The following is a 68,974-nucleotide window of genomic DNA, read 5'->3' as shown; positions in this document are numbered from 1 at the left end:
TATCAAGTGTGAGATACACACTGACTAAAATTAATTAATTAAAATTTAATCACTGATTAAAACATCCAAAAAGTGTGTTCTTTTTTTTGCGACAAGTTTCTTTTACAAATCATGTACTTTGTGACTGACTTAGAGGACAGAATTCATTTGCAGCACAATAAAGGTGGGAGTGTTTACCCTGTTTGCAAGTTGTAGAGTGATCATAGGAGAGATTCATATTGCAGATTAATTTAGTGTGGTAACATGGAAACAAAGTCCTGAAACTGTATTATATTGAATTGATTTAGGTTACATTAAACATACAGTGAATAAAAAGTAAATAATAGTAACACTAAGTTTGGTTTCATGCTGGTTATCAAGCTGCATCTTGATCTGGAGCTGAGCTAAAACAAAAGACAGAAAGATAAACAGAAACCTGGCTCATAAATCTTCTTGTGTTTTTTATTTACTTGAAAAGTTTCGAAAAGTGACAGTTTGCCATGTTTTTAGGAGGGAAATACAGAGTGTCGTTTGCATATGGGAAATAGGTGATTTGATTGGATGTGAATCGGTACGTTGGGTGTGTCCACGTCTGGGAATCAAGGGGGTGAGGTGTTCTCACAGTGGCGTTGAGGTGAGGGGTGGAGGTTGGGGGTGTTGTGACATCCACACAACACACATGGTGGCATGTGAAGCGAGTGAGTGCGTGATGCAAGTCAACACAACCCTCATTGTCCCACTTCTACACGTGTGTAGGCGCACGCATGCACACCTACACACATACAGGTACCAATATGTGTACAGTTAGGTTACATTTAAGGATATGATATAAATACAGGATGAACATGCATATAGGTGAGTGCACATGTACACTCATTGTCCCAAATAGTTAGTAAGACAGACATGGATTTGCCCGAACATAATGCGGTCTGGTGGCTCGATGACAATAGATATTGTATGTTTCAGTCTAAGTTTCTGGGAGAGCAGTTAACCATGTCTGGACTTGTTCAACAGAGAGTGACTGGCTGCCGTCCGATTACTCACAGCAAAGTAAATCGGCTTACTCAGCCTGTTTGTGTCACCGCCACCATCAGTGGAGTGTGTCTATGTGGTTGGGGCACCTTAATCTGTGAGAATAAAAGGGGACTATGTTTATGTTGATATGGATCAGGATTTCTGAACATCACAATGTTAGGAAAACAGAGTGTCAATGCAATGCTGTTTCCCTCAGTCTTTATGCTAAGATAAGCTAACTGGCTGCTGCCCGTCGCTTTATATTTACTGTGCAGGGACGAGAGTGGTACCAGTCTCATCTGCACAAAAGTAAATATTTCCTGAAATACTGTGAAAAATGCAAGTGATTCATGGAGTAAAAGTAGTAATTACATTGGTCGATCTTTTACTTTTTAATGCACAAAGCTGATTATGATTTTATTTTTTTTAACTGCTAAAATGCACAACATTGTTCTTTGAAATTTAGGAGAGTAGTTGCGAAAATTAAAATACACAACATAAAAAGTGTACTGTTAAAATGAGTGACATATTTATGTATTTTTGCCGTGTTTTTTTCTGACCTAAAAACATTGAAAGAGTAGCAACTCAAATTAAAACTGCAAGTAGTGATGTACGGGCCCGAGCACTCCCACACGCCGCCTCCCTGAAGCCGTCTCCCCGACGTGCAGCGTGTGAGGGACCGCGTATCCCCGCTTAAAGTTGCTATTTTTGTCTCGTTTCCTGTCTCCAGCAGGGGACGCTGGCGAGCCGTTTGGCCACGCCCACTCGCAAAACACATCAGATGTATCGTCTCACCATGCCGGTTGTATGTGACACGTTTCGTGAGGTTTCAAGCATCCTTTGACCTTAAACATCAACTTCCTGTGTCACGACAAGACATCCAACTTTGCCGCATCGTCACGGCGACGCCCATTGACAAAGTCGAACGAATGTCTCAATATATCATCAACTACATGTTCAGGTTATTGTGACCCGACTTTACGTTCATGTGATCAACCAGCTCGACGTAGAATGTGAAAGTATGAAAAGTGTCATTTCCAGTGGCCAACAGGGGGCGCTATGACTATGAGCGAATATTACCCTACAGGGGTCTTCAGGGCGGGGCTGTTATCATACCTGTGATGTTTGGAGAAGGTCGGTCCATGCACATCAGATTTAAAGCAACTCGTAGTTTCATGTCGAGACGCTCAAAATGGCCGCCTCTCACGGGCACACGCATCAACGAAAACGAATTATTTTGATAACTTTTAATCCCAAACATGTTATCTATCCACAGAACCTAAATTCAAGTCGGTGGGACCAAATCCCTAGGACAAGTTCGACAAAGTACAACGTGTCAGAATCGCCCAAAATGGTGACTAAATTCAAAATGGTGGACTTCCTGTCGAGTTGACGTAACGGTGCAATGTAACTTTTTTTGTGCGTCCAGGTGTGATAGACGTGTCCACCGGATTTCGTGAATTTAGGTAAATGTGTCTCTTTAGGGGGCGCTCTCGAGCCATTTGGCCGCGCCCACTCGCGACTCCACTAGAATACAACATTTTTCGCCGGGAGATGTGTGTCTCCACTTTCACGAGTTTTTGAATATGACAAATCCAAAAAGGCAAATCACTTTACGAAAGAACGACTAAGAATAAGAACATTTTTACGAAAAACAATAGGGCTTTCGCACCGATGCTCGGTGCTCGGGCCCTAATAAAGAAGAGTCAGAGCTCTACAGAAAATAATGTGGGGACATTATTTGGCAATCAGAGCTCATTTATTCGATGCCCATACTAGAGAAGTGACGTCAAGTGAGCTTGTTGACAACAAACCAGCAAGAGGAAGTTTAAGCTGTGGATTAACATTCACACAAATGCAGCAGACTGAAGCACAACAAGTGTAATCTTAGTTATTTTACTGAATTAGTGTGTTTCATCATTAATGCTCTAGTAACTGGTGAGAAGTCCTGGATGTCCTGAAAGAAAAGCCGTTTAGATGCAGGCTTCCGGTCTTAGGTACATGATTATTTTGGGACGGTACGGATGTGTCATGTGTTCATGACACAACAGAAACTTGCTGCGGGGCTTCCAAAGAAGACGATAATGAGACAGCCAGCAGGATGTGCATCGATAGTTGTTTTCCAAAAAATGTGGCCTTCCCCGCTCACTCAAATAAATCGTTTTAAAACATTTTGATCAAGATAGAAGGTCATTTTCATGCTTAACTTTGTATTTCTGAAAATGTGTTGTTTTTAATGAGGCTTACTAAAAATATGTTTAGTATCACCTCAGGCCACATGTATAAATTTACTGTATTTGTTCCTAATAAAAGAGGACACATTTTCTCTACAACTGATGGGTCGTGCTCATACTGAGTTTACCATCGAAGGAGCTCATGTGCTTTGTAACCTTAATACTGTAGAAATAAATAAGAAATTCAGATTTATTTTAAAAGTATGCCGGTTGTAGCTCAGTAATCTCATCTGTCATCTTCTCAGTGGTTCCATTCTAGTCCTCCCTGCCGCATCCTCTCTATTGTCTCTCACATGTGATGTCATTTTGCATGTGGTCACCATGGGAATATTTCTGAACGAGTGGCATAGCATCGTCATAATTCTCATCTCTGCAGCAACTGATTACAGAGCAGGCGTACTTGTCCCGGACACACATATCTGCGCATGCCAATCTATTATCAGACGTGAGAGGAGGAGGCCTGTCATTACAGCGGCCGAGTTGTTTTCGGTGTCGGGATGATTAACAATTAGGAAACACATTAAAGTTAAAGATGAGAATCACCACAAAAAAAAAAAAAAACACATTAAACGGCATCATCAACATCGTACAACTTGGTAGTTGTTTGTAGTCAGCTTTTCCTGCAAGCTCTATTATGAGGAAAACAATAAAACTAATCACTTTATGAAGGAGAAGACCCTTTCTAAAGTCACATTTGTTAATTAATGGCTACTTTATTTTGATTTATTGCCTTTGAAGTTTGATGTAAACCACAGTGATTCTGAGTGAATCATGAGTCATGGACAGCGACTCACCACTGAAAATGAAGAAACTGATGCTGTCATCATACAGCAACATGACTGATATGAGTCAATTAATGATGAGGCATACTGTACACTATATGCAAAAGAGTCAATCAAATCACTTATTTCAAGCCCAATAAAAGCACAAAAGTGCTCAGAGGATTTGAATGTGGCCGTTTATAAGCCTTTCCTTCACACTTGCACACGCACACGCACACACGCATGCTCATACACACTCCCGACAATGGCTTGGCTCTTTTCTATAGAAACAAAAAAACGGATGCATGTTTGCATGTAGCTCTCCGCTGTCAGCTCCCCTGACAGACCTGTCGAGCAGGCTTCACGCTCTCTTATCTACTGCCAGCTGGTTTGACGAGAAGTTCGTCTCACTTTTCTCTCATCTACCAGGTGACGCTGCGAGGGCGTGGCCTGAGAAGACTTTGTTTCAATGTATTTTTATTTATTTTTTTATTTTTTTTAAGAAATTTGCATTTAAACTGACAGGCAGATTTGAAAACTAAGAAGGAGTGAGATTTACTGTAACAACACCAAGAGATTAAACAGGATCATCGACTCATGTACACAGTATTATAAAGGTTTCACTGAGCAGCAGCAGCTGCAGATGCAGGCTGAGGTGATAAAAGCTTGGGTAAATACATTTTGACAGTCTAAATACTGGTTGAATGCTGGAGCACGTCAGAGGTTAGAAAGAGGGCAGTCCTGGACTTTCCTGTTCAAGGAGGAAACTGCTCTTCAGAGCAGTTAATCACACTGATGGCAGATGTCAAGAGATCGGCCATTATTTGGGTTGATGGATGTCCACGTCTTTGAACATATATCACTGCCCAACAATGTTTTTTTGCTGAACGTCCTTGTCAAACAAACAATTAAATTTGTTTATCAAGGATCCATAATCGCCTAAAAACAATAGAGTGAGCAGCTTATTTAGTGTAAAAAAAAACAACATTGGTGGGAACACACACCGCTTTAATTCAAGGACACTGGGCAGAAGTTGCATCATACAAACAGGAGATGAGTTTAGAGTTTGTTTTTAATGTGTGACATCCCGCAGCTCAGAGAGAGTTTAGAAAAGGATTTGATATTTTTCATATCTTGGACTTTTTCAACAGTAAGCTCGAGCAGCAAAGGTGCTTTTAATCAGTGGATCGAGATCACCAAAAAGGTTCCAAAGAGTTTGACAAGTGGTCCTGTGTAAATGAGCCTGTGGTATCACTGTTATGTGACGTAAGAACAAGTCCATCGACACTGTTTTTTACTATGTTGTCTATGGCAAAATCTTCTCTTGTTTGAGTATATTGTTTTACAAGTCCATATTTTAGACATTTTGTCTGTAGTTTGCTTTCTTTTGTAATGATTAGCACTCTCTTGTTTCATTACAAAATTACAAAAAGAGAGATTTCTTTGGACAGAGAGGTGATCAGGTACACTTTGAACGTTAGGGGGGAAGGACAATGGAGCTCCACAGTTGGAGTCCCCAGTGTCAGCTCAAGTGACCAAAAAAAAATAAAAAAAATCAATGGATTAGACGAAACTGATTTCGCAACTCCGCCCCAAAACGCAAATGTTTCTCCATTAACTTTAGTTGCAAAAACCTTTTTAACCCTCTGTGACAGACAGAATGAAATCCTCCATGAAGAAAACTGCTGTAAAGATGCACATCCCACAGGAAAATACACTTCCACACAATATCACAACTCTGCATATGCAGTGTTCAACAGAGGGAGAATAAAGTGACCAGTAAAACTCACTGACGTTATCAAAGGGAGGTTTTTTTTTTTTTTTTTTTTTTTTGTGATTCAAATCCAAACTGAAATCATGTTACTCCTGCCTGTTTGAGCCGGTAGTAAACTGACACATTTCAAACAATAAGCTAACGGTTTCTTCCTTCAGCACCTGCCCGCCAGCAAGTCAACACACAATAATAATAATACAAAGACCAGGCTTTACTCTGAACAGAGCCATTACATGCACCAGATGGCAAACCTTTGCACTTGATCCATTTCTGTAAACTGAATGCACATATGTATATACTCTTCTACAACAACAAGTGATGTAGCTCCAGTAAGTAAGTGACTTGGTTTGACGTTTTGGGAAATACACTCATGTGCTCAGATCAGATGCCACTGGCATGTCGGTAGCTGGAGCAAGCAGTTGGTTAGCTTAGCTTAGCATAAGGGCTAGCTTGCTCTGTGGGAAAGTAACAAAATCTGCCAGCATATTGAAAGTTATTTTAATTTCAGCATCAAATCATCTACTACCATCGTGTACTGTTGTGCTCAAAAGTTAACTGAAGCTAATTAACATTATTACTAACTGACCAATTATACCTTCTTTGCCTAATATGGAAATATAAAAGTCCCAATTTGCTGTTTTACTTTTTATTTCTTGGCTGGGAGAAGTTACCAAGAAAGTTTCTATCCCTGCCAAGAAATAGTCCAGCACATAACTTCCTTTAAAAAAACAAACAAACAAACAAAAAGTTAGATTCTGTGTGGAATAAAGAAAATACATATGTTAAAGCTGGGGCAGACAATTCTGTAAAAATCAGATAAAGACCCACAAAACAAAACAAGAAAGAAAACACAAATAAAAATAAAAAGAAAATGCAGTCCTCTTCCTGCAGCTCCGCCCCTTTCTCCTTTCTGGCCTAAGCCCCTCCCACCAGATGAGTTACAAGCATACAAGCGCACTTTCATCGCAAAATTCTCACATCTCTAAAATATGCCACCATTATTGACACCTATCGCATTTATTGTCACACTTTGTTTGTGTTGATTTGCGTCACAGGCAGCTGTTGCTAGAGTTGGTATGGCAACTGTTTCTCAGTGATTTTCCACCAATGAACCAGATTTCGTATCTGGAGGGACATACGCATGCATTTCTGCATGTGTACGCTTTGTAGAACAGCCAGTAGGAACGCCCTTCTCTCTGAAATGATTGGCCTAAAATCTCTTTTATTTGCAAATTGTCTTCAGCCTAAATCCAGACGTAAAAGGAGGTCCACAAGTCAAATATTCTCTCGGACCTCTTGTAATACAATGAGCTGAAACGTCACTTTGGCGTTTTCGCCCAATGGTGCAACAAGAAAAAAAAAAAACTGCCAATCTCAGCTTTAAATAGTGGATTTTAGAGGTGCTGATAGTTGGACTTTGTTACCTTTACACAACCAGGCTAGTTGGTTCCTGTCTTTATGCTAAACTAAGCTAAACTACGCATAATCGCTGTTGACTGCTCCTGGCAAGAACGTCACTATTTACCAAAAATGTTCAACTAGCTATAAATTGATTATGTGCTGGTTTGTGTGTGTGTGCACTGCAGGTGGTAACGGGGTAACGCCACCTCTCAGTGGGTCTCCAGTCCCTCCTCTCCCACCAAAGCATGAGGTTCTCACACCAATAACTCTGTACGCTGACTTTACATGTTGTTGATAACACAGAACTACAAATCTGACGTAAATCCCACATTTGAATAGAGCCAGCAGGAACAGATAGGGTCACCTAGTTCAGTAGCTTCTTCCAAGTATGTTAAAGAACATAACATCCACAGATAGATTAAAGTCGAGGTGAAGCACAAAAGTTACTGTCCTACTATAAAGAGGGGAAATTAACGGTCCACACCTCTGGCAGAAGAAAGCCTCACTATGTTTTTGCCCAGCCAAACCTTTGACCTTTCCAATGAGGGGGGGGGGGGGGGGGGGGGGGAACGACACTGCTGCTTTGCTTTATGAGCCCTATTCAGAAGCCCTGAGGTGTGACTCCCCAGTTTTCTCCCCTGCCTGGTCCCTGACTGTTTCACACCTCCGGGAGGTACTATTATCCTGTCGAGGGCTACTCTTCACAGCAGCGTAACGCTTTGCCCCGTGAAAGTCACACCCGTCTGCTTGTTTTGTTGGCCTGCAGAGCATCGAGTTCACACACGGGTCTGAGGGGATGCTGCAGATGGTCATTGAGAATGAGAATGGATGGAAAACACAAGGCCCTGAGGGGAAACATAGGAAGAGTGGCAGTGAAAACATAGGCTCTGAACTCAACCTGAGCACTAATCTGATGTGGATCTTTTTATGCAGGTCTAATTATTTTCAAGCCATCACTTGTATCCCATAACATTAAATCTTAAAGAGTGAGGATCAACACTCCTGAACAAACTGTTAACAATACCATTCCTGTGCAGCCAAGATCTTTCTGAAAATCTTCCTACAGTCATTATTGCCATTTGAAATAAGCGAGGAACATTTCTGAGAACAGGTCTTGTCTATAAACAGGAACACAACAGACACCTGATGAACGTGACCAACTGCCTCTACTAAATGAAGGTCTAGTTCGGAGGAAGTGAAAATGTGTTTGAGAAGAAGGCGTGGAGGACTAATTATAAAAAACAAACAATGCTTCAACACTATATATTCACTCACACAACTCCTTTAATAACTCTTGTTTGGCTTTATGCATTGTCACACAGAGCACATTCAAAACCAGTTTGTTTATGTGGACAAACAAAGAACAGGACAGTGTCTTAACCTCTGAAGAGCAAGAGCTGATTCATCAAGCCTGCTTCCAAAAGTTGTAAGTGTGGTGCTGCCCCCTACTGGAGAAAGTAAGTACAACTCCTCAAAGAAAAACACAACCATCTCAAATAATTGAAAAGCAGCACAGACTTTATGTTTTATCAAATAATTTTAAAAAAGGGAATCAAAATAGTGTTATGCTTGTTATAAAACACAGAAATTGTCATTATAAGTCCATTCAATTCTAAATAAATAAGTCAAATCAATAAAGCTAAATTGCTAGATTGTATTTCTATGCTTTCTTACAGTGATTCTCAACTGGTGGCTCGCGGCCCGGAGGTGGGTTGTGGATGCCTGAATGAAAAAACATTCAGACATCCAATGGTATAGTTAATGGGACAAATGTTTCCCATGAAGCAGTGGGCGTGTGGCAGCAGTTTGCTGCCATTGTTGTCGAGACAGTAATGACTGAAACTCATTGTTTATGTCATCATTATTTAGTTCAAGAAAAGCCTGCATTTTTATTTCACGCAGTTGAATTAGGATTATTGAAAGTGGATGAGCACCCGTTTAAAATGGTTTGAAAAGTTTATATGCTTGTAATGGAATCCAGCTGCACATTTGTTTCACCTTCTTTGTTTATTTCACGTTTTTAACAGTGCAAGAAATCATTGTGTAAAACTGCTCTCGTCTACTTTTTAACTCGTAAATTCCAAACATTTGGATCACAACTGAATGACCACGTAAAAAGGTGGTTCTTAAAAGCCAGACCAGTTGCGAATCAGTGCTTCACTACAATACAAGTTAAAAGGTTTGGATGTTTAGGATTAAACAAATAGTCTAGGACCAGTGCTATTTTTCACAAGTTATTCAAAAAAATCTACATAACAAAGTACCACAGTAAGACAAATATTGGTCTTTAAAATGTGGCAGCATTTTCTTTTGTAACAAACAGATTGCACCAACATCATGTGGGCTATCATTAAGGTGTGAAAACGAGGAACAATTCATAACAAAATACTCTGTACATCAACTACCTGCTTTGTACTTTTTCACCCATTGAAAAGAAAAGTACTTAAAAGTCGGAAACATGTTGCAGGACAAGAAATATTGCATATGGTGCGCGTCATTGGCACTTTGAGAGAATCTCCTGACAGCTTTTGTAAACTTTCACTAAGCAGTTCAGCCTTGGCTTTGAACTCTGAAAGACAAAGGACGGATGCGAATTAGAAACAGGCTCTTGCGAATAACAGTGCACGTATGAACAGCCCCTTTAAAGAGGTAAACGGGTAACGAAACACAGAAAATAACTTGTCTAGCGTACTCTCTGAGGCACGGGTACAGTTTACATTCATCCTCACCTGAAACAGTGGCACAACACATGACACCGCATTGGGTTCTGAAGGGTCCTTCAGCAGCACACAAAGGTAGTAGATGATTTGATGCTGAAATTAAGAACATCACACGTCAGTCCAGTTTTCCCACAAATGTACGAACTGGAATAACAACAGAAGAATAGCGCGAGGAGTCATTTGTATTTTCCATTAGTTTGCCTCTGTACCATGTAAATAGCTTCATTGATGACTATATCCTTGATCTGGCTCATCTCAATGAACGAGGTGATCTCGCGGCCCGAGGCGTAGCTGGAGGACACCTGGATGCCCAAGGAGCCAATGATGAGAAGGGACTCGTGGTCGACCTTCACGAAGTGGATGTGAAGCATCATGCCGACGAGGGTGACGATTATCGCGCTGGACAGGACAGCCGTGTTCTGAGAAAGAGGGAAAACGTTCACATCCACTCTTTGTTGGGTGTTTTCTGTGATTCATTAAAGACAGTTTAGTACAGTTAATCTGAAACTTGCAGATCACAAAGAGCATGACCTGTAGTACGGGCTCTTACATCTGCCAGGGGGGGAAAAAAAAATTACTGGCTGTACAAATAAACATTACGTTCTTACTTGTATATTATGTCTACCAGTGATATCTTAGTATGATTTAACACAATCATCTGACGACTATAAAAGGCCATTATAGCTCCAAAATATCGACAATAAACAAACGAGACGTATTTGTCTGAACGTCTTAATATCAGCATCGTGACTTTGGTGTATAACATGGTCCATTGAAGAGGTTATAGAAATAATAATAATAATAATAATAATGAAAAGAGCAAGCAGTAATCGTCTAGAAATGTGTATTCAAATGAATGCTTCCTTCAGAGTAACTATCCAAGAAACAGCACACGTAGGAAAAGGATTTCAAAGTGCAGTCGCGTGATGTTTTTCCTCGCGGTTACGGAGAGCCGTCCCGGGACACGTAGGTCTTACCTCCGTGAAGAAGAACACGGTGTACGCCACGAGCCACACGGCGCAGGTGTACACCATCACCTTGCCGATGGACACCTTGGGGGAGCTGACCGTGAACTCCCTGCAAAAGCTGGAGTGGTTTTGACATTCCAGAGAAATGTTCTTCCCGCTAATGTCGGAGAAGGTTTCGTCCTCCATCGTAAAATGAACCCAAACAACAACAACAACAACAACAACAACACGGGAGTGAATTACGAGTGGAGCTTCGAAGACTTAAGTCAGCGCAGCCACGCGTGCTAAGTTAGCACCGAGCTAACATTAGCCATCTGCAAGGTCAGCAGCAATAAACAAGAGATGACTTCTTAACGACGAGGGAGAGAAAACTCTGAATGCATACTTAAGCCGCTACCTTGCTCCCAATTGAATATTAAATAAATACCAAAAATAAAAGACGAAGTTGAATACTTCCAAGATGAGCGTATCGGCTTGCCTGCGTTAATCTTTGTTTTGGTTGCACTGTTTTAACCACCGGGGTGTGCCGGCGTTGCGCGGGTTCGGTAAGAGTGGCTCAAAGCAGCGAAGCAGGTTCATCGCGACAATTAGGGGGCATCTGAATATGAAACACACGTTTCACGGTAACGTACGTGACGTGTTAGTCGGTAGTACCGCCGCAGGGCGTTGTCGTGAGTTTGCAGTCTCCGGGCGACCGGGTAACGGCGGCGTACGCCGGTGTGCCAATACGAGCGCACCCTGCAGCAGCGGGAGGGAGCGAGGCATTATGGGCAACGGTTTATATCGCGTCGATATCTCCGCTTTATTTGTTTGAGTTGACGCGTTGCTTTTGTCAAAACTACCTTTAGAAATCACGCGAGGAGCACAAGTAAGTATTTGAACTATATACGGAATAAAAAAAAAAAAAGATCTCGTTTTTAGCTGCAAATTTCAAATACCTCATTTCCCACAATGCATTGTGTGTGTGTGGTTTTTTTTTTGTGTGACTTTTGACCTCTGGATAAAAAAAAAAAAAAACAAGCCGATCAGCTGATGTAAAAGCAACAACATCGACAAAAGGGTCTGACGAGATTATAGCGAACTTTTGCTGTACGCGGCGGTGTTGGACAAGAGTACGTGTCCAGGTTTTTTTTAGGCCGTGTCGTCGTCCGGCCGGGACCGGCAGCAACCGCTCGGTTCAAGTCGGACTGAAACGAAGCTCGGAAGTGTGTCTCTCTTTCGGTACGAGCAGCTAATGTCTTGTTTATTATTTGGAGTTTCACGGCGTGTTTCTTTTTTGGGGGGGGCCGTTATGACGATTTCATTTTTTGCGACACCAGTGACTTCGCATTACTACTTGTAAAAGTCCCGCTTGTTATCAACAACACCCGGGGAGGGGGGGGGGCACACGTCGTACCGGCGGTCCGTCAGGTTCGTTTGACATGAGCGGTCGAGGTCCGGCGGTAGATGGAGGAATGAGCAGCGCGGTGCCGGTGTGTCAGGAGAGCTACGCCTGCGGAGGCGCGGAGGAGGCTGCGTTTGAATGCGACGAGTGCGGTAGCTTGCAGTGCGCCCGCTGCGAACAGGAGCTCCATCGCCAGGAGCGGATGAGGAATCACGACCGGGTCCGGATCGTGCCGGGTCACGTCCCTTTCTGCGACTCCTGTAAGGGTGACAGCAGCTGCTCCGTCCGACTCCGAGCGGTGGTGCGCTGCCAGGGTTGTAAGATAAACCTGTGTTTGGATTGCCAGAAACGTACCCACGGCGGAGTCAACAAGAGGAAGCACCCTCTGACACCTTACCCCCCTCCCGCCAAAGCGTCTCAGGACGACGACAACAACAGCGCGACTGCTGGGCAAACGGACATGGAGATCCTCAAATCCAAGCTGGAGAAGGTGTGCAGCTTCCTGTTGGTGGACGAGAAAGAAGAAATGCAGGTAGGTGCCTGAAAACAAAACAAAAACTCGATTTCGACTTTTGACCGCTCCTCATTACTGAGGTGCCAGGACGACTGGACTGACCTTGTGCGGATCCTCAGGTGAAGGACGAGGAGGACTTCGTCAGCAGACTGGGCTGCAGACCGGATGAGCTCCTCAAGGTGGTGTCCATCTTTGGAAACACTGGCGAGGGCAAATCCCATACCCTCAACCATACTTTCTTTCTTGGGAGGGAAGTCTTCAAGACCTCCCCCACCCAGGAGTCCTGCACCATGGGTGTTTGGGCAGCCATGGACCCTCTGCACTGGGTTGTAGTCATCGACACAGAGGGACTGCTTGGGGCTGGTACGGGACAAACAACGTATTTCCTTTTAATATCGTGAAATAAACAGGGATATCAGGATGCTATTAAGATACAACTGCCCTCTTTTCACCCACCAGGTGCTAATCAGGGGAAGCGAACCCGGCTGCTCCTCAAGGTCCTGGCGATCTCTGACGTGGTAATCTACCGAACGCACGCTGACCGTCTCCACGACGACCTCTTCAAGTTCCTCGGGGACGCGTCGGACGCCTACTTGAAACATTTCACCAGGGAGTTGAAGGCGACGACCACCCGCTGTGGTCTGGACGTCCCGTTGTCCACGCTGGGCCCCGCGGTGATCATCTTCCACGAGACCGTCCACACCAAGCTACTAGGATCAGGTACACCGAATGACTCCACTGTGTTGATGCTTTGAGCTTTTTAGCAAGTCGGTGAGCCAGAGTGGCGCTCTGTTCAAAGACGTTCACGGTCCCCCCCCCCCCTTTCCCTCGTTTTCTGTCTCGGCCTGGGTACGTTCTCCAAAATGAAGACAAGCCATCTGAATCGGCCGAGCGTCTGCTCCAGGAGCGTTTCAGGAAGCTGGGCCTGTTTCCGGAAGCGTTCAGCTCCGTCCAGTACCGCGGGACTCGGACCTACAACCCTCCCACAGACTTCAGCGGTTTGCTGCGCAGTCTGGAGCAACAGCTGGACAACAACAACACCCGCTCACCGCGCTCGGCCAGCGTCATCTACAAGGCTCTGCAGGTAGTGACGCTTGTTGGTAACCGTGTGTGGTCGTGTGGTCGGGGAACTGAACATCACGCGAGTGAATGCAGGGAAAAAAAACGACGTGCGCATTCGTGCCGACGTTGTAGCCGAGGCCGCCGAGCCAGACAGTGTCAGTGAGAGCTACTGACTCGTTCTGCCCCACCCTCTCCTCCTACCTCCTTCTTTCAGGCCCTGAGCGAGTGCTTCAGTGGGGAGATTCCAGACGAGCACATGACCAGCAACTCCTTCTTTCCAGACGAGTACTTTACCTGCTCCAGCATCTGCCTCAGCTGTGGGTACGTGTCTCCACCGGCTGCAGCACAAATTAGAAATCATTCACGGCACTAAAAAAAAAAAAAAAAAAAAAAAAAAAAAAATTCCATAACATTCTCGGATGCTACAGCAGCCCTCTTACTGTAGCTTCAATAAAGGACTGCACAGTGCGCGTTGATTTCTCTACGGCCTTCTTCATTTAACTGGGTTCCTTTGATGATAAAAGAGTCGGGCTTTTGTCTCCGACTTGCTGTGCTTCTACTCTCAGGTCAGACTGTAAGAGAAGCATGAACCACCTCAAGGAAGGACTTGACCACGAAGCCAAACATCGCTGCCGCTACTCTGCCCAGTACGACAACCGTATCTATACGTGCAAGGCAAGTACACACGCACACACACACACACACACACACACACACACACACACACACAGCCTGCTTGGCCAGACTCTGAGTGTCTGTGCTGAACTTCTCAGGCCTGCTATGAGGGGGGAAAGGAGGTAATAGTGGTTCCCAAAACGACGGCCTCGTCTGACTCACCGTGGTTTGGTTTGGCCATCTACGCTTGGTCCGGGTGAGTCGAGCTCCGACACAACCACTTGGAAGATGATTGGAAATGGCTTCCTTCCTAGCACAAATAATTGAATACATCCCCATTCGATAAGATGAAACGTTGAGCAGCTTTGCCATGTATGATCCACTCGCCTCAATCCGTGTTCAGAAATCATTGTGCTGCCCCGTCTGCAATCCGTGTCCTGGATACTGAGTTTGTTTCTGTCTTTTGTCCAGATATGTAATCGAGTGTCCCAACTGTGCAGTGATCTACAGAAGCAGGCAGTACTGGTATGGAAACCAGGACCCGGTGGAAACGGTGGTCAGAACAGAGATCCAGCACATCTGGCCAGGGGTGAGACCACAGTGGAACAGCCCAAGTGATATTCGGCTTAAACCAACTAAACGGAGCCGAAAGCCATTTTCACCGATTCTCAGTCACACCAATGCATTTGTACTACGTTCTCGTCAGCTAGTTATATTTTGTTGTCCAGGGAAGTACTGCAGCATTATTTCATCTTGATCTAAGCATACCTAACAGTAAAGCCTATTAGTGACAAATGATTGTCTCGCTGTCAGCCTGGTGGTCCGTATTCAGTGATAAGAGTGAGTCACACTTGGTAAACCATGACCCCTCCTCTTTTCAGTCGGAGGGGTTCCTGAAAGACAACAACAACGCTGCTCAGAGGTTGTTGGACGGAGTCAAATACATTTCTCAGTCCGTGTCTGAACTCAGCGTCAAGCCTGCCAAAGCGGTCACCTCCTGGCTCACCGACCAGATCGCTCCCACTTACTGGAAACCCAACTCCTTTGTCCTGGTAAATACACCAAGTAACTTATAAGCAGGTTATCTGCAGTGTGACGGCTGGGAGCAAACTCGGGTGTTTTGCTTCTTCTTTGTGTTGTAGAAATGCCATAAATGTGGGGAGGAGTTCCAGCCCAACGACACCAAGCACCACTGCCGAGCCTGCGGGGAGGGCTTCTGTGACGCCTGCTCCTCCAAAGCCCGGCCGGTCCCCGAGAGGGGCTGGGGTCTCGCGCCTGTGCGGGTCTGCGATGCGTGTTTCCACAACAGGGGAATCTCAACTGGTATGCGAAGGAGTCCCTCCATTCCAATCGAACCCAATTCAGCCCTTAAAACACCTCCAACAGAATATCCGTTTTTCGTGGTTTCCCAGATGTGACACTTGATTTCTAAGTGACTGACTTGGTGTGTGCTTGTTTCCGTGTTGCAGAGTTGCTGGATGCTGCCTTGGAAGAGGAGGGAAGCACCCTGATAGCGAGGAAGGTCGGGGAGGCTGTTCAGAACACGTTAGGAGCTGTAGTTGGAGCCATCGACATACCTCTCGGTGAGCATCGGATCCGTCTCCCTTATCGGTGCAATAAAGACGACAAACTGAAATAACCCCACCGGCCGAGCGTTTTTCAGCGGGGAAAGCAGCCTGTTAACTCATCAAAAACTGGGTGAAATGATATGAGGGGAAAATGCGATTACTATTTAAAAGTTACCAAAAAGAAGCAACTCGCTTTTCTTAAAATCAGAAGACGCCCAGCTGCGCCGTCCACATTAACAACTCGCACTTTATTTCCGGTGTGTGCAGGTCTAGTGAAGGACGCAGCTCGCCCGGCCTACTGGGTCCCAGATCAGGACATCCACTCCTGCTGCGAGTGCCAACGGGAGTTCACCCCGCGTCTCTCCATCCACCACTGTCGCGCCTGCGGCCAGGGCGTGTGCGACGACTGCTCCCAGGAGCGGCGCACCGTGCCGTCCCGCGGCTGGGACCACCCGGTGAGGGTCTGCAACGGCTGCAACCAGAAACCTGGAGAACTCTAGCAGGACGAGGAGACGGGGTCAGGAGCGGGAACGGTTCAGGACGCCAGCCTCTGTGAAAACTGGAACTGACGGCATTTGGAGTCTCGCTAAAAGGCTCGGTCACTTTTGGGCGTTTTCTGTTTGCTTCTAGACTGCGGCAGGTTGGACTCGTGTTCATTGTACTTTTAATGCTGGCTTCACGTCACGTCAGTCCCTTGATCCTATTTCACTTTTAATATGCCTTTTGTTTTCCACTGAAGAATATCAGTTAGAGTGATACTTGAACATCAAGAGCACAGGAGAGACAAAACAAGTCAAAGTAGAACTGAATTGAGGAGAATTTCCATATGCCCCTTTAGATCCTGTTCAATTTGTATTGATGCACATGGATCCCTCTCATATTAGCACTATTAGCAACTTCTGTCTTATTTGGCGCTACGTGTGTAAACCAGTTAAAAGACATGCTGACTGATTTTATACTGATTCCAGATAAGCACTTGTAACTACTTGTTGGAGGATGGTTTGTGCAGGAGCCCCGCATGTAACATTTACCACTCGCTTTAGAGGTAAAGATGGGAACCCCCTCCTCCCCCAAAAGTTATCCACCAGTTAATCGTGATCCACCTTTTGAACAACCCTGCGTTAGTTGTCCTCTGATTCAGCCCTGCTCGTTTTAGCTTTCCTGCCACGCTTTGGCTTCGACAGGATTTTATTACTACAATCATGAGCCATTGATGTCATGTAGCATCAAGATGCATTCCAACTTATATACTTACTTACTAATTACTACTTAGATAATCCCTGAAATCCTTTGTGACTGTTTGTGCTCTTGAATGAGCCGATAACAAAAGAACAGCCTTATTAATGCTGTCCACGTAAGCTCTTTTAAGTATGGCAGAGAATATACAGTACATATATGGGGAAAAAGTTTACTTTTTAAAAGAGAAAATTGGAAATTGCCTCATTTTGTTTTTAATGTTAAAACTACTATCTGTCAATGAGGCAAATCTGACTGCAGTGGGATTACATGCAACAGAAACTGCTTTTATATAGTGGCTGGCTCACAGTAGAAATGTGGTGCAGTAAGGACTTGCGACCATCTTTGAGGCTGGACCCTTAAAACAGGAGAATCACCAGAAGAGTAATGCAGTTTTACTCTGTCAAATCAGGCTGTCGCTAGTGAGCTTTGAGCTTTTAATGAGCTGCAGCACCGAGTCAGCAATGTTTGAGGTAGCTTGTATTGCAACAGGACTGTACAGATCATCTGAGCTGATAATTATCAAATCAATATATGACAAGTCGCAGTCAGGCTTTCTACTGAAAACCGAGGCATTGGGAGATTTGACTGCATGGGATTTTTTTTTTTTCACTTAGTGGCTGGGAGAGTTCGTTTGGTGACGATGTCGACAAACCGGCTGAAATAACAGACTTGAACCTCCATTCAGAAAATGACCTCATCGCTGTTCCTGACTGAGAGAGAGATGATCAATGAATATAGATATCATATGGAGCCAATCAATACCCTGTCTTCATGTATGCTCATACAGTACGTATTAAACTGCAGAAACTCGACATCTGAGCGTGTGTCATTATGGAGCAAATACGATACATGATGTCACCATGTTTAATAAATCTTAAGAATAGTATTGGGACTCGACAACAAGTTAGAAAATGTGTTGATTTGCAATATGAACACCGTATAATCGTTTTCTAATTTAGATCACCAACATCCTAAAGTCCATTTAAAAATCAAGGTTAATCATGTCTTCAAGTAATAATTCTAAAGATTTTCAATTAAATAACGTCTGTGAAGTCTCTTTGAGGCCTTGCATTTGCAGTGGTTTGCACCGAATGGTCTCGGCATCAGTGGGGGGGGAAGAAAAATGGAAAGTGGCGCGCAGTTCGAGATGTGTTTTTAATCCTCCAGCAGCGGTTGTTGCACCAGAGAGTAGACGGAGATAACGCAACGGGCTCACTCTTCAACAGCCGACGATGTCTAGATCTCTGCGAAATAAAAGTCCCAACTCACGGCTTCAATTACCAGTTAACACCATAGGTGCTGCCAAACTGAACGAAACGGAGATCTTCGAGACTAACTTTAAAGGTCCCATATTTGACACTTTTCCCAATGTTTAACTTGCAGCGTTGGTATTTTCCTGAGGAAAATTTAAACTTTTTGTTTTCTGAGTAACACACATCCAGGCCCAACCGCAAGTTTTCTTCAGTCTTGTACGTTGCTCGCTTTGTGGCAGAACGACTCCTTTATGTTTTCTTGCAAATGAAAGGTTGGACAGGGTGCCGTGCTGAGAGCAGACATATGACATAAGCGTATACAGGTTGTGTATATTTCTCCGTCTACTGAGCATTTTGACGCTTTAACAGTATTTATGTCGCATCCCAGAGCTGCTTTGTAATCAAAAAAAAGAAAAATCTAAATTTAAACAATATGGGACCTTTTAAGTAAGTGCACTTCTTCTGAAAAGGGTACGGTAAGCAATGTCTACCTGTAACTGTGTGCACTTATGAATGTCGCACCTCCATTTCCTCTTGGCACAAACAAATCTGCCAAAAATAACATTCCCCTGAGATTTAAATGTAACTTTCGGAGGTCCACTTCCAAGTCCAAACTTTACTGCAACTTCTTGCATACGGACTGCGTGGACTTCATCCAGCCAATTTAAACAGCACCGCTGGTAGATCCAGCAAAAAAAAAAAAAAAAAAAAAAAGGTGTCACTTTTCATTGTAATCCGACAGGCCAGCCTCCAGCTCTCCTCCGTCCTGGTAGTCGGTGTTGTATGGGAAGTAGTAGAGGTCGTGTTTGACTGCCATGAGCAGGCCGGGAAGCCCCCTGCAGCCGCCCAAATTAGAGGAGAAGACCACGCTCGGGATCAAGTCGTTTGCAGCCGGGTGGGGTGATGGGATGGTCCTCAGCAGATGGCCGTCTTTTAGGCTCCATAACCTCGTGTAGCAATCTTGACCCACTGTGGAAAGGACCCGAATCAAGTCAGTTAAGCAGTGAAAGCTTTGGGTAACCGAATTGTTTCATGGCAGCAACTATACCGATACAGCTTTTCATCCTTCCCTCCTACCTGCCAATAAAAGCCCTTCCCTCTCATTGACGTGGATGGGAAGATAGGCGTGCTCATTGTAATGCCCTTTATACTCCTGCACTGGCTTCGTCCCCCGCACATCCCACAGCTTGATCTGCACAGAAATGAAAAAAATAGTAGTGGGGAAAAAAATGAAGAAATTTAGAGCACAAATAACATTAAAATCTAAACATTGTGTTCTGACGGGGTCCCATAATTTGATCCAGTACAGAGGTTTGAATTTAAAGCTAAAGGTTCATGTCGGGGTGTGGTGGGTTAAGAGCTCTGGCTCACATACAACCGCTAAAGAGAAATATCGACAATCGTTACCTCATTTTTCCTCCCTGTCATTCTTTTAACATGTTGTTGGTCACCACTGTTAACACCTCGATTATAGTTTTAAAGAACAATAAACAGAACTATGTGCTGTCAAGTCTTCCTGCTGGGGACATCGGCCTCATGTCAGGAGACAAAAGTAACATACTAGTAATTCAGAACCCGCGGACTTTGTTTGCAAGTCAAAGAGCCTGACCTGGCCCAGCATGTCAGCAGCGAGCAGGTAGTTCTCGTCCTGGAGGACGCGAACGGAGGTGATGGCCGATTCTTGATGAAAGCGAGTGGCCTTCCAGCTCTGATCCCTGCGGCCCCGCTGCCGGAGGTCGATGCTGAAGATCTCCCCCGATCTGCAACCGTTATACAGGACAGGAACCTGGGGGGAGGGAGGGGAGGGGGATCGAGGCGTTTTATGCAAGTCACACAATGCAGGATGAATCTGTACAAAAACCATCATTCCGGTGGCATCAAACGCGCTTTGAAACGACAAAGTGACTCACCCTGTGGGCAAACTGCTGAGCCAAGACGTCACTGCCAACGCTGTACGTCTGTGTTCGGCCCGTCTCTGCGTCCTTCACAATCACCCTACGAGACAGACCTGCCGACACGTACATTAAAACACTTATTTACTTGAATTATTCATTGACGTTTACTGAACAGAAGATTGCTTGTCAACCAGCTGTATTGTCAACGATGGTCAGCAATTACTTGAACACCGCTGTCAAACAGGCACACCATCTCGCCCCTGTGACCCTAAAGCAAAGTTAAACTCCAGTGTGTTTGCCAAAATGTTTGCTTGTATACGTGTCGTCTGTCTGCTCGGTAAAACTGTGCTGTCAGAGACGGTTACATGACTACATAGCCGTGGCCAGCCACCTTCCACATCTGCAGCAGCTGCTGGTTAGGATTTGATGATTGAACTGCGATACTGACCAGTGCTGAAAGTCTTGTCAAACTGGGGATTGAGACACCAAGCACAAGACCACGCGGTGGATATCTTAAAGCTACACAGCATCCCGGGCTGATCTGAGGAGAAAGGGCAAGTGGAGAAGGATTAAAATGGGTCGGTACAAAACCACGCCAACAATATAAGTTATTATCGATCACAGTCTGTCTTCTGCGGATGCTACTAAAGCAGGAGCTTTAAAACCCAGTGAGGGATTGTGGACTAAGAGGTATCTTGGCAAAACTTCTTTCAAACGATATTTCAAAACAAAAGCCAGCTGAAAATGTAATTCCAAGAACCGAAACTTTTCCAAATTTGGAGAACTTCATTTATCGAAGTGAGCTTATCAATAAAATATGTGCTGTATTGCTACTGTGGGCCTTTAGAAATAAACTTTAGTGTCCCAATGTGAATATCGTGAATAGTGCGAGAAGCCTGACGAACCTGGGTTTGAGTTGCTGAAGAGCGAAGCGGGAAGTAAACTGACGCAGCCAGGAGTGTCTGCCACTCCCACCAGACACAGCCTGGGAGTCAGTTCGGTCAAGGTAAATAAAAGCTGAGCCCAGCAAACACTGAGGCGAAGATGCTTATGAAAATCAAAACATGAAGATGATGTAGGAATGTATTTTGAGAAAAGCACCTGACGCAACTATATTTGTAATGCTGCATCTATTTCTGCCGAAAAATGCTGAATATAGGTCCTGTCTTTTGAAAACAAAAGGAAATATAACTCGGTCATCTGTGTTACCAAGGATACAAAACGTGAGAATCAGGGTAGTTGACTGAGGCCCAGCAGATGGAGTTCACCTGCAACACACGTAGCCAGAGCAGAGCTGTTACTATTATGTCAAGGGACATCAAATATATTTCTAGACACACTGTAAAAATACTCTTCTGAGGTGATTCAGGGCTACTCCACATTAACATAATTAACTTGCGCTGCAGTGCACAGAATAGAGTTCGAGAGGTGTCCTCATGTTCAAAGTTATGGCCCAGCTCCGGTGAAACACTCCCCACCTTACGGTTGGTGAAGTACAGGTTATCACACATCTCCACAGACAGAGAGCCCCGGTTGCTGCTGCTGAAGTTCATGATGCCGTACTTGCAGCCGCCGTGAGCGACATCGTTGACCGTGAACACTCGCTCACACACCGAATCCCCCTGAGAAACACAAGGGAGAGGGAGGAGGGTAAAGAGACACTCAAAATTACCGCCTCCCGGTCCAAGTGACTGTTTGTGCCAAATTTGAAGAGTTCACCTCAAGGCGAGAAATCACATTCACAATGGGAAACCAATGCGAGATCGCAGTGACCTGGATTTTTCCACCACCAACATCTAATCAGTTCATCCTTGTGCCAAAGTTAACGTTTGTGCCAAATTTACAAAAAGAATTCCCCCGAGGTGATCCTGAGAAATGACGAGGACGGATCGATTGAGATCACAATAGCCGTGACCTTTGACGCCCCCGAAATCGAATCACTTCATTTTCGAGAGCGCGTGAACTTGGTGAACAAGAGATTCCCTCAAGTTGTACCTAAGATGACGCGTTCACAAGAACGGGACGAAAAAACAACCAACCCGACAAATATAATGATTCTGGCTATGAAGGTGTGTAGACATTAAAAAAAAAAAAAAAAAAGGAAAAAAAAAAAAAAGAAGTTAGTAGGAAAAAAAATTATTCTAATTATTTTTTTAAACTATACACTATGTAGAAATACATTTCCACAGTGTGACATTATGCTGGCATGTTTTATGTGCGTCCTCACCACGATGAGTCTGAAGTTGTCGGTGTTCGGGCTGCTGTTGTCGTTGCTCTGGATCTCTAGTTTATGGCGTCTCATTCCGCTGACCTTCACCTCATGGACGAGCCTGGAAATCAACAGTAACTATAGTAACAACGACTAACAGCCATGTCTGCAGACAATCAACTGAACCAGAATAATTTACACACTTCCCTCTCAGCTGTTAAACAGAGAGAGAGAGAGTGTGTGTGTGTGTGTAATTCATTTAATTATAGAAATGTTTGCTTATGGGATGAATATAATCATCTGGGTGTGCATGTATATCAAATTCATTTAATTCAGGCTGTCAGGCAGAACAATATTATGACAACATTTTTGCTTATTTTTTGTTCCTTTTTTTCTTTTTATGAAAATGCCATGTCAAAATTGATTAGCATCCTTATTAGTGGTTTGCAAAGCTCAGAAAAAAAAAAAAAAAAACTCCCTCCACACATACAGAAGTCATTAACATTTGAGTTGGTCTTTGTTCCATTGAGCTTGTTTCCTGTAATGCATCACAGCTGTGGCTATAGACACGTGTGTGTGTGTGTGTGTGTAGGATACAAAGAAATCAGCCATGTGCACACAGCATACAATACCTGCAATAAGAGTTCTCAGGTAACAGGCCAAGATGTCTTCTTTGCAGCAGCAGTGAAGTGTTGAGTCCTGTTCTCGGGGCTTTCTATAAAAGAAGAGGATGCATGTCCCCCGTCATCAGACAAACTCCATTGCAGGACTACAGAATAACCGTGTGCACGTTCAATTCCGCTCATTCTTTTCTTAGTAAAGCAAAATCTATGAGGCAGAACAGAGCGATAAAGTAAATAAAGGTCCGTGTTAAAATAGAAGAAGGTGTGAGGTCTGATTGCATTGTTTGCGTCCTCTAAATACTCTTGTCCTCTCAGCACTGGAGATGGCGTGAGGCCATTACACCAGACGCCACTGACATAATGCTTCAGTGCAGTCTCGGACACTGCATAACTCGCCGTGACTCACGTGATGAGCTTTTATCTCGAGGTTAATTATTAATACATAGATTGTGTCTCTACAAGGCCATGTTTATACTAAAAAAAAGAAGCACAATTGAATCTTTAAGTACAACAAACAATATAATGCCGAGCGATAAAGAGGGGTATAAATAATTCTCCCTCACAACTGACTCACTTTTCTTGGCTTTTCATCCTCTGCCAGCATCTTGTGTCTCTGCTTCTCCCTTTCTTTCTCCTGCAGCTGCTCCCTGGTCAGCGGGTTACAGTTGTTGTGTCCAGGCAGCAGGCGGAAGTAGCGGTTTTTCTCAGGGTCGAAGTAGAAACCGGGCAACTCTGGCAAGAGAAAAAAGGAGGTAAAACTGAGCTTCGCACACGTTCCTCTCTATTTATTTTACTCCTGCGGTTTCTGATCGGAATATTCTCGTCGATATCTTCCCCGAGGTGTCCAACGCAGCGAGCCCCAGAGCGCTCCCGGTGTTTGAGTGAATATGTGGCGGAAATCTGTTCCTGATTTTTGACATCAGTCAGTGTTTGCCACGAGAGAGTGATACTGAGAGGGTTGGTGTCTTGGTACTGACCTGGTGCAGCACTGCTGGCTTTAGAGGAGGATGAGGAGGAGGATGATGATGATGATGGTGTGGGTGGAGGTGAAGAAGAGGCAGCTTGGTTATCATATCTCCTCTGAGATGCTCTGTGTGACGGCCCCGCGTCATTATATCCATACCTGTGAACAACAACAACAACAACAACAACAACTTAGCCAGAAACTACCCGAGCCGGTCAGCACTGAACACGTGCCCCTCTCTTTAAATCTCAAAATACTTAAAAGTGAACTACCACTGCTCGTCCTGCGACGACCGTCGCCGGCTGCCTCTGTACCATCCGTGGCGTTGACCGGCACCTTGTCGCCTCTGCTGCCGCTGCCCTTCTCGCCAGTTCCACTTCCTCATCTCTTCCGGCGGGAGTCCCGCGGTGAGCAGCCTCGCACCGCGTTGTCTTTCATCCGCTCCCGCGCGCGAGGTTACAGACACGTTTTGGTATTAACGCCGGGGGGCCATTCAACGCGAGGGGGTTGTCACAAAACGTTTGGGCGGTTTGATAAATACCCGCTTTGGGTAAAGGTAAAACAAGCGTTTCTTCCTTTATAACGGAGGAGTAACAACTAAAGTTAGACTAACAAAACCTCACGAGCTAGCTGCTACACAGTCACTTCCTGCCATGTGGTCCCGCCTACGGATGCCATTCATTGGCTGATTGCTAACAACAGTGTCTGACGTTTCAGTCATTCATTGGTTAATTTCTTGGTGCGCTATGCATAAATATAATAATGCAGGGAATTCTTATTATTATTATTATTTTTTTATATCAGATGATAGACATTTAAATACAAAATAAAGCACCTGCTCGACATGTGCACATCCCGAACTCGATGCATTATATTGTACCCGTACTGCTACTAAAAAAACAAAAAACAAAAAAAAAACATAATATGAATAAATTAATGTATCATAGGTTGATGGGTTATTGTTCAAAGAGCCATTACAACCCTCTAACGTAGGGGGGGGGAACACAGAAAGGTCGCACGCTCGACGTGCACGCTATTCATGAATTTTCACGCTAAACCCCAAACACATTTTTCTGCGTGGTGTTATTACAGTCCGGGACGTTAATTTTGACAGATTTACGCGAAGCCACGCCTTGTGTCCCGACGTTGGGGTTGTATTGGTAGAGAGCACAGCGCACAGGACCGCATTGGTTGTTGTGTGTTTTTTTTTTTTTTTCTTCTTCTTCCATTAAGGGTCCCAAACTACGGCGAGGTTTTGGAATATTACGTTACAGTCCTGCAGGAAGATGGCGACTGTCATTCATAATCCATTAAAATCGTAAGTACATTTTACATTTTTTTTTTTTTTTTTTTTTTTAATTTTTTTAAATAAAATTACTGCATCGTTTGACTGGCTGTTGTGACCCTGAACTACATTTGCATTGGGGGGTTAAACGCGCTTTAATAATAATAATAATAATAATAATAATAATAATAATAATAATACAACATTGAACACCTTTACTGTGCACTCTTCGTACTTGATGTTTGTGTATTGTAGAAACAAGCACTGGTGCAGAGAAAAAGCAGCTCCTAACATTTACATCGCGCAGATTTCTGCATGTGCACTTGGTTTCACTTAGAAAGTTGTCCACATTCTGCTTTTATAAAAACGTTCGTCACAACTTTGCATGCGGGGCTTTTTGTCAGGGGGGTTAGATTGGATCAGTTTGCGTATCATTTAATGCAAGTATATGTCACAAAGCTCTCTGAACGGGCGCGATACTGAGCGACTCGTGCTTTTTGACCCTGTCATATGTGTGCAGACAAAGCGCAGCAGATTACTATCAACATTAACCTCGATTTCTTGCATGAAGAGGAAAACCTGCCAGCGGCTGAGCTTCACCGTCGGTGCGTGCACGTTTTGCAGTCCGTAAAAATCAACAACTGAGCCCGTGAGAAAAAAATAGTTACAGGATGCAACATTTATTTGACCTTTATGAGAGGAATAAGATCTGAATAGAATAAAGATCAACTGGGATGATCCCAACTTCCCGTCTATATCATGTTTGTCTTTTTTTACTTCCTGACAGCAGATGTTTACCACTGGTCATGGGGAATGTGCAGAGAGTTTGACAGTTGGTGAAAGAGGACAAATCAAACGTTTGAATCAAAACACGCGTGGGGGGGGGGAAACTTTATTTATTACTTTATTGTTAATTTGATCTGCAGTGCATCTACTATTATTTTCTCAATTGTGAAGTGTTGTCGGTCATCCTTTTAAAGAGCAATTATCGTGAGGGATACAATTTGCAAAGAAATATCCACCGAGTTGCGAGGACTCACGGTGCCCCCTTTTTTTTGTGAAGCTCTTTGTTTAGAAAGAGAACACATTTTACAGTACACCCGGGGCTTGGAGGGGAGGGAGAGGGGGGCTTTAAAATGATGTATTCTACCCAAACAGATTAGAGGCTGCAGAGATTGTAGGTATATGTGTTTTGCTTTTGTGCTTCTGCAGTTGTGCATGTAGAGCAGCAGATTAAGAGCCTCCCAGTATTTCCCTGGGTCCATCTGTTGAGAGAGAGAGAGAGAGAGAGAGAGAGAGAGAGAGAGAGAGAGACCACTACATGTAAAGAAAAGCAGACTGATACTGGGGCAGAGGGAGGGAGAGAGTCCCATCTGCCCTTCATATACAGCGGGGCTTTCTCAGACCCCCTCCTCCACCCCACCCGATCTAATATCTGCAAAAAAGGGAAAACAATGTGCGTTATATGTGTAGGTTGGAGGCAGGACTCCACCGACCAAAACATATGTAAACCCATACCAAAATACAAGAGAAAAGTGTAATGAAGAATGGATGTGACATGATTGTGTAGGAATGTTAGGGCCAATATCAAGTAACATGAGTTACGGCCATAGGAAATGATGCTGTAGTCTATACTTTTCAGCCAGCGCTGTTGTTTCTGTCCACCGTGTTTGAAACAATAGCCCCCCCCCCCCCCACCCCCCCCCACCCGACTTGTCATCTGTCCTCAGGATGTGGCTGGTAAATCATATGCACTCAATAAGGACGTGGTAATAATCTTGCCCGCTCTCCTGCCAGCGCTCAGCTCTGAAAGATGAATTATAACCATCAGCACCTGGCAGTCTGGCTTTCCAGACTCATGTTTAGCCCCTGCATATTTACTTGACTGATTTAAACTCTCATTTTTTTTACAAAGGCCTCTTTGTGATTGAATCCTGGGAGGCTGTGTGGGATGGGGCTTAATGAGGAGCTGACATGAGAAGTATTCAAATAAGCGCTGTAATTCATATGCAGAGATGGGCATATTGTGTGTCCATTTCCCCTCTGTTCGTATCTTTAGGTTTGGATTTGTAATGAACTGAAGAGCTCGGTGGGAAGCGGTTCTGGTTGTGTTTGCGTGGGTTAAGAGACGGATGGATGTGAGGGGTTGTTTGGGGTTGCGTGATTCTATCGCGTGTGTTTGTTGCATGTGCGTGTAGCCGTGCGCCCCTCCCCCAATATGTGTAAGAGGGGGCGTGAGTGAGTGATGGAGGTGTGTGTGTGTGTGTGTGTGGGGGGGGGGGGGGGGTCGAGGGGTCGAGGGGGTCTGGCTGGCTGCATTTAGGCCTACTGCATACATTTCTACTACACCCACAGCACAGGGGTGAACCCTGGCCTTTGTCTATCTGGGCCCAGGGAAGGTCCGGGAATGATTTCCAGGCATGGGGAATTAAATGGCCAGGAACATTTTTTTTTTTATAGAAAGCTCCATGCAGTGATCAATCTTTCTTTTTTCTTTTCTGTTCTTGCACATGGGAGGGGCACATGTTTCTCTCCTTATGCTTATGTGCAGGACTTCAGGGAGGGTATGCGATTCTTCATATTTTTAAAAGCATTTTTTTACTTTGGAGACATTTCTTCCCGTGATCCCATGCTGAGATTAAATGAGTTATCGTTCTGCCCACATCTCCAGCTTCCAGTCCCCCCACCCACCACCACACACACACACACACACACACACACACACACACACTCCCCCTCCACAGCAAAACAACAGCAAGAGCATCTGAATCAGGATTTCCTTCTGCACCCCCCTCCACCCCCACCCTCTGCACTCTGCACCTTTCACTTTTCATTCCCTTTGTGTGTCTGTTTGTGCACAAGTAAGATTGTGTGTGCGTGTGCGTGTGCGAGTGCGCTCGTGCGTACACACATCCGCATGTTTGAGAGAAAATGAGTGTGACAGGGTTTGAAAGGGAACACGTGTGCCCCGGGACATATCAGATCCCCCCCCCCTCACTCCCCTTCTTCCCTCCCATTCTTCTCCCTTGGCCCCTCCTCCTCCTCGTCCCTCATCCCCCCCCCCCCCCCCCTCCTCGGCCTACAAAGTGCCACAAAAGACGCCTATCAGTACCCACATGCTGTTGCCCTGCCCTGCACTTCCTCTGAGGCCTCTCACTTATCCCGAGGCAAAAACTGGACTTCTTCTGCCTTTATTATCTTTTACACAATATGTGGTCGACCTTCATCATTCATTTCTTAACACGATTAAACAGTTAGAGACACTTTTCCATTACCTCTGAATCAGTTTTCTTAATGGGGTCATGCAAACAAGTTTTAAACAGTTCTACACGCTGCACCTCCAGGGTCTGTGACAGAGACTCATATCAGCTCATTTGTGGGAAGTTTTAGTTTTCATACTTTGAACATTTTGTCAGAGTAACTGTCCATCTGTGCAACATCATACACTGCAAACACCACCAATGTACTACTGCTGACCAAATGAAAATAGTGCAAAAACATGATCGGCATAAGAAAACTACCCGTAATAGTTTGCAAGATGAATGATGATTTGATTACTAATCAGTGAATATACTATGCTATAATATATTTATACATTTACAACAATAACTGTGACTACTCTGTTTCTTATATTAACAGAAACACGAGAAGCTTAGCTCAAGGGACTGATTTTCAACTGCATGTTTTGGTCTTTCTCAATAGATGGAGTTTGTTTAGTCTCATATTTTTATGTCATTAATCTAAAAGTAGAGTTTCTAAAGTAATTGGTCAGAAAACACGAGTAAATAAATAAATGTGGTGACCCAAAAGCCAAGTGATTAGGATGCATACCGTATGGGTGCTCAGCAGTGAGTCGCCGGTTCAACTCCCGGCTAGACCCTGACTGAGTGTCATTCCCCTGCTCTCGTTCCCCCCATTTCCTGCCTGTCGATAAAGGCACAAAATGCTCCCAAAAATAATCTAAAAAAGAGAACAAAACAAGGACAGTTTAGAACAGTAAAGTGCACAACTGTTAATGTATAAATGTACAAATGAAACTGCATAAAATCAAACACAAGTCATTTTAAACTGATATGCACACTAAAAAATGAATAAGTAGAAACATTTAAGTTCTTTTCTTATACATACTAAATATTATGTTCTCACCACATAGCATACTGTCCCTTTAATATGGAGACTGACAATAACTGCAGCAACAGAGACAGATTTAACACTAACTTACTTCTACCTTACACACACACACACACACACACACACACACACACACACACACACACACACACACACACACACACACACACACACACACACACACACACACACACACACATACACACACACACACACACACACACACACACATGCACGCATGCACATTCTTGCAAACATACCACCTCCCAGACACGGACACCTCTTACCAAAAGCAGTCAGACAAGTCTCGTTTTGTGTTTTAGAAATTAAACTGAATGAGTTGGTGCTTTAAGTGCAACCATAAAGCCCTCTGCACATTATCAGAGATTTAGTGTGTCACGTTCATGTCCCCGGTGTAATCCTGAATGAACGTTGGAAGTAATCAGCTCATTAACTTTAATTATATTGCAAATAACAAAACTATAGCATCTTTCGCTCCTGTACTGATTGTGTTGGTCTCATGGGTGCCATGACCTCAGCTATTAGCTGAGATGTTGCTTCAACGAATAACTCATTAAATTGATTGACAAAGCTTTGTAAAGTGAGGCGAGGAGGACAAGGCAAAATAAAAAAAACAGTTCTGCCTAAGAGCAATATTTTCTTTTACATTTTTCATTTAACCCATAAACAACCATAATGATGCATTTTGATCAATTAGTTTAAGAAATGTCAGTAAAAAAAATAATAATTTGACATTGAAATTACTTCTTTTATCTGACCATCAGTCAGACTAATACATATGACAAAGGCAAATGTTTAATCCTCATATTTTGCTTGAAAAATTACGATAAAGATGATCAAAACTGTTACAAAATAAAGCATCAAATTATCGGACACTAAGAAGCGTTTAACTTTTCAGAACTTGTTGAAACAGGAAAGAAACAGTGCAGAGGAGAGTGTTGAGAGATGAACAGAAAGGTGAAGAGAGGCATGACAGTGATTTATCATTCCGCCGCTTTTAGTGATTAATTATTTATTCAGCGAGGAGGAAGAAAAAGTGCTGGGAGTAATACAGAACTGACAGAAATATGTGGCAGATAAGAGTAAGATTGATGGAGAAGAATGACAGCAGACATCCCAACACAAAGGCTGATTAATGGAGCCTCCCCTCCCCCTCGGCTAAGGATTCACTGTCAATTTGAATATTCAAAATGTTCATACGCTCTTTTTTTTGGGACTCGACTGGTTCTTCTAAAGTGTGTTTGACCCTGTTGGCTCACCTGGAGTTCAATGCAAATGAAACAGTGCGATGATGTCTTCCTCTGGCTGTGATAAATCATTCATGGGCACCTGTGAGGGTGATAGCTCTTGATGTCCAAACAAAACAGAACAAAAGACAGGGATGGAAACGCTGATAGGGTCCTTAGCATCCTCCTCTCCTCTCCTCTCCTCTCCTCTCCTCTCCTCTCCACCCCCTTTCCTTTATTCTCCTCTCCTCTCACATTGACCTGTAAACAATTATCTCCAGTCTGATGAAATGGCACTGTGCCCATCATAGCCTCTATACGTGGCGGTGATGAGACTGACCGTCACACAAAGCTCCTCTGTGCCGGGAACAATTGACACAACCGTATAGTGGTGCACACTCACACAACAACACACAACAACTGCAGATTCCATCAGTATCCAGGAAGCCGTTGCGAGAGGAATGTGTTCCCGGACATGTAAAACTGCACTTACATAAGCACCATCTCTTGGATCAGTGGTACAGTTAACTAATGGGTACAAATAGGAGCGCAGTGCAATCTTTGACGGTGGAGTCGGGCAAACCCGTAGACAGATGGAGGCATGCACGTACACTAACTCTTTACTCTCACGTAATGAATACACCACAATGCACAGCGGGCAAACAAGCAGGCACGAGCACTTATGTAAGAGTTTATGAAGCTGCCTGGGGACCTCATGCAGATGCTTTGTTGCTGGAAATGGGACAGAAACATATCAGACAATTTGTGATGACACGGGGAGGGAAGGAAATGGGGAAGAAAAGATGAGGAGAAAATGCCTGTAGCTCCCCACACACACACACACACACACACACACACACACACACACACACACACACACAGAGCAACTTACAATCTTTAATTCAGGCAACAAATAGTGACAGCAGAGATAACACGTTACCTCTGGGAATGTGAGTTATGTGGCAGGAAGTCTCATCTGGAGTTTTGACTGGATCACTCTGACTGCTGGTCTCATACTGTAAAAACACGTGTCACAGAAAACGCCAGCTGGATTCCTCATTTCTGAAGGATTCTGGACAAAAAACTTCACAAACACCACATGCCTTTAAACTAAGACTTTCACACACACGGTGGCACCGAAGGTGCCGTCAGGGCTGCTACAGGTTTTAGTTTTTACCTCTTAGCTCTGCTGCTTTTTCAGCCGACTCCTCATCACTGCAAGAAATTGTAAAGAGATCACTGTTTTTTAGAGCGCATCGCTCATCGTAATTTGTCTGCTAATTCCCTCATATTGGATTTGAGGGAGCGAGATATATCTTTTTCTTAAAGGCAGATTGACATGCAGGAAAATGTACTTTTTCATTTGTTCCTGTTAGATGACATGCTACAGACTACTTGACCAGAAAGAGGGAAATAGCTAGCCTGACTCTCTGCAGCAGCAAAAATCCACCTGCTTGCACCTCTTAATCTCCCCAATAAACAAATCCACACACACATCCAAAAACAACTACTTGTGAGTTGCATGTAGGACTATTTATTAGCCAGTAGCAATGCCTTCCCTCAATCCCCCCACTGGTTGTCTATTCCTTTTAAAGAGGCTTTGTCCAAGTCATTTTTGCTCTTCTGCTGATCAGATTAAATTGCTCAATATATCAAGATGAAGATAGCTATAGCGTCCTCAGGTTTTGTCCAGTAGAGAAAATTCTACCACATGTGGTTCTATTACAGCACATTTAAGAGTCCTTATCATCACTTCAGCACGGTGCTGAATGATTTCTTTAGATCAGAGCTGATCACGATTTGTTTACAAGCATGTTAAATTACAAGCATGTTAAATTACAGCAAAGACACCGTCAGAATATCTTGGTTTACTCGGTATATTATTATTTTGATGCCTTTCCTCTAGTCAGGGATCATTTGTAAGAGCTGCCGTCATCTAAGAAAATAAAAATGATTTATGGCACAGCACAGAATATATACTACCTAGTTTGCTTTTCTCCCCAGGTTGTTCATTTTCAGCTTTTTAAAACAAATTTTGCACTCATCTCTGCTCTTTGTCCAGAGTTGACTTGTAATTCACATTTACAAATGTGAAGCTGTTAGATGGGAACCTTCATCTGTGTAATGTTTTCATTTCACCCTCTTTTATTAATATTGAGGTTCCCTCTCCTCTCTTGTTAATCACGCACAATCTTCAAACCTCTTCACTTATCTATCCCCCTGATTTCTTCTTTACATGTAATACCTGGTTCACTCCTTGCTGTTGGTCAGTCCAGCCTCTCACCCCCCCCCCCCCCTCCCACCACCACAATCCTTTTCCTCCTTCATCCACCCTTCGCGCCCTCCATCTCCAAACACTGCACATCTTTGTGAGATTCAGTGTGCGAGAGTGCTGGTCTTTGTCCAGCTTGGCATTCTTTACATATCTGTGAAGAGTATCCACAGGCCGCCCTGCTCTGCTCAGCCAGTCAGAGAGACGGCTGATGGGCAGGCAGATAGACACGTATGCACATAAACAGAGAGACAGGATATATACTGTAACTCCAGCAGCAAAAGGGCATAGTGGCATTAATACAAAATAAATAAAAAAAAAACATCTTCAACCTACTTTTCACAAATTATACTGGCTTAAATGAGGACAGTTTGGGAAAAATTCCTGCATAGGACAATTTAATAATAAAGTCTCCTTTATGAATCTCATTTAACATATAAGGGTTTTTTTGTCTTTTGCAAACGTGACTTCATCTTGGTTGGGTCTCAAATGATCTCAGCTGCAGAAATCCTGCCTTTGGACTGAGACTGTGCAGGTTATTGATGCCTCACATCATGATTTACTCCCTCTCATTGGTCGATAGTGTGTATGTGTTTGTGTGTCTGTGTGTAGTCCATCTGTTGTGTAGATTCGATCTGGCACACTCACTCATCTATCAATTTGACAGAGTTAACATGTCTTCTATTTTTATGGTTCATCGTCGTTTGCTGTGTGTTTGTCCACATTGTGCTCAGGCTCGTAGTGATCGTCATTTTTAGCTCAGCTGCCTTCCTGCTGCATGTGACGTTTACAGACTTTACACAATAAATGATAAAGCAAAATGTGGAGAAAGGTTGGTTAATTATAGTGAGCTTAAAACTCGTTCATGCTTGATTTCCAAATGATACCAAACCATCAACTGCTCACCACATTACTGCCTCTAACCATTCAAAAATGCAAGTATTTCGATGTTAGGAGTTCAGCAAGAGCAATAACTCAGCTCACAAAAAGCAGAAATCAAAGCAGCATGCTTCCAATAGCCTTGATCAATTGCAAAAAAAACCCACAATAATGTCAGTTGTGGGTAACTTCATTTCCACAGAGATATTTTTATAATACAGTTCAGATTTGGAATGAATGGGGCAGTTGTTGTCAACATAAATGTTAATGAGCCTGATGCATTAACTTGTCTTCTCGTCTTGTCTATGTGACTGTTTACCTTCCGGGTTTCTGTCTGTCTGTGGTCAGGCTCGGTGACCAGTTCTATAAGGAGGCCATCGAACACTGTCGCAACTATAATGCCCGACTTTGTGCTGAGCGCAGCGTGCGAATGCCCTTCTTGGACTCGCAAACCGGCGTGGCCCAGAACAACTGCTACATCTGGATGGAGAAGCGCCACCGCCAGCCAGGTCAGAACTACTGCACGGGCTCAAAAACTTCTGCTTTTATTAATACATTTTACATTTTGGGAAATCTTTTTTTGCTTTTTGATCAGCATTAAAGGTTCAGTGTGGAGGATTTAGGGGGATCTATGGAATTATAATTGTGTTTCCTTCTGTGTATAATCACCTCAAACTAAGAATCATTGTGTGTTCATTAACTTAGATGAGCCCTTCATGTCTACATAAGTAGCGGGTCATCTTCTACGGAGCCCACCATGTTGCACTCCCATGTTTGTACAGCAGCCAAAAAGGGACAAGTTAAACATTCACGTTTCTGGTGGGTTTTATTGCCACCCTAGGTTCTCCTACACACTTAGAAGTGGAAGATGAGGGCAGGGGTGTAGAGGTTGCAATTTGCAACCTCACCAATAAATGTCAGTAAACCCTACACACGCTTCTTAAAATGAGATGCTGATACCACACTTCTATCATAACTTCAACATAAGGCTACAGCCAATCGCTAGTTAGCTTAGCTTAGCATCTAGGGAATTGTGGGGGAATCGCTTGCCTGGCTTTGTCCAAATATAATAATAATACAACATATCTTCATTCAGTCTTTATTCAGTACAAAACACAAAGTGTAAAAATATAAATTTGTAGTTTCAGAGAAGCTACTGCTGGACTATTTTTGTCCAGAAATAATGTCTCTCATCCGGAAAGTATTCACAGCACTTCACGTTTTCCACATTTTGTTATGTTACAGCCTTATTCTAAAATGGATTAAATTAATTTTTTTCCTCAAAATTCTACACACAATACCCCATAATGATAATGTGAAAAAAGTTTTTTTTTAATTTTTGCAAATCTATTAAAAATAAAAAACAAAAACAAAATCAGAAGTACATAAGTATTCACAGCCTTTGCCATGACACTCAAAATTGAGCTCAGGTGCATCCTGTTTCCACTGATCATCCTTGAGATGTTTCTACAACTTGACTGGAGTCCACCTGTGGTAAACTCAGTTGATTGGACATGATTTGGAAAGACACACACCGTCTATATAAGGTCCCACAGTTAACAGTGCATGTCAGAGCACAAACCAAGCCATATAGTCCAAGGAATTGTCTGTAGACCTCTGAGACAGGATTGTATCGAGGCACAGATCTGGGGAAGGGTTCAGAAAAATGTCTGCAGCATTGAAGGTCCCAATGAGCACAGTGGCCTCCATCATCTGTAAATGGAAGAAGTTTGGAACCACCAGGACTCTTCCTAGAGTCGGCCGCCCGGCCAAACTGAGCGATCGGGGGAGAAGGGCCTTAGTCGGGGAGGTGACCAAGAACCCGATGGTCACTCTGACAGAGCTCCAGCGTTGCTCTGTGAAGAGAGGAGAACCTTCCAGAAGGACTACCATCTCTGCAGCACTCCACCAAGCAGGCCTGTATGGTAGAGTGGCCAGATAGAAGCCACTCCTCAGTAAAAGGACCTGACAGCCCACCTGGAGTTTACCAAAAGGCACCTGAAGGACTGTCAGACCATGAGAAACTAAATTCTCTGGTCTGATGAAACGAAGATTGAACTCTTTGGCCTGAATGCCAAGCACTGGAGGAAACTAGGGCGAAGGTTCATCTTCCAACAGGACAACGACCCTAAGCACACAGCCAAGATAACAAAGGAGTGGCTTTGGGACAACTCTGTGAATGTCCTTGAGTGGCCCAGCCAGAGTCCAGACTTGAACCTGATTGAACATCTCTGGAGAGATCTGAAAATGGCTGCGCACCGACGCTCCCCATCCAACCTGATGGAGCTTGAGAGGTCCTGCAAAGAAGAACGGGAGAAACTGCCCAAGAATAGGTGTGCCAAGCTTGTAGCATCATACTCAAAAAGACTTGAGGCTGTAACTGCTGCCAAAGGTGCTTCAACAAAGTATTGAGCAAAGGCTGTGAATACTTATGTACGTGTTATATTTTTGTTCTTTATTTTTAATAAATTTTCAAAAATTGTAAACAAACTTTTTTCACTTTGCCATTATGGGGTATTGTGTGTAGAATTTTGAGGAAATCTCAAAATTTAGAATCTGTAACAACAAAAATGTGGAAAAAGTGAAGCGCTGTGAATACTTTCCGGATCCACTGTAATGTTTGAGCGTGGCAGTAAACCAGTGCAAACTCCAGGAAGTCACTGTGAGATTTAACATTTTAGTGAGCTGGTAAACCTTTTTTTTTAAGCTTTGGACAGAGCCTGGTCAGATGTGTCGCTCAGCTTCTAGTCTTTCTGCTAAGCTAAGCTAACCAGCTACCTGCTGGAGCTTCCCAATCACTGCACAGACATGAGAGTGGCATCGATCCTCTCATCTGACTCTCAGTAATAAAATAAATAAGCAGATTTTAGAAAATGTTAAGTAATTGCATCCATATGATAGATATGAAGGATGACTTTTATAGATCTCCTCTTGCAATAAATAAGCCATTCGACTCCTCTTTTGTATGATTTATAGATAACCACTTGCTGATTTATCCTGAATTGAGCAGTCAGAATGCATTATGCACATCTGGTCCGTCTGAACAGCCAAAGGGAACAATCCGCTCCTCAGAGAGAGCTGGACACAAATAGCCTGCCCTCCATCTTGTATGCAAAGCCCTTTAGGCCACACCCTATACTTTGTGGCAGACCTAACTCACATTATATGCATTTATTCTGGGCTTATCCTTCCCCCTCTTGATTTTTTTTTCTCTGCTCATGAAGACATAAAGAAAACCCTCCATCTCTGTCTTCTACCCACCTAATGGTGGAATATGATTAAAGGCGGAGAGACCACAATGTTCTGCTCAAATACGAGGAGCATACTTTGCTGACAAAGTCAAGCATTTTTCCAAATGGAATACATAAAAGTATATTTTTCTCCAAATGAAATAACATTAGCAGACTGATGCTTCTTTTCTTGCCATCCCACTAACGTGCAAACAAGGAATTCAAATCCTCAAAATTCTAGCTTATGAGGGATAAATAGTCTCGGGAATCCGACCATGAGAGCAGGATTTCTTTGAATATACGGACCATTAGCCTGAGCACTGCTGAAATCAGGACATATTAAGTGTCAGGGAAACAAGGCCAGGCCTGTGTGTGTGTGTGTGTGTGTGTGTGTGTGTGTGTGTGTGTGTGTGTGTGTGTGTGTGTGTGTGTGTGTATGGGACTCAATGCAAGATTTGTTAAAATGGTACACTTGCCAGTGGTTGTTAAAATTCTTCCTGTGTGCCTGTGTCTCTCTGCATGTGTGTATATGTACATATACATGCATGCGTGTGTGTGTGTGTGTGTGTGTGTGTGTGTGTGTGTGTGTGTGTGTGTGTGTGTGTGTGTGTGTGTCCAGGCCAGGCAGCAGGACAGATGTATACTTACCCTGCCCGTTGCTGGAGAAAGAAGAGGCGACTCCACCCTCCCCTGGATCCCCAGCTCCGCCTGTGCGAGCTCCGACTAGGTAAGACAAACAACACACACACGGTCAAGCAGCACATCCGCATTCACAGTGAAAGTCATGGCCACAGCAGTATTGACCCACAGTTGTCCAATGAAAGCCACTTGGACTGATGCATCCTGTTATTTTTGATTGTTTTGAAATACATGTGTGTCTTATTTGCGCCCGCAGTGCTGTTGTGTAGCTGCACAGAGTTTGTGGCGTTAATGCTCGCTATCTGACCATCTGGCTCTGGTTAGCCCGTTTCTCTCACCAGGTCTCCAGGTTCATTCTCTCCCTCGAATCAATGCCTCCTCTCACTCTTCTGTGGCTGCAGACACACACATAGGCACACAAACACCCCCACACATGACTCCTGCTTCCCATTGCAAGCACAGAAGCACCCTGTCTGGGCCTCTATAATCATTTGTCCATGAGGCATTACAATGTAAGTGAGTCTTATGAGGTGGAAGTGTGTGCTTTTTTTTTTTTGTTTTATGTGCGTGTGCATCCATGCATGCATAAAGTTGGTGTGTTATAGGGGGATTTTAGCAAAAGGAATGCCCCAGGAACCTGATAAGGGGAGAGAAATGAAGGCACGTCTTTGTTTCTGCTTTTCTACGCCATTGTTTCGCTCTCGCTGTCTTCCAGACGCAATATAATCCTCCGGAGCTTTATGCTAAGAATGATTCCACTTTAAGCAGCGGACAGGGAGTCCCTCTCATGAAAAAAAAATAAAATAAAATAAACTACACAGAGCTGCAACTGACCAAGCATACAAGCAAATGAAAAGAGAAAGAAAACTAGCAATACACTGTAGTTAACAAAGACTGTAAAGGTTTTGTGGATGAGAGTGAACTCTTCAGTTTTGTTCTTCTGATACCTCATTGTGTAGTTTTGCCCAGATATCTATCATAACACGACAGGAATGTGAATTCTCCCCTCTCAGTCTTCTGCAAATACTGTATGTTTCTTTAATGCTTCCTGAACAGGGAGGTTTGTGTTTGTTTATGTGTGTGTGTGTGTGTGTGTGTGTGTGTGTGTGTGTGTGTGTGTGTGTGTGTGTGTGTGCGTGTGTGCATGCGTGCGTGGACATACAGAGACTCTGTCACAAGGTTACTCTGAAAGAATTTGAAACCAGAATTAAATTCCTTGTTTCTGAAGATCCTTTTGCGTTTTTGTTTTTTCTGTCACAGCTCATTTCAGTGGCTTTTTTTTTTTTTTTTTTCCTCAGGAGCCATGCTGCTCTCCTCACTATAAACTCCTGTTGAATCTAATGAGGGTTATGACAAAAGGTGCAAGCAGTTTGATATTTTTGTGAAGCTTAACATTTGTCTCAGATGTACAAATAGCAATAAGTATGCATGAAAGATTAACCTCTGTTCCAGTCATTCTTTTTTCATTTTCGTCTTTGTTCTTGTCCATTAAGATTCTGTATTCCATTAAGGCCAACCATATGAGTAAATTTTCATTTTGAAAAGTTTTTTTAAAAAACAAAAACTGCACAAGTGTTGTAACACCGATTGAGAACAAATCTAATATCACATGACATGTTCACTGGGCATCCCAAAACCAGTGATACTCTGTATTTGGTGACCCATCAGATTCTGGGACCTTCAGCCTTGGTGAGGTTTAGGCATGAGGAGTGAGATAGTCAGAGTAAGATTATCAGGGCAGGTTCATGGAATCTGATGGGTCACCAAATATAGTGCAACACCGGCACTCCATGTCGGGTTGATAACACCGCTGGACTTTAGAATTGTCACAAATGGCCTGAATACTAGCTTGCCTCCTGCATATGCAGGTAGTAGCGGCATTATAAAAAGCTGAATTTAACTGCACAACATCTGTTAGCCTTGCTAGACCACAGGGTCGACAACACTTGTAATTTGTTATCCATGTTCAATAACCCAAAGGTAGACACGACTGATGTCGTTTGTTTTCTTCGGGAAAAGGGTCACGGGATCGGGGTGTCACGATTTAGCAAAGGACTCCCGTGACTGATGAGACCTAATGAGAAAGCAAAACAAAGTTTCTGTTTCTGCCCATCCAGACTAAAACGCAATCCCAGAGTTTTCTAACTAAAACGAAAGCCAGCAGCATTTTCAAAAGTCTCCATTTTAGTAGTTTGAAATCGATGGAGTACTGTGAATGGTAGGCGTAAACGTAGCAAAAGTTATGCGGTTTAAAATTAAAACATTTTAGCGTGGATGTAGCCTAAATTGCAGGACACAAAAGAAACAGATTATAAAGATAATTAACAATATTAAAGCAGCAGAGGTTGAAATATCTTGGCTTTGTCACGCTCTCAAAATGTATTTCCCGTAAAGCAACTCAGCAGATTTCAAATCCACTTCTTTCAAACTCCTTCCTTCTAGTTTGATGCTTAGTCTTGCTGCTAAATATTCTCAAACGCAAACTGAGATGACCGTAATAACATAATGAAGTGGGTTTAGATCAATAGGATTTGTTTGTGTGTGTGTGTGTGTGTGTGTGTGTGTGAATATTTGTTGATATGAGGTTGGGGTTGAGGATACTTCTTGCTGGTAGAGCAAAAATCCATGAACAGTCGAAGGGAAGGTGAGAATGCTACACAGACGAAGGTCGATGGGTGAGAGGAGAGAGCAGAGGTGGTTGAAGAAAAAAAGTCCAGGCAGTACCAGCACAAAGTCAATATACAAAAAGACACAGAAAAGAGAGCAAGGGAGACACAGCAGCTCTGTGTTAGATACGTTTCTTACAGCTCCAGTGGCCGTGCTCACTCTCTGCCTTTCTTCATACATCCCTACTTTCATTCTGGTTTCATCCTGGTATCAGAGTTCAAACGGGACGACGGAGAGTCAGCTCATCTCTACGGAAATGAAAAAGAGAGATAGGAGAGAGATAAAGTGGATTGGAAGGAGCAAGAAATAAAGAGGGAGATATAGGAGAAATCATTTAGGATTATGAGGCTTACTCTCCTACTGTGCACCAGGCATATTTTCATTGATGTTGAATAGTTTAGCCTCAATGTTAGCAGAACTATGTTGATCACTAATACAACACGTCCACGATATGCACACTTCCATTTATGCTAAATTGTCAGATTGTTGATCCAAAACGGAGCTTCCTGAAACTGCGAAAAAACTCATATAGTCATGTCATGGGCTTGATTTTTAATTAGTTTTTTTTATTGAAGCACTAAGAAGAATTTAATGCATTCTTTTTGTCTGCTTTGTACTTCATCGCCAGTTAAATGGATTGTATATGCATGCATTAGACATGCCGTCTTATTTATTACTGTGGGCAAAAATGCTTCCCAAAGCAGTTTAAGCCTTCAGGTCAAAACCACAATCAAAGTAACAGCTGAGCCAATAAGAATGGTCTGTAATCAATCCAAACATCGATTACTTCTTTGTGATTAGAGGTAGAAATATTTGCTTTTTAATACCATCACTCCTCTTTTCCCTGAGTGCATCAAGAGGATGAGTTATTATTGCATATAGCTCATCATGACATGGGTATCATTTATAAGGTAACCTTGCCAGAGCTTTTCCCACTTATTTGTTTATTTTTGTTAATGTCTGGCATCATTTTATTGTGTCAGCAGCAGCCTAAACTAGCACAGAAACACACAGGCTCTGATGTCGCAGTGAAATTTCTGGCCAGAAGTTCAGTAGTTCAATGAAAGGTTATACAATAGTAATTTTTTGGGGGGGCTTAAAAATAAATCTGTGCATTACTGTGGCTCTTTCATGAAATTCATGTAGTAAACTTGTTCTTGAGGATTGCTTATCAAGAAGCATCAGATGCACTACAGAGAGAAACAATGCTGGCTTTGTGTAATGTTCTGATCCTCATGTTAGAGTGGCGATGCTGCAACATAAGAGCTTTCACTCAGGTAGTCCTGCAACCCAAATTCATAGCTTTGCTTTGAGGCCTGTTCTCATTGACTGCAGGACTTTGCTGCAGGATTAATGGCATTCATCGAATTTAGAGTGGCATGTTGTGGATTAAAACTGCAATTAAAAAACACAGGTGGTGGTACACTTGGCTACAATATGCAGACACATAAAAACACACACACACACGCACACACACACACACACACACACACACACACACACACACACACACACACACACACACACACACACACACACACACGCGCACACACACACACACGAGCCCCACCTCAAGTGCTTTTTTCTTTCTGTTATTCTCTCCATGCCCCATCTCTTTAGAAGCAGAGCTGGCCCCCAAGCGAGAGGGGCCACCAGGGGAGGCCACAGCCTTGGAGGCCCTCCTGAGGGCGGACAGTCTGCTGGAGAAAAAAAACAGCCTCAGTGGGGAAGAGGAGACATTGATGGAAATACAGGTATTTTTTCATACGTTTGCATGATAGTAGCTCTGTTTTGGTGCAAACTCAACATTCTCATGTGTAGAAGTTTTTTTTCCCTTAAAGAGGAGTTTTTTCCCTCCGAGCTTATGTGGGAATTGTTGTATTGTTGGGTTTCTCTGTTTAATGTTGTAAAGTTCCACTGTAAGGACTTTAATGTGTTAAGTGCCATGAAATTGACCGTAGCATTGTTTTTTTTGTTTTTTGTTTAATGATTAATTCCATCATGGGTCTTTTACTTGACATATGAATGTTGTATGATGTGTAATTTGGCTGTATGCTGCCATATAATGTCGGAATAAAATTGTTTCTGTGTAGCTGGATCCTTAATGGCTGTTGATGACATAACCTCATGTAACAAACGTTAGAACAGCTGGAAATGAAATTAGACTTCTGCAATTTAGATGAGTGTAAAGATATTTATACCTCATGTACCCCCTTCCACCCCCCTCCCTCTTCCTCTGTGTTTTTGTTTGCACTCTGTAGAGAGTTCTGGAGGCAGAGGAAAATGGGGACGGTTTCCATGATGATGAAGACTTTGAACAAGACACTCCAAAGAGAAAAAACAGAAACAGAGGAAAAGTGAGTGTCGGAGACAAAAACACAGAGTTTATGTGTGTGTGTGCGTGCGTGTGTGTGTGTGTGTGTGTGTGTGTGTGTGTGTGCGTGCGTGTGTGTGTGTGTGTGTGTGTGTGTGTGTGTGTGTGTGTGTGTGTGTGTGTGTAAAATACTGTAGCCCCTCTGTGAGTCTATTTTCAGGCCCATCTGTGCTAAAGATGCTCAAAATGACAACGTTAACATGCAGTTTAACATGTTGATTTATGTTCACAAATAATCTGCTGACTGAATTAGAAATGGAGGACGAAGTTTACACATTGGAGGATTAAATCCATGATCGTATGTGTGTTGTGTTTCCTTTTAGAGCAGAGGATCGAGTCGCAGACGGACAGAACCTGTTAACGTGGATGACCAGGATAAACCATACGTCTGTGACAGTACGGAAAAAGATAACTAAACTCTTTATACATCGTGTGCCATCCTGTGTTTAGTGCCATTAGTGTGTTCTTTACTTTACCTGCAGTCAGAATAACAATATTTTCTAAATGTGGAGAAACTCGGCTGCTTAAAATCAGGCTGTTTGAGGAGGAATTATATGGAGAGAACATCTTTCAATTATAGCGCTTTCTGTCTGTTCCTTTAAGAGCAGTCCTCTGCAGCATGAAGAAAAGCGTTTGCTGTTATTCCAGACCTGACTAGCATGCCACTGATGTGCTCGGACAGAATCCCCCGGGAATGGATTGCCACAGGGATTGTGGATAGAGATAGCTATGCTGACTGAGCCTCAAACAAATGAATCTCATCCTCATTTTGTGTCTTGTTCTGTCTTTCTGTTACTGTTTGCTTTTGTGTCTTCTCTGTTCCAGACAGATACAAACAAAAATATAACTCAAAAAAGGCTGAAGAAGGTATCTGAACCTGTCGCCATCTTGTCTTTCTAAAGGCTTTGTGAACTGTCTTTACGATCAGCCTTTTTGCTCTCGGGCGTCTGGTGTGGGAATGGCTGACTGAATGCTGATTCTTTGGACATGTGCAATGCTTTAAATGCTTTACGCTATAGTCCAGGCATCCCTTCCTGAATTCAGTGCCAGCACTGCATGACACTAACGCTATGCCCTCTGTGCCCTTGTGCTTGCTCATCGCAAGGCATGCACCAAATAATGCTTACGCACCAGCTCGGTTAATGCCGCACTGAGGGATGCATGTTTTGCAGGTCACTCCGAGCTGTGATGTGATCCTCAGATGTAGCCGTTGTAGAAGTGTTTCCGCTGGGTCTTTTTTTATGTCACCATTGGGAAGTGTTTTTAACCAAAGTTATTTTTTTATTTATTCTTTATTTTTTTAAGCTTAGACAGAGATGGCTGCTGCAATAATGTGCTGGAAAGCTGTGATAATAAGCGACTTCTATAGTGGCTACAGATCCAACGTGCTCACTGTAAAGACTTCAAAATAATACCATGAACATAATGCAAGAAAAGACGAGATCAAAGTTTTGGTTTTTTGTCATGCGTATAGAAATGCATCAGTGCTGTTTTGTTTTAAGAATTAGATTTGTGTGTAATTAAAGTAGGATAAAAAAGTAAAAAAGAAAAGCATTAGTAGTGCAAATTCAATTGTTATTACAGTTGTAGGCAAATACTGTACTTTTGATACACCTCTGTTCCAATACACATTTGTTGTCTGACTGGACTTTGTTTATTATCAGTTAAATTCATTATTTTACATTTCCTGTCATTGTTGCTCTTGTTTTGCCTTCATTTAGTTATACTTCAACTCATAAAACATCTTTTTGCATTAGAAATGTAGTAGATTAGGTCTCACTTCTCAGCAGTAATAAACTGTCTTCTCAACAACTAACTTAAACTCGTGTCTGATGTCTTAAACTGATGGTTACATCCAACAATGGGGAAGGTTTTCCCTGTTTCTAATGGAACTGTGTTTTATCCACAGTCTGTGGAAAGCGCTACAAGAACCGGCCTGGCCTGAGCTACCATTACACCCACACTCACCTGGCAGAGGAAGAGGGTGAGGAGGAGGAGAAGGAAACAGAGATGGCCTCGTCTTCTCCACAGAGCTCGGACAACCACAAACGTAAGACAATGGCTGGTGTTTAATTACATAGTGCAACAGAATATTTCCCTAAGTGGTAGTTCAGAAATGTCCTCAAATTTTTCCCCACAGAAACTGACCAATCACCAATCGCTGAACACAGTCAAACTGCCTCAGTCACAGTTTATAATAAACTGAATGGCTTTGAGATGTCAAAAAAAGTAAGAATACTTATGTCTATTCCAGCTCAGAAGGGCCCAGATGGCACCATCATCCCCAACGACTACTGCGACTTTTGCCTGGGTGACCAGGACTCCAACAGGAAAACAGGGCAGGCCGAGGAGCTGGTGTCTTGCTCGGACTGTGGACGCTCTGGTGAGTCCCCGGTTACTGTAACAGACAGCAGATCATTTACATTAAAGCCTCGGATTAGTTGTTCCACTCAGCATCAATTTATGATCTAAGTAAAAGCTCCATCTACCTTCAATTTAGTGGATTTAAAAGAATGTCATGTCAGTGATTTCGGTATTGCAAGAAAACAGCACTCTAATTAAAAGGATAGTTAGAATACGCTTATTCACTTTCCTGCCATGAGTGAGATGAGAGGATCAATAGCACTCGCATGTCTGAATGGTCAAATTAAAGCTAGCACCAGCTATGCTAAGCCAACCAGACAGTTAGACCAACCAGCTTCCCCACCGCTCTCTATCTTCAAGCTGAATTAAGCTGAGCTAAGCTAATTGTCCTCCAGCTTCAGCCACTACTTTAACGCATTAGAGCGTTATCAATCTCCTCATCTATCTCTGTGCAGGCAAGGAGTAATCTAACTTTCTAAAATGTCAAACTATTAGTTTTAGAGGTAACTGAGATTTTTTAGAAATTTGTTGTCTCTTAGACTCATACTTTACTTTGTGTCTACTACACATCTCATTTTTGTTTCCCTTTACTTCCTTTTTATCCACAATCTTGTTCATGTATATTCCTCGCTTTCTTGCAATGTTTGTCTTTGCTACAACTGTGTTTCTGTAATGGTCACGAATGTGATGCAGTTTAAGACTCTGCATCAAATACACAGATCAATAATCACATCCTTTTTTTTTGGAACTATATTTTGGAAGGCACGCTAATAACTATAGTGTTATTACAAAGTTCAGTTCGGCCTTTAGTGTTCAGTATGATGCCAAAACAGCTCAATCTGCTTCACTAAAATTCAAACCAACCCGTGTCTTCAGCTGAGGATGTACATTTCATTAGATATGTACGGTGTGCAGTGAATTAAGCTTTCAGGTTGCTTCAGTGTCTTGTCAATGGGTTGTCAATGAGCCTTTCAGACCATAACAATTGAGAGCCAACGGCTGGACCTCCTTGCAATTTTACATTTAAAGATAACGTTCATTCATTGAGTCCGCTGCTTGCTTCCATCCTGCATGCTTCTCCATGTCAGCCTCGTCCATCAGTAAGGACTTCTGCCTTTAGACGATATGCCTTCACTCTTTTGTTGCTCAGTTTTCATGCATCACCTTATGGCACATTTGGCTGCATTTTTGTTTTTGTTTTTTCTCCCTCCTTTTTTTTCTCCACATTAGCCAAAAGCCACATCTGCTGGATATCTCAGCAAAGCATTTCTCGAATCATCTGCAATGAGCGAGCAGAATATTCATTTCATCCAGTGAGATGTTTGTTAGAGCAGCTGCGAGAGTGTGTGGCCTTGTCTGTGTTGCTCTGACGCTGATGTTTTCATGGTAGCTGGAAGAGGAGGAGTGAAGAAGGATGGGAGGAAGCTGAGTGCTCTCGAAGAATTGTTCGGCAACGCGTCCGACAGCGAGGCCTCCACGTTTCATGGCTTCGAAGATGCAGAGCTGGAAGACATTTTGTTGTCAGACAGTGAGGCTTTCGCTGACAGCTGATAACGGGACATCTTGACTAGCTGGACCTCGTGGCCGTAGAAGGCATGCTCCGATTAAAAGCTTTTAATTGAGGCAACGCTGCAAGACTTTAAAGGCACATCATGGACCACAGTTGCTCACCATGAGGACACTTTTTAAAAGTCATCGGACTATTTTGAACTCGCGTAGGAGATGTAGGGAAGATTTATATTTTAAGCCAACTTCTTGGAAGTTTTGTTTCTCATGGATACAATGATATTTTTTTACCATGCTCATGGATTGTACTGTTCAATAGTTAAGACATTTTCCATTTTTCATAAACAAAAAAGGCTCCTTACGTGTGACTTAGCATCAGATAATCAAGATGACAGACCAAACATCACAATTAATCCTGGACTGAAAACATTGATTACACTGAGGACCGCAGAATGAGTCAAATTAAACATGTGGCAGGGGGAGGGATGCACGTGGACTCTTGAGTCTCTCCATTGGCTAAAGAGGAAAGGGAGCCGAGAGGTAAGAGCCAATCGCCACTCCATTGTTCCTCTCTGTCTGCGAGGATTAGATCCTTACTTTTATCACTGAGAAGAAATGCTCACTGTGCCGCCTGCTGCTTGGTGGTATCTATTTAAACATAATAGGCTGACTATTAATAACCGACACAGCTAATTTCTCCTCGCCTCAAAGTCCTCAGTTTGATTTGGGAGGCAGGCAGCAGCTTACACATCTCTGCATTAAATAGTACTCAGGTCACGTTTGTTTTTGATTTACCCATCAGAGGCTGATAGGGATTGTGATTAATGTCTCTGGCTGCTTTCCCAGTCCAGATTTCAATCCTTGATTATGGCTCATTCACGGCTCATTGATACCCCATTGATACTGATAACTGTGCTCATTAATACGCCGACAGCACTGGGATGCGTTGCAGAGGCTACAAAAAGACATCAGCAGTATAGCTTTAAAATAAACTGTTATTAAAGCTGACAACGAGAGGACACTTTTACCAAACGTGTTTCTTTTTGTGCTGCAGATTTACGGGAATACGATAAAATGTGTCTTGGCTCCGTTTCCCTATGCACACATAATTGCTTGTGTTTTGTTTTCCAGGCGTATAATCAACATGTCTTTTGTGACTAGATTGCTTTTGATGCCAAATGTTATCCAGCTGTCTGTGCGGTCAATACTGTGGGTGCATTTACAGTTGTCTGAATCACAGGCACACTTCATAGTCTTTTACATTTTGTCAATAAATGGAAAATATTTGTTAAATCACTTGAGCATAAATATTTCCTTAAATAAATCATACTGAAAATATTTCTTTTATATCAGATTACCATTTTTTTTTTACATTACATGACCATTTTTTTTTTACATTAGATAACCATTTCTTTCAATCTACAGCATTTAGAAGTAACTTAAAATGACTCCTCTGTCAATCCACTATTTCCCCCCTTTCTCCTTTTTTCTCATCTCTTTCCACACAGGTCACCCCACATGTCTGCAGTTCACTGACAACATGATGCAGGCCGTGACGACGTACCAGTGGCAGTGCATCGAGTGCAAATCTTGCAGCCTCTGCGGCACCTCAGAGAACGACGTAAGTATCACAGGACGGAGCCTCGTGCTGCTTTCTCAGAAATGTCAGCATTCACTTTGAATTAGCTTGGAAGAACCAAATTTGACTTGTTTTTCCCTTAATGCCACGGTCATTCACCAACCTGCAGTCAGCCTGCCATAGGCAATATATTACTTTGAATTTAACTCAGAAAGCCCAGTAATATTTTATATATATTTGTATTTTCATATATATGATGCATGATGAATATTATCTAAACTCTGTGGCAATTTAGCAATATATTCTCAAAGATGATTCTGTAGATGATTCTCAAGTTTATAATTTCATATGCTTCACGCTGTATTGCTTTTGATTTTTGATTGTGTGCTTTTCATGCAGGACCAGCTGCTGTTCTGCGATGACTGTGACAGAGGATACCACATGTACTGCCTGAAGCCTCCGATGACCCAGCCTCCTGAAGGTACCGCCGCGAAGAGCCACTCGCACAGTTTCGCTATATATGTCATGTATTGTATATTTGAGAGCTATTTCGGGCTATATTTGGAAAGGAGCGAAGGACAAAAGATTTCAGCCTCTCTCTGTGTGTCTCTCTCTCTCTCTCTCTCTCTCTACATAGGGAGCTGGAGCTGTCACTTGTGTCTGGACTTGTTAAAAGACAAGGCCTCAGCCTTCGGAGAAGCTTAACGACACCCTGAAAACACAAACATTTATAAGTTTGTACATATACATTAACATTAGCAAAAAAAAAAAACTAAAAAAAAAAACTAAAACTCTCAGATACAATCAAACAGGCACATCCATGCACAGACACACACCCACACTCCAGTGCATTAGCAGGCTCAGGGCAGTTTCCTGTGTGAGATCCTCTACCTCTCAAATAGCCACGCAACGCTCAACAGATGCAAATGCCATCAGCGCAACACTCTTTACCAATAAGTCAGACAACAGCAGGTTTGCCACTCAGTCATTTCTCTACCTCACCACTCAGCAGATGGCAAGAAGCCAAAGCGACATTGATAACGGCCAATACTGTGCAGTACATGTGTGTGTGTGTGTGTGTGTGTGAAATACGTGTTGATTTTAAACCAAACATCTGAAAATCTCTGGATGTTTCCCCTCCCCGCTGATTTTAATTTATTTGAGTACGATTTGGAGGGCTGTTCTCCAAGAGTATTTGCTGAAGCTGCATCACTTCCTTCCCCTGCTGCTCGACATCTGCAGAGGGGGAACCTGAGTGAGTTTGATTGATGTTTGTTTAAATTTCTCCTCCCAGCTCTACTCCTCTCCTGTGTTTAGACTCTACAGTGACGTTCTTATTTCATATCTGGACAGACTCTGTGTTAGTTATGACATATTTCACGGGATTTTGTCAAGCTTGGTGTAATTTATATCCAGTGCTAAGAGGAAACGGGGCTATAAAAACAGCCTGGACTATCATTCCTTTTGGAGCACGGGGGAACATTTTTAATCCTCATCTGTTTTCTGTATCTTTTCGGTTACTTGGATACCGTGGTGCTCAGTGTGACACATTTTCAATGATATACTTATTTATGCATTGTTGATAGTGGTCCCGTGTTGCTGTCAAGGAGATATTTGTTGCTGTAAGTCAGTGGTTCCCAAACTCGGTCATGCTCCCCTTCAAAAACTGAGAAAATGTCCGGCACCCTCCCCTACTCGCCCAAAACACACTGTACATTGATTGTATTTACATCAACTAAATAAGATTAATATGAACATTACCTGAAATTGAAAATTTAAATTGAAAATATAATTTAGACTGTGTTCTTCCCTGTCCAAGTTGTTCATCTTTTTTGTTTTACTTTCTGAGTAAATCTTGCTAAATTGAATAGCCTTGCTAACATCAGAGCGCTCTTGTTTGGAGCTAATAACTTTGTTCCAGCAATCACTTCAATGCAGCAGCTGATCTTACATCCGGGTCAAGCTTCAAATTCTTACAGAGTTCATATGAAGTACACAACAATGCGGGAAGATTTGCCTTTCAAAATTGCCAGCACTTTTTTTTTTTGAAACAATGGGTTTTCAAAGGCTCCCCGTTTAGAGCTGATGGCTTTTGTTTTTTTCAACTGAAATAACCAACTGTAGGTAGCCAGCTACTTCCTGCTAATTTGTTGATTGAACTTTTTATTTTAAATAAAAGGGTTTTAAATATGCTCACGATGATTACGTACCCTGTATGATACAACTAATACTAAAACACTGAAGCTAAAGCTATAAGTTGCAAGCAAATGAACAGATGTTAAGATATTGGCAAATCTTGGTTCCCATTAAGTGGGTGTTACAATTTTGAACTGGGATTTTGTAACATGTTACCCCAAATGATAACATAGTCAAAGTTTGAAAATAAGGCCAGACTGGGCAGTTTAAATTAAAGCAGGCAAACATACTGTTAAATCCATTTCTTACAATATATTTGGGGTTTTATAAAGATTTTTAAAAAGGCACTAAACCAAACTCTTTGTATGCCAAATAACTCTAGCGGCCCAAACACATTGCCTCAATGTATTTAGAAATCCAAAGCTCAACAGACTAGCGGTATCTAGTTGCAGTTGCTAAACTGTGATTGGACAATCACTGTTGAGGAAAATCCAATGGTCCTTTAAATGTTATTACCATTTACACCCGTGTTTTACAGCTTAAATGAATCTGAAAAACCTCTATTCAGCTTTGATGGTTTCACAATACATTTTTCACCAAGCTTGCAGCCCTTTCTCATTCCCAAGGCGTCAAATGCTTTGTTTTTGGTGCCTAAACCTAAGACCTTGTACGTATCGATGAGATGCCAAAAGGCTGTGATAAAACAGCAGTATTTGACGCTCTGGAAAGAGAACAGGATGTGTGCTCCTGTAATACCTCTGTGCCCCTACAAAGGGGCCCACCCCACAGTTTGGGAACCACTGCTGTGCACCAGACTTTGTAACCTGTGTCCATCCATGGCCAGAGGAAGCAGCGTTTACTGGTGTGTCCTGTCTGGAAGCTGCCACAGTTTTCTTTCTTTTGCATTTGTAAAGTTATGTGAATAAGGTTGATATGTTTACTTAGTTTCATGTCAAATTAAGTACTAAAAACCTTTGAAACCCCATCAATGTAATGTATGTTTTTGTACTGAGCTCTGACCGAGTGCTATATAAAAACTAGGCTCATCATTAATAGGAAGAAACACCACATATAAGCTCATAAAAAAGAGAAAACACCCTTAAAGTACACACAGTGTGCAAGCCTTTACAGGATATCGCATTCTGCATTCGTGTTTTGTTATTGTGAATTTGTATTGATATTGCTTTTCCACCGACAATCATGAGCTAGTGTCGACACATTATGTTAATAATATAGGAAGGTTTTCATTGTGCTTTTCTATGGCGGGCATGACGCCCCTTTGGATCTTCCTTTTTAAAATTGTAAGTGATGTCATGTTTATTTGATACAGTGGTTCAAACTGTGCGTTGTATTTTGTTAAAAATAAATGTTAACATTTTGTGTTAAAATAAAGACTCCTGCCACCTGATGCTTTTCTTCTTTAGAAATACTCAGAAATACTTTCAAGTGTTTCTGTTCCTTCCAATAATCCATTACCAGGAAACATAAATAAGTAGACATCGAAACCATGATGACTGTATCCAATATGAAATCTGTTGTGAAGTAATGGGCAGATTAAGCATCGTTTCCCTTTTATTCTCCCCAGACAAATTACTGCCTTTTTATCGATCTGTCTGGAAACCTCTTTGTATACAGATGCCTTTTCTTGTGTCTACAGAAAGGGTACAGAGTCAACGTCTTCACCAGTATTATAAAGTCCAAGCGACATTATTGAGCTCATAAAATTAGTCCAAACTTTTGTCACCACTATCAGAAAGGAAATGCTTATTGTAAGTGTCGCTTCAGATGCCTATATCATTACTGCTGGAGAAATTACATGAAAGCATTTACATCATATTACCACTAGGGTGCACTATTGGACCAGAATAGATCTCTGGATAAAATGCTATATATATGCTTTCGTGTGCATCAACATTATGCTAAATCTTATGGTGCACTTAGTAAACTGATCATGTTTCATAGTCATAACATATAAATTCTCCTTTCTTTTGATGCTACATAAATATTTTTCACCCATCTGCTAGTAATGAAAGAAATATTTAGAAGTAAAAGAAGTAAAAGTAGCAGCCTTGTAAGCATTCTCAATTACATATGAAAATACAGTTAAATTCATACTGAAATAAAAATATTATCTGTAAAATGTACTTCAAGTGTCAAAAGTGATCATAGTGGTCCCTGTAAGAATATTACAAATCATAAAATTGGATTATTGTACCCAACAAATAAAGTAAAAAAACGAATTTCAGTGTTTTATTAAATCATTATCTATGTTGTATGCAAAATTAAAATCTGTAAAGTAACTATTAACTAGAAGGAGTTTGAGAACTTTGAGTGTTTGGACTTCTTCATGTTGACAAACTAAGATGTTACTGATTAAAGTGCAATAACAAGAGCTTGAATGAAAAGAGTTTAATAGTGAGGGAAGTGAGGGATTGTTGACAGTTTACCGAGAAACAGGTGTTCATAAGAGTGACGAAAACAACGACATGTGGATGACCACGGTCTGTTGGTCCACACCCTCCAAATAATGGTCATTATTTGAACTATTCGGTTGGATGAAAAACAAAACTCACTTCTGAGGTGACAAAGTGACTCACTTTACACAAAAGGAAGTTTGTTTCTGCTGGCGAGTGTGTTTGTCTCAGCAGCTTGTAGACATTGAAGAGATGATGGTCATGAATGTGCTTGTAGGGAAGGTGGGATTCAGCATCAGCTGCTCCAACAGCTCCCCGCCTTTTTCTCTTGTGGTCACTGAGCACATGGCGTTTTTCCACAAACTCTCCAGCGTCCCACCTGGGAGATGACATCATCATTACCATCACTAAAAGCTTGAAAATTCAAGACAAGCAAAAGCTATATGAAAAATGTAACTTTGTTGGTGTCCTACCAAGTACAAAGTTGATATTTTTCTTCCAGGAGAAGATTCTCAGTGTGTGGTTCTCCTCCGCACTCAGATCAGCTATGTTAGGTGCAACATCGCCGTCCTACAAGTACAAATAAGACAGAAATGAAAAAAACTGCGAGATGTTAAATAAATAGATGGATGGATGAAGTTGTCGGTATGTACCTTCAAAACCCGACCTGGCATGGGGTTTAGGAACATCACTGCTTTTTCCAAGTTGGACTGGAAATGAGCCGCCGACACGTACTCTGCTGAGCTCAGCCAGCTGCTGGCGAACGACATCTCTTCAGAGGAATAGTGGCTCTGCCTGATGGAGAGGAGAGGACAGGAGGGAGGCCGAGGTTCAGACAGGTTAAAGGAATACTTCAGCATTTTAGGAAATATACGTTCTGCTACAGTCACATAATAAGCTACAGCCTGGAGACAATTAGTCTAATTTAGCAGGGGAAATCAGCTAGCCCGGCTCTGTCCTGGACTTATGTTATCACTGTGAGGTTGCCTAGCTACCAGCAGAGACTGTACTGTATGCAACTGGCCAAGAAATAGTCGAGCAAACAAAATCCCCCTGCATTTTTACCCTTAGTTTTTGGTATAGACTACAGATTAAACAAAAAGATATAATTTGTTGAATAATGAGCTTTAAAGGTTCTGGGAGACAGTTCCCCTCTTTCAAGTCTTTACACTCAGCTATGCTCCATATTGTATCAAGGTAGATAGATGGATACATACTTGGTGTTGCATGCTGCAGAGGCTAAATATGAAGCCATGAGGGCATCCCAGTAGAGACCAAGAAGAGCATCTTTCTTCTCGTTGTCAGGCAGAGGAGAGTCAGTCGAAGCCTTCAGACCCTTAAAACACACACATGGACCATTAAAGGACTATTCCAGCAATTTAGTATTACAGTTTCATAAAGGTGGGGGAAGCTGAAGAGACAGTAAAACAAAAGCAGGAGTAGCCAAGGTATGCTGACTTTAGACCCTCTCTACTTTACATAGGCTCATGTTTGTCTAACTCCATACCTCCACTTTGTACCCCAGGTTTTCTGTTATAAGAGGACATTATACAAGTGTAATGCAAAGAAGTACACATTTAAAACCAGCACCTGTGTGTATGTGTTTTCCAAATACCTGAAAAAAGGCATCCCACTTCTTCATAGCATCAGGGTAGCGAGTTGAACAGTCAGCATGGGAAGTACAATAGTCCTCTGCACCTGCAGGCGCCTGCATCTGGACCTGATGACATAATAATGATCATTATAGTCATCCTCAACATCATTAAAACTATAACTGTTCATGTTTGTGATGATATAAAAACAACAGCTGCCAAAAATATTCCACGAGTACAGCTTTTAATGTTTTTTTTTACGATCAATTTAGGACTGCACAAGTACCTGAACTCCATCTCCTAAGAAGCCCTGCTGTGCAGCAGACAGGAAGGGAAGTATAGAAGCATAGTGGTTCAGACCTGGGGAGAAATAAAGTTGCAGTTCATGCTCTGCGTGTGCGTTTGTGTTCATTTCTAAGTTTGTTTGTCGTACTTACAGGCCCACCAGCTCTGAGGTGAAATGCACATAGTATCTCCTGTTTGCAGACCGCAGGTTGTTGCACCGGTTGGGTCACCCAGACGCCCTACAGAAACAGCACATTATTGGTTGGTGTCTCGATTCTATAGCATTATTATTGATACTACTCATAATAATGTTCTTCTTACCTGACGTGAGCAGCCATCCGAGCTGCAGTGGCAGTCCCCAGATTGGACTGTCTGTTGCGTTTGTCCCCATGGATCCCATGAAGGGATCTGTGGCAGCTATCATCAGCCGGTAAAGACTCATGCGTTGAAGGAAGTGCCAGGGGTCAGGATTCAAAACCCCATCCTGGATTGGCAAATCAGTCATTTGGCCAGTCGTATGTGCCCACAGGATAGGCCTGTCATTTTCTAGAACTACAGCAGAGCTGCTGAGAGCCACTGCACAGGCCAGGGTGAAGCCAAGAAGCGCTGGACGCAGCATGATGGATCCGCAGAGGAGCAGCGAGTCAGGAAGGTATGCCCTGGGCTGAGACTTATTTGAGGGCTTAACAGGGCTTATCTACCCTCTGTTCACACTGAAATTGTCTGCACAAACAAACACCCACATTCACCTTTGTCCATGTGACAGACAGTTCAATGGACCCTCGCTAAGATAAGAGAATGTCTATATGCAACTCAATGTCAGATTTATCTCCGCCGGTCAGAGCAGAATCTGTCTGACATCACTGAACTTGGGGTTCAGTGTCTTGCCCAAGGACACTCAGGCATGTGGACAGCAGGAGCCGGGGATTGAACCACCAACCTTAGTGGGCAACCCACTCTACCATCTGGGCCACAGACAACCCATTTAACGCCCCTCAAAGTCAAAGATAACAGTGGGTGGCTACAGATAAATCACAATTACAGTATGTTCTATGTTGGTTTCAGTCCTGTTACGATCTACATGGTTTTTTTAACATTAATTCTAATTCAAAAGATATGTGATCATGACTGGCTTTTTTCTATGAAAAAAAAAACAACTCAAAATACAGGAGGGAACGAGGTGAATGTTTATTTTTCCATGAACTGAAGTAGTGTTTGGTTAGCCTTGATGTGCTAACAAATACCCCCCCCCCCCCCAACATAAACAATGAGTTGTGTTAGCTCATACAATTTTGAGCTGTAAGCACGTCCACTAAAGATCATTTGTCCAACATCTGTGCTATGCAACAGCACGTTTGCATTCAGGGACAGGTTATTTGATCTGGAACAGGTCTGCCTTCTGTCCCCTGAATGAGTCAAAACTAAACACAGATAAAAGCTCAGCTTTTATGCTTTTATATCTGGAACTGCAGGTTAGCTCGAACTGCCCGTTCTTTTTAGTCAAATAAATACTTTTCCATTTTCCACTGACTTTTATCAAACCAAATAATTGTGTGCCTGTATTTCTAATTGTATTTTTTGTAACCCTTTTTCATTTTATATATGTTGCTTTTACATTTTCTTTTGATGCCTATTATGTTTTATGTAAAGCACTTTGAATTGCCCTTATGTTGAAATATACTATACATATATAGACTTGCCTTTTTGTGCATTAAACCAAAGATTTGAATACAAAAGCTTCTACTTATTATATGTACTGTCATTGGCAAATATTAATAGACAACTTTGAATTTCCTTATTGGATCCAACATGATGTGTAACTGAACTGGACTGGTCAGGTGCCTATGAACCAGCATCTTGCTCAGTTATTGTAATTTACTTTCAAAGTAAAACATAAACAATGGTCTAAATCAGGGGTCTTCAAAGTTTTTCAGGCCACGGACCCCCAAACTGGTAGAGAGATGGAGCCTACTATATATATTGTATAAAATTGTGTTTTATATTAAACTGGAGGAGTGCAGGAGGTTTGGAGGGACAGGTCCAGGTTAGTCTTGCGCTGTGAGTGAACCAGTGCCCAGCTTGAGAGAGCTCCTGTGTGTCGCTGAATGTGTGCATTTCTTACTGAAAGATAACATCTTCTGCCTCCATTTATCCATTCGCTACAACATGAAGGATTCATGTTAATGGGTATTTAAAGACATTTAAATGTGTGAAAAATGTATATATTAAAAAAAAAAAATTATAAAATAAAAATTATAAAGAAATATTTTTTTTAAAAAAGAAAAATTCAACCAAAAATGTCATGGACCCCCTGCAGTACCTCCGTGGACCTCCTAGGGGTCGCGGACCCCCCTGTTCACGACCTCTGATCTAAATAGAGGAGGATTTGTAGATTTATGTGTTTTTAGTTGGACAATAGCTTCGACACTTACTGTGAATGAGCTGCCTCCTATTTTTTTTTTTTTTTAATGAGTCTAGACATGATTTTTCACAGTTTTTGCTCTTCATGTTTGTTTTTGCAGGGGAAGTTATGTTGCTTCGTTTCATCGTTTGCCACAATAAAAACATTTTCCACCAATCACGTTGCCTCCGGAGCGGCAGGCATCATGTGACGGGGGAGTGGCACAAAAACCAGGAAACAACACACGGGGCCGCTGGAAATTACAAGAAAGGTAAAGTCAAAACTTTTACACAACAGAGCTGAACATTTGGGCAGAATCGACGCGTTAGGAGGAGACAGGCGATTTTACGATGTCGTTTCACATGTTGGAAACAACAAAGCAAATGAATTTGCTCTCCGGAAAAAAAAAAAAAAAAAAGAAAAAGGAGCGAAACATTTTTGACTCGGATTCATAACTTTTGTTAGGGGTGTAAAGTTCATATAAATCCTGCGTTAATCCCGATAAACACAAGTGGTTCAGGAGTGATTATTTATGCCCTTTATTTTCTTGCCAGTAAAAAAAACCTCCTGTGATTTCCGCATTTGTCTTGCAGGCAAAGGGGGGCAAAATACGGAGGATGATGAGAGTGCAACAAGTTTTAATTAACATAAGTCCCCGTGATATTTTATTGAAGTAAAAAACACGTATTGTGTCCGTGTGACAAGTTTCTTAGCTGCTGTTTATTTGCATACTGGCCCTGGTTTCTGTCCTTTCGAGTCAGCAGGAAGTTTGCATGATCAGCTCTGATGAAAAACCCCTTCACTGTGACAATGTGGAGTTGTTATACACCAGAAATTAAAGGGGGGGGGGGGAAAGAAAAAAAACAAAACCTTTTTATGTATATGTTCACTCTGAATTGATGGTAAATGTAGTCACATGAAGTAATACATTCCTCAGTGTGAGCTATATTGATTGAGGAAGCTGTGTTTTTCCTGAGTTGTCCTGTTCGTTGCGCAATGACAGAAGGGCCTACATGTACCAGGATGCATTGCTCGTGAACTTGTGACACCTGATCCCCAAATCCCTGTGCAGCGCCCACTTAACAATAATAACGAAAAAGCAACCGGACAATATTGGCAGCTTACAGGTTATTGTGACGTTACATTTACTAAATCTGACCAATCTGCAATCACTTTCAAGGTATGAATACATCATTTATAACGAAATCCAGAGTGTGTTAGTTGACTCCTGTGTCTTTTACACCAATGTACCTGCCGAAACACCTCCTGGGTTGAATCCTTGGTTGTGAATCACCATATTTTCAACCTGACAATTTTCCTGTAGACAAAGCAGGGTCTATATATTAAAAAAAAAAAAAAAAAGGGGTTTCTGAGTTTGAAATGGAATAAGTTGACTGGCCCCTACGGAGACATAAACTCAACCTCATCCAACAGCTTCTAAATGAACTGGGGCATCAACTGTACTCCAGGCTTTACTGCCCGAAACATACGGTGGGAATAAAACCCCTGACAGAGATGAAGTCATGAGTGGCACGACACTCAGTCTCACCACAAGATGGTGGAAGATAATTATTATCACAGTAGATATTTTTGGGTGTTTTGCAGGAAGAAAATGTGTAAAAAAAAAAAAGTTTTTCATACATCAAATCGGGTTACAAAGGGTATACCAGGAGGAGCACATCCGTGACATCAACGTGTAGCAGCTTGTGTTTCATGTTATAGTGACTTATTAAAGCCGCCACAAATTAAGGCATAGCCAGTAAAACATGTTTTGTAAGTTGACAAGATTTGGACAATATACAGAAACAACTGGTTTCAGCCTTGGATGCCAAAAGGTATTTTCACATGTCAGTCATGAGAACAGTTAGCGAACCACAGTAATTATGGTAATTAGATCCCAGTGTGAATCATGACAGAACAAAGTGACAGACTGTGTGTGTGTGTGTATGTGTATGTGTGTGTGTGTGTGTGTGTGTGTGTGTGTGTGTGTTGTTGTGTGTCCTTACAGCGCTCATCATGGCCTACCAGGCTGGGATTCAAGAGGACCCCAGTGTTTTGGTTCACAACATCAGTTCCAATATCCAGAAGATCACACTGCTGAGTAATATACACACACACACACACACACACACACACACACACAACATTAAGATTACACCGACTTTACTGACTGCACTGTGTGAATCATTGTAGACACGTGGAGATACTTCAGTGCAAATAAACAACGCGTTTTTTGTTCTGTCTTCCCTCTCAGCCTCCGAGCTGCAGCGGGCAGTGTCCCTGCTGGGAACGGAGCAGGACAGCAGCCAGCTACGACAGACGCTGTGAGTTATGGAGGCTCGGTTGGGTTTTATATAACTGGTCTATAATAATAAGTATCTTAGTAAAAATAAAGAAAAAGTTCAACCTCAAAACCATGATGGGCTCAAAAGTTGATCACTCATTTAAGAATTATATTTTGCTCATAAAGATTCCGCTACAGCTCCAGTTTTCTTTAATCAGCTGCTTATAATTCCTACTGAGAGTACGTAGGGTCTCATGATATCTGTCTCTTTACCAGCTTTACTTCAACAAAATAAAATAGTATTTCTGTTTGGTCGAAAGTCAACAGAAACAGCAGCAAGGCAACCACCTGGCGAAGGAGACTGACCGACTGATCAAGGCATTCAGTGCACTTCCTGTTGGCCTGGATCAGGTACCAAACTCTTAAAATTCTTCCTTAACCGTTGTTCAAAGCTTATTTCCCAAGTTTGGTAGCACAAGCAGTCTGATTTAAATCATCCGGACCACGTTGCTCTAACACATATTTTTGTGGATTCTCTGGTTGTCTTTGTTTCCTGGGTCTTAGCGGCAGAGGAAGTTACAGAAGGAGCGTCTGCTGAACGACTTCTCCGCCTCTCTAAACAGCTTCCAGAAGACGCAGCGGGATGCAGCCAGCAAGGAGAGAGAGTTTGTGGCCCGAGTCAGAGCCAGCTCCAGGCTGTCGGTGAGTGAACCGCCTGTATCACCTGTCAGCAAGATGCCAGTGAGGTCATCGTGCCAGCGGGTTGAGCAGTAAAATAATCCGTTATCAAATGAGATGTCCCACACAGAGTATGCTCGGATACTGTGGGAGGGTGATAATGAATGATCTGAGCTATAGAGACAACGCCTGTGATTCCAGCAGACGCACTGCAGCGGTTTCAGAAATTTGCCAGATGCATCTAAATTATTACTCCATTTTCTAATAACGGAGGCAGTGTGCCTTTCTTAAACTCCCCAAATTATTTTACGCACTTCCCCTTATGTCTGCTTCCGCATGTCTCTAAATTACATGAACAATCCTTTGAAATGTATTGTGTCTCGTCTTGGATGTAAGATCTATCAATAAGAACAAAAACCTCCTGTGTGTTCTGGCTGTTACTTTTACTTTTACAATGTGACAAGTTTTTTTTTCTTCTTTCCTCAGTTTCATTTGCAACAACAACAGATGTCAGTTTAGAAGCAAAGTTTCACAGGAAGCTCTCACATTACTGAGCTTCACACGGGGTCTTTTTAAATAGTGACTGTTTTCACTCCCATGGGGGAGCCTGCTTGTCTGGTAACTCTGTTCCCTCATCGCTTATCTCACTGCACAGAAAATAATCTGTATCTGCTGTTTCTATTGATCGGCAGGAACAGTTTCTTATTGCTTTAAATGCTTGGTGAGGAACATATCTTGGCTCACACAAATGGTACAGGTTTTATTTGTTGCATGTGACTGAGCATAAATTTGGACAATGAGCTGGTTTGCACATACTGAATCAAATTATATTCAATGATGCACTAGGGGAATGGGCACAGATGTTATAACACCCTGTGCCTACTGAAATATTGCTGTGCATATAATCAGGAAAAGAATGTCCTCTGCAGTACATTTACAATATTAAGTAAGTAAATATGAATTATCTCTAAAAGGGAGGTCAGCCTGAAGACAGCTTTGGAGATCTATCTGCTTTCCAGGGGTAAGTCCACCGTTTCTGATCATCATCATCATCATCATATCTATTGTTATTATTTTAGTAATTATTATTATTACATGTATTCCTGCAGCGATTCACAGGTGCAGGTTCAGACCGAGGCTATCACTGAAGAAGACCTGATGCTGATCCAGGAGAGAGAGTCGTCCATCAGGCAGCTGGAGGTATAAACGATCCACAGAGTACTCGTGCATAATATAGCTCTGTGTCAATGTTTACTATAAAGTCACAAACATGAGTGACACTTCAAGTGCCTCTTTTATGTGAACCCTCTCTTTGTATGATCCTTCATTTAGTCCGACATCACAGACATAAATGACATCTTCAAGGACCTGGGCATGATGGTCCATGAGCAGGGAGACATGATAGGTGAGCAACTACACATTTACAAAATGTAACATCTTCACACCCACTGTAAGAACATATTCTTTTGGATATTTACTTGTCAATCTATGGCCAGTACATCACCCAGTGCTCACTTAATTTAAGACATATAGCAAAGAGCAAATATGAGCGTGCGGTATTGTAAAATATTTGCTGTACTTTAAGCCCGCCCACCCAACTGTGTGTTTTACAGATAGTATAGAAGCTAACGTGGAGAAGGCCGATGTCAACGTCCAGAATGCCACACAGCAGCTGGCACAAGCTGCAAACTACCAGGTAAAATACTATACGACAGAGAGGGTGAGGAACACGAGTGAGTAAAGACAGATACACTAGAGGAACTGAGAGGAGCAGCAGAGAAGCTTTAAAATGCATAAATTATTTTTTTCTAAAATAATTATTTTTTTATCTACCATATTTCCTATCTCATAAGTATTTGTTCATATTGTGTGCACTTTTTTTGTCTTCTCTATGCTGCAGTAAATTCCCCCACTGTGGGATTAATAAAGTCAAATCTATATATCTAAATGTTAAGAGGTTGGCTGGCAGCTGGTGCGTCAGTAAAGAAATCGAAGCGATAGTCCCTCCAGGTATGTCTTATAAGTGCGTGACTCCCCTGCACATGGACTGCCTTGTGTAACCAAGTTATTAGTCAGTTTTCTTTCTTAAATAAGGGTGAAACTAAAAAGAGAACGCTGAGTCACAAGGTGATTCATGCTATTTGGTGAGTCACCTCAAAACATCCACTAGTTTGAGTAAAACAATCTCCCTGTTCATTCAAATTCAGACGATCTTTTATGTTTATTTAAGGCTCGAACAACTTTTTGCCTTTTTTTTTTTCCTTCCAGCGAAGCTCCCGGAAGAAGATTTGCATCCTGGTGATAGTGTTGGCTGTGGCTGCTGTGGTAATAGGACTCATCATCTGGGGTGCTACGAAAGACTAAGGGTATTGTAGTCCTCACTGACAGGACAGAACACTCTATCACTGTGAAGCCAAACTAGCGCCGGTAGCTTTATTGTTATAATCAGCTTTAATGAAATAATTTGTGTCGGCTTTACTTGTGTTTACTTCGACAGGAAACAACCTGTTTGCCAGATAAAGGAGTAAACTCAACCAGGGTATTGCTGTGTTCACTGGCAGTCACTGTAATGTTGACAGTCTCTCCATTGAGCTGAATGTTAGATAGTGTACAGTGCAGACAATGTTTCTGGGCGCAATGAAGCAGCAAGTGGGTGGAGGCAGGTAGGAGGTGATTATCCTTCATTTGGCTGCAGCTGATTCCTTTTATCATCAGGTTAGGTATGAAAAGTCCTCATGCTATATTTTCTTATCAACTAAAATATAAATCAAGTGCAGTTTGTACATTGACTGCAAATAAACAAAAGCCAGCCTTGGTCCATAGTAAAATATAGCCAAACTACATTCAGCTTATTAAGAAACACAGTGACAATGCAGTCTTTCAATAATTCATCTCCTTTATTTTAGGTTATCATTTGTTGTCATTATTATTAATTAAAATCATTAGTTCATGTTTATTATTGTGTATATAATGAGAAATCAAGAAGTACTGTATATACCATTTGTAATAATTGTCCACGTTAAATTACAATCCAATAGCAATCAATGATTCCAAATATTAAAGGGAAGGGTTGGTTGTTACTTGAGGGAGGTGGTGTTTCTTTTGACTCATCAGTAAATCCTTATTAAATTGCATTCCTTGTCACACAAAGAATCTAACATGTACAGTAGACAATAGTAGCAAGGGTCAGGTAATACTTAAGAGTTTTGTTTTCTGGTTTGTTTTAACCTTTTGAGATGAGATGTTTTATTTAAAACTCCTGAGCACAAATGTTTTCAATTATTCTTGCTGATTAGACCTCGTTACAGGCTGCCTATGGCTTTGTGTTAGAAGTATATCATTCATTCACTGATGGTCCTCAGAGGTCTGATTAAATGAGAGCTTTATGGGTTGATCATTTGTGTGAAGGGATGGTAGGCTGTCACTATTTTTCTGTGAATGACAAACTACCTATTATTTCTAGTATCACAAATATAATGAATCCACAACTCAAACCAAAGCAAATACAAAGTACAGGAAGTTAATACAGAGTAGTGTAAATTAAAGCAAACACTAATAAGACAATCGCCACAACTTTTTGACCCACGTGTAAAATTGTGATGATGTGTATGTTTTTAGGATTGAAATTTAACTACCATTTGTTCAATAAATTACTTGAATACAAGATGTGAAAAGAGTGTTTATTATTATTATTATTATTGTTGTTATTATTATAATATAGTTTAGACTATATTACATTGTTCCTCTGGCACTATAGCGCATAACTAAAATATGTATTGCAGAAACAATATTCAACTTTATTTTCAAAGATAAGTGATAGATACCCTGGTGGGTGAAACTCATTGTACAGGTTGTTTAACATATCATGGAGTGCTGCTTAGTTATTTTCAAGTGCATTGGACATTGAAAAACAAGATAATAGTAAAAAAAATTGTAAAGCACCTTTCATACAAGAAATATAGCTCAAAGTGCTTCACAACAAGAGAATGACATGGTGTTTCACATAAACAGATAAAAAGGAACACTTAAAAATATAGAAATGAAATGCCGAAGAACAGATAAAATGCAATAGAATTCAAATATAAAATAAGCAATATGCATTTTAAAGGTACAGCAGTTCAAGTGTAGGAAAGTGCAAGAGAGCTTCAAGAGTAGCTAGTTAAAAGTGGACGTACAGAGATATGTTTTGAGCTTTCTTTTGAAAGTATTAACTGAGCAGCTTCCCTGATATCTACAGGTAGTTTGTTCCACAGCTTTGGATCGTAGCTGACAAAAGCTGAATCCCCAATTTTCTTTCGGCTGTTGCTGAGAACCTCCAATAAACCTGCAGCAGATGATCTCAGTGTTCTTGAAGGCTCATAGTTCACCAGAGTTGGAGATGTAACTCGGTCCGAGCCCATTAAGAGCTTCGTATGCGAGGAGGAGGACCTTAAAGTCAGTCCTGGGTCTTACAGGCAGCCAGTGCAGAGCAGCTAGAACTGGACTGATGTTCTCTCCTCTTGGTTCTGGTTAACACTCGAGCTGCAGAGTATTGCTAAAATACATTCAGTGATGGAGCGCATAGATGCATCATCATTTGGTTCAGCAGCGATGTACAGTTGTGTATCATCTGCATAACTATGAAAACAAACATTGTGCTCTCTAACGATGTTCCCCAGAGGCAGCATGTAGAGTGAGAACAGTAAAGGGCCGAGGCAGCTTCCCTGTGAAACCCCACAGCAGCTGTCATATTTCTCTGACACTTGATCTCCAACGGTGACATAAAACTTCCTCCCTCTGATGTATGTTTTGAACCAGTTTAAGACACTGTCGGACAGACCAACTAACTTCTCAACACAATTGATCAGAAAATCACGGTCCATCGTATCAAAGGCTGCGATCAGGTCTGAGAGGATCAGAAATGAGACCTTATTTTCATCAGAGTTTAGTCAGAGGTTGCTGATTATTTTAGTAAGTGCTGTTTCAGTGCTGTGATGTGCTCTAAAGATGTCAGCATTGACATTTCAGTAACTGTTGGTGACCCTCTGTCTTGCCCTTTAGTATTAGTTCTCAGTGTTCCCCAGTAGAGGACAGTGAAGTTATCATTTGGGCCAAATCGGTAGGGACGAATAGTTTCCTGGCTGAATTGTGTAGTACAGAGGGGAATTTCAACCAAAATGATGCTAGCCAGAGCGGTCATGCTCTTTACTGTTTGACAGAAAGAAAAACATTAGTTATATTTGCTTGTAATGCAAGAGTTTGTTCCTGTTTACTGATAACATGATCTCAGCATTTTCCACAGATAAGGATAGTCCAAGTTCTCAGGTAAAACTAAACCTTAAGAAAAAGTCACCTGAGTAAATGCATCATTAACTGAAGCCAACACAAGAGTGTATGTGTATATCTTTGCATGTCACAAACAACAATTTAAATATAGAGGAAACAACATATAAATGAAAGAGGACCAATAACGGATCCTTGTGGTACCCCTCATGAAACCTTTTATTAAACATATTCTACTGTTTGGCCTGGAAAGAGTTAAAAAACAGATTGTACAATATGTTTTCCCTTGTTTATTGAATGGACTGAAAGAAATAACATTTATGAAAGGATGAGATCAGGGAGCAGAAGGAAGTTAGCTTATATGTGTCAGAAAAGACTGCTGGAGTTGGACAGTAATGTAGAAGTAACAGACTGCTGTGACGCAGAAGGCAAAAGTTTCCTTGGCAGAGTGAAAGATGAGGAGGATTTGGGCACAGTGTTGTAAATACACCACTCGGGCACAGAATGGGTTGAACCAAGCGTCAGTAGGACAGAGAATATTTTGGTCTGGTTACGCACACACAGAAAGTAACAGGTCGTTGCAAAGAGCTGAGCAGGATTTTCCCTCCTGACTGTAATGCCACTGCTGTGGAGGACGAGGAAAGTTTGAGCCGGGGCAAAATAACTGCGGTGGAAGCAGGGGGTATTCGGTTTGTGGTGGATAGACTCCGTAGGTTGTTTTTCACGTAACAACATTTTCCTTAACCCTTATTGTACTGCATTATTTAAGAAGAAGGCTAAGCGGCAAACCACGGGAACAGAGGCTGAAATTTTGGGCGGAAGTAACTCGGTGATGTACCTCCTTTGTAGAACTGTAACACTGTGGCAAAACTGTATCTTGGATACGGAGGCTGTTTTTTCAGATGACTTCAAATTCACAGATAACTACAGAAACCGGACTAACTTTAGAGATGGGAGGTTTCTCTCTTTCACACTGTAGTTCAAAAAGTATCTGTTGGGATGGAGAAAAACTGGAGAAATGACTGATCTGCGCAAACAGTGAGCTCACCGACGTCAGGTTGGTTGATGCGTCATTAGAAGGAGGGTTCAAGGAAATTACAAGTTGCTATTAGTTTTAATTTCCATTAGTAAGCTGAAAGAAGCTCTTTCTAAAATGTCTATAAAATGTGTCACTTTGTATTTTTGGTTGTTTTTTTTTCCAGAAACAGAAGGGAAGAGGCATGATTTACATTTAATAACAGAAACTAAGAAACTGGATTACATATTGCCTATTAACAGTATTCACACTCCGACATTTTAAATATCGGATTTACATTAAATTGGACTAATGTGTTACAAGAAATGTTTTAAACAGAATAATCAAAATTGAAACTCTACAGGCCAAGATATGCAGACTTTTTTGTCCTTTCGCATTATGCAACTTGATTGCATTTTTATCAGAGCTGCCTGGTAAATGAAAACTGCTTTCAAACTCCATACCGAGCCTTTCTATTAAAAATTATGATTAAAATAGTCTTAAACAAAATCCAGATTAACTTCACATTCCTGGGGTTCTTATCTCAGACTGGAAATATCCCTTCAGAGCCACAGAAGACACAACTGTGTTTATAGAATAAGCAGGACTTTGTGATAAGAAAACGGATGTTCGTGTAATATTGATGGGTTGCCAATGAACTTTTACTCGCTGTACCTCCTAAAATTCACACTACCTGAATGACAATGTGTAAAGCCTGTTGTTGTTTTTGTTTTTTTTATTAAATCAAAGTAGATAATTGCTGCTGCCACCAGGGGGCAGTGTTCGATTTCTTACCTTAACCCTGAAGTCCATAGCATACCTAAATCTATGCCTATAACTGTTTACTTTTCTGTCACAGTGCATGACTATGTGAAAGAACATATAACACAAATCATAGGCCATCTACCCACAACACTCACCGAGTATATACTTTCATTGTCTAACAGTAGTGCACACATAGAGGGTAAACCTTTTAAAGACATAATACATCTCATTATAATAGCAATAGAATAAAACTAGCCTCCTTTAAACTGCATCAGACCTTTGTCACAGCCAATCGAGACTTTGATCTCTCCTTGAATGGGATTTTAGGTCTGATCCATGTTAATTAACTGAGATCAAAGTCCAGACTGTCCTTCAAACTGGCTGCTCAGTTTCAAGCCGTTCATGCTGAGCATGGTGTCCTTGAGTGAGACACTGAATCCCTTTCTCCTCTGGGGTGCAAATCAACCAATTATAATAATAATGACTATTATCTGACGGGGCACTAAAGGAACTAGAGTAGTACATTATTTTTTCAGCTGAAATCGTGTTAGCAGTAGCCTTGTCCTCATCATAACTGAGTCTTATTTTTAACCATCCTCTCCTCTTCTCCCACCCTACTCTTATTTCGCCTTCTCTCTCTTGTCATTTCCTTTCCATTACAGTAAATCTGCAGTGCTGCATCAATGGCTGCAGATGTACTCACTATTTTTAGTGCTCGGTAAAGCCCACAGGATAGACACTGCATTTACCTCGGGTTAATGTTGATTCAGCATGTATTTTGAAGCGTTACTAATGGTTACTGGCATATTTCCGGCGCTGTAGAATGCATTATCCTAAGTATGGATTTGTCATGGCTGTAAGTAATATCTTTATGAATATTGGCAAGTCGTTTGTTGGCTTTCTAAACACTGTAATAAGCAATTTCATCACACATCAATCACACTGAAAACACACATCAATGACACTTCATGCATAGCGAAGTAAACAGAAAAAAAGATTAATCAATATTTGGTGTGACCATCCTTTGCCTTTAAAGCAGCTCCAGCTCTCCTAGATACACTCGTGCAGTGTTTTAAAGTACTTGGCTGGAAGGTTGTTTCATGCATCTTTGAGTATTTGCTGCAATTCCTCTGTGGATTCAGGCTATCTGCCTGATATTGAGATCAGAGCTTTTACTATCTTTTGCAAGACTCCCTATTCTTCCCATCACCGAAGATATAATTCTTTTTGACTTTGGCATCAACAACAAAAACAACAAAGTATTTAAGCCTCATCAAAGTCTGCTAATCTGTCACTGCACACATGGTTAAAAGTTCTATAGGTAAAATCGGCATAAATAAAGTCTGTAATGTTGACAACCTTAAAAACTACCTGGTACTGACCATCCACTTGTAATCATCCAGTGGGTCCACAGCTACAGAGGGCAGCATTCCTCCCAGCAGCCCAGGAATTCAAGCCTTACTTTGGAGTCCAGCAGGAGGAATGCGGAGTGTTTGCTGTCTCTGTGGTGTAGGAATATTAAGAAAAAAAAGGCATAAATAAAAATGAGGTACAGCTGGCAAGGGTGGGATGACAACTGGCAACAGAACAGAAAAACATGCTACTGGGTTAGAGGTTTTCAGATTTAGAGGTCTCTGTGTATTCTGGTAAATATTGATGTTTTTCTGAGGAGGAAGTAGCTCTTAGGTATGTGACAGGATGTTTCTCGCTGAGAGGAAACCACAGCTGTTTCAAAGGTAAAATTCTGAGCTCGCACACTGAAGAAACGCTGAGTGCACCTGTGCAGAACTGA

At 42.1% G+C, this 68,974-nt stretch overlaps 6 protein-coding genes and 1 long non-coding RNA gene across 15 annotated transcripts; 3 read left to right on the top strand and 4 right to left on the bottom strand.

Annotated features, from left to right (window-relative positions):
* Positions 1 to 8,681: 8,681 nt before the first annotated feature.
* Positions 8,682 to 11,332, bottom strand: pigh (phosphatidylinositol glycan anchor biosynthesis, class H). Its single transcript, XM_069158489.1, has 4 exons — positions 10,861 to 11,332; positions 10,093 to 10,302; positions 9,893 to 9,976; positions 8,682 to 9,732 (listed from the first exon to the last, which is right to left on the bottom strand). Exons 1-4 carry the CDS (start codon positions 11,035 to 11,037, stop codon positions 9,658 to 9,660), a joined length of 546 nt encoding a protein of 181 aa, XP_069014590.1. The 5' UTR covers positions 11,038 to 11,332; the 3' UTR covers positions 8,682 to 9,657.
* A 299-nt stretch (positions 11,333 to 11,631) lies between these two features.
* Positions 11,632 to 18,045, top strand: zfyve1 (zinc finger, FYVE domain containing 1). Of its 5 annotated transcripts, none has more exons than XM_069158483.1 (13): positions 11,632 to 11,719; positions 12,582 to 12,767; positions 12,869 to 13,112; positions 13,209 to 13,469; positions 13,619 to 13,833; positions 14,026 to 14,132; positions 14,378 to 14,486; positions 14,585 to 14,682; positions 14,898 to 15,015; positions 15,308 to 15,478; positions 15,569 to 15,749; positions 15,896 to 16,009; positions 16,262 to 18,045. In XM_069158483.1, exons 2-13 carry the CDS (start codon positions 12,696 to 12,698, stop codon positions 16,492 to 16,494), a joined length of 1,923 nt encoding a protein of 640 aa, XP_069014584.1. In that variant the 5' UTR covers positions 11,632 to 11,719; positions 12,582 to 12,695; the 3' UTR covers positions 16,495 to 18,045. The 5 variants fall into 5 exon arrangements, with proteins under 5 accessions (XP_069014584.1, XP_069014580.1, XP_069014583.1 ...); XM_069158482.1 differs by lacking the exon at positions 11,632 to 11,719 and adding an exon at positions 11,747 to 12,072; XM_069158480.1 differs by lacking the exon at positions 11,632 to 11,719 and adding an exon at positions 12,405 to 12,495.
* A 38-nt stretch (positions 18,046 to 18,083) lies between these two features.
* On the bottom strand, positions 18,084 to 24,562 carry wdr21 (WD repeat domain 21). 2 transcript variants are annotated; one of them, XM_069158485.1, is made up of 13 exons: positions 24,450 to 24,562; positions 24,191 to 24,336; positions 23,788 to 23,945; positions 23,223 to 23,305; positions 22,609 to 22,711; positions 21,860 to 22,003; positions 21,600 to 21,649; positions 21,287 to 21,366; positions 20,830 to 20,922; positions 20,397 to 20,494; positions 20,096 to 20,272; positions 19,564 to 19,678; positions 18,084 to 19,455 (listed from the first exon to the last, which is right to left on the bottom strand). In XM_069158485.1, exons 1-13 carry the CDS (start codon positions 24,560 to 24,562, stop codon positions 19,205 to 19,207), a joined length of 1,611 nt encoding a protein of 536 aa, XP_069014586.1. In that variant the 3' UTR covers positions 18,084 to 19,204. The 2 variants fall into 2 exon arrangements, with proteins under 2 accessions (XP_069014586.1, XP_069014585.1); XM_069158484.1 differs by having other exon boundaries at positions 21,600 to 22,003.
* Positions 24,563 to 25,420: 858 nt separating this feature from the next.
* dpf3 (double PHD fingers 3) lies at positions 25,421 to 51,894 on the top strand. 4 transcript variants are annotated; one of them, XM_069158486.1, is made up of 12 exons: positions 25,421 to 25,495; positions 34,340 to 34,500; positions 37,841 to 37,948; positions 42,148 to 42,281; positions 42,789 to 42,884; positions 43,225 to 43,297; positions 43,727 to 43,768; positions 44,811 to 44,951; positions 45,156 to 45,284; positions 48,280 to 48,392; positions 48,750 to 48,831; positions 48,988 to 51,894. In XM_069158486.1, exons 1-12 carry the CDS (start codon positions 25,464 to 25,466, stop codon positions 49,053 to 49,055), a joined length of 1,179 nt encoding a protein of 392 aa, XP_069014587.1. In that variant the 5' UTR covers positions 25,421 to 25,463; the 3' UTR covers positions 49,056 to 51,894. The 4 variants fall into 4 exon arrangements, 2 of the variants coding, with proteins under 2 accessions (XP_069014587.1, XP_069014588.1); XR_011178726.1 differs by lacking the exons at positions 48,750 to 48,831; positions 48,988 to 51,894 and adding an exon at positions 46,656 to 47,311 and having other exon boundaries at positions 48,280 to 48,367; XM_069158487.1 differs by lacking the exon at positions 43,727 to 43,768.
* Positions 37,852 to 42,267, bottom strand: LOC138203536 (uncharacterized). Its single transcript, XR_011178728.1, has 3 exons — positions 42,098 to 42,267; positions 40,666 to 40,775; positions 37,852 to 37,944 (listed from the first exon to the last, which is right to left on the bottom strand). It is a non-coding gene; the product is annotated as an uncharacterized lncRNA (long non-coding RNA).
* Positions 51,895 to 52,880: 986 nt separating the features above from the next.
* On the bottom strand, positions 52,881 to 55,432 carry LOC138203534 (protein LEG1 homolog). The gene is made up of 8 exons (XM_069158488.1): positions 55,099 to 55,432; positions 54,930 to 55,016; positions 54,779 to 54,852; positions 54,516 to 54,620; positions 54,118 to 54,236; positions 53,554 to 53,695; positions 53,374 to 53,470; positions 52,881 to 53,279 (listed from the first exon to the last, which is right to left on the bottom strand). The coding sequence occupies exons 1-8, from the start codon at positions 55,394 to 55,396 to the stop codon at positions 53,128 to 53,130; spliced, it is 1,074 nt and encodes a 357-aa protein (XP_069014589.1). The 5' UTR covers positions 55,397 to 55,432; the 3' UTR covers positions 52,881 to 53,127.
* A 1,984-nt stretch (positions 55,433 to 57,416) lies between these two features.
* Positions 57,417 to 63,804, top strand: stx7l (syntaxin 7-like). Its single transcript, XM_069158478.1, has 10 exons — positions 57,417 to 57,449; positions 59,187 to 59,279; positions 59,433 to 59,502; positions 59,783 to 59,873; positions 60,027 to 60,164; positions 61,115 to 61,161; positions 61,250 to 61,340; positions 61,473 to 61,545; positions 61,754 to 61,836; positions 62,409 to 63,804. The coding sequence occupies exons 2-10, from the start codon at positions 59,195 to 59,197 to the stop codon at positions 62,502 to 62,504; spliced, it is 774 nt and encodes a 257-aa protein (XP_069014579.1). The 5' UTR covers positions 57,417 to 57,449; positions 59,187 to 59,194; the 3' UTR covers positions 62,505 to 63,804.
* Positions 63,805 to 68,974: the final 5,170 nt, after the last annotated feature.

The sequence above is a fragment of the Embiotoca jacksoni genome, unplaced genomic scaffold (genome assembly GCF_022577435.1).
Source record: "Embiotoca jacksoni isolate LCO1_2020_lvr unplaced genomic scaffold, fEmbJac1.0.p SCAF_23, whole genome shotgun sequence".
Lineage (NCBI taxonomy): Eukaryota > Metazoa > Chordata > Actinopteri > Embiotocidae > Embiotoca > Embiotoca jacksoni.
The sequence above is the reverse complement of the archived record's forward strand: the minus strand, read 5'-3'. Positions and strand labels throughout refer to the sequence as shown.

Excerpts from the sequence above, each read along its gene's own strand:
- LOC138203534 (XM_069158488.1), bottom strand. The coding sequence starts at position 55,396 with ATGCTGCGTCCAGCGCTTCTTGGCTTCACCCTGGCCTGTGCAGTGGCT. Across the intron at positions 55,017-55,098 it reads CGGATGGCTGCTCACGTCAG|GGCGTCTGGGTGACCCAACC; the intron begins GTAAGAAGAACA and ends CTGTTTCTGTAG. Across the intron at positions 54,853-54,929 it reads ACCTCAGAGCTGGTGGGCCT|GTCTGAACCACTATGCTTCT; the intron begins GTAAGTACGACA and ends ATTTCTCCCCAG.
- pigh (XM_069158489.1), bottom strand. The coding sequence starts at position 11,037 with ATGGAGGACGAAACCTTCTCCGACATTAGCGGGAAGAACATTTCTCTG. Across the intron at positions 9,977-10,092 it reads TCAATGAAGCTATTTACATG|CATCAAATCATCTACTACCT; the intron begins GTACAGAGGCAA and ends TCTTAATTTCAG. Across the intron at positions 9,733-9,892 it reads GTGTTGTGCCACTGTTTCAG|AGTTCAAAGCCAAGGCTGAA; the intron begins GTGAGGATGAAT and ends TTTGTCTTTCAG.
- stx7l (XM_069158478.1), top strand. The coding sequence starts at position 59,195 with ATGGCCTACCAGGCTGGGATTCAAGAGGACCCCAGTGTTTTGGTTCAC. Across the intron at positions 59,503-59,782 it reads AGCCAGCTACGACAGACGCT|TCAACAGAAACAGCAGCAAG; the intron begins GTGAGTTATGGA and ends TTTGGTCGAAAG. Across the intron at positions 61,341-61,472 it reads CGTCCATCAGGCAGCTGGAG|TCCGACATCACAGACATAAA; the intron begins GTATAAACGATC and ends TCCTTCATTTAG.
- dpf3 (XM_069158486.1), top strand. The coding sequence starts at position 25,464 with ATGGCGACTGTCATTCATAATCCATTAAAATC. Across the intron at positions 42,885-43,224 it reads AAAACAGAAACAGAGGAAAA|AGCAGAGGATCGAGTCGCAG; the intron begins GTGAGTGTCGGA and ends GTTTCCTTTTAG. Across the intron at positions 48,393-48,749 it reads GCGGCACCTCAGAGAACGAC|GACCAGCTGCTGTTCTGCGA; the intron begins GTAAGTATCACA and ends CTTTTCATGCAG.
- wdr21 (XM_069158484.1), bottom strand. The coding sequence starts at position 24,562 with ATGAGGAAGTGGAACTGGCGAGAAGGGCAGCGGCAGCAGAGGCGACAA. Across the intron at positions 22,004-22,608 it reads ACAACTTCAGACTCATCGTG|GGGGATTCGGTGTGTGAGCG; the intron begins GTGAGGACGCAC and ends TGTGTTTCTCAG. Across the intron at positions 20,923-21,286 it reads CTTCAGCAACTCAAACCCAG|ATCAGCCCGGGATGCTGTGT; the intron begins GTTCGTCAGGCT and ends CTTTCTCCTCAG.
- zfyve1 (XM_069158479.1), top strand. The coding sequence starts at position 12,273 with ATGAGCGGTCGAGGTCCGGCGGTAGATGGAGGAATGAGCAGCGCGGTG. Across the intron at positions 15,750-15,895 it reads CAACAGGGGAATCTCAACTG|AGTTGCTGGATGCTGCCTTG; the intron begins GTATGCGAAGGA and ends TCCGTGTTGCAG. Across the intron at positions 16,010-16,261 it reads AGCCATCGACATACCTCTCG|GTCTAGTGAAGGACGCAGCT; the intron begins GTGAGCATCGGA and ends CGGTGTGTGCAG.